The sequence below is a fragment of the Myotis lucifugus genome, unplaced genomic scaffold, assembly GCF_000147115.1.
Source record: "Myotis lucifugus unplaced genomic scaffold, Myoluc2.0 scaffold_90, whole genome shotgun sequence".
In the NCBI taxonomy this organism is placed as follows: Eukaryota; Metazoa; Chordata; class Mammalia; order Chiroptera; family Vespertilionidae; genus Myotis; species Myotis lucifugus.
Window position 1 is genome coordinate 1,142,240 of NW_005871138.1, and position 70,915 is coordinate 1,213,154.

Here is a 70,915-nt window from a genome sequence, read left to right on the forward strand (position 1 = left end):
GCCCTATGAGCCAGGAGGTCGCTGTTCAATTCTAGGTCAGTGGGCTCGATCCCCAGTGTGGGGCATGCGGGAGGCAGCCTACTGAGGATCTCTGTCATCATTGATGTTTCTATCTCTCCCTCTCCATTCCTCTCTGAAATCAATAAAAATGTATTTTAAAAAGTTATTTCTGATAATTTTTATTATGGGCAAGGCCCCTGATTCAAGTTCTAGGTCAGCCGTGGGCAAACTACGGCCCGCGGGCCGGATCCGGCCCGTTTGAAATGAATAAAACTAAAAAAAAAAAAGACCGTACCCTTTTATGTAATGATGTTTACTTTGAATTTATATTAGTTCACACAAACACTCCATCCATGCTTTTGTTCCGGCCCTCCAGTCCAGTTTAAGAACCCATTGTGGCCCTCAAGTCAAAAAGTTTGCCCACCCCTATTCTAGGTAGTTAAAGAGAGGGGCAGAAGTTTCTTATGAGCCTGATGCTAAAATTGTTTTTAGCTCAAAGTAATTATATACCACTGAGTCACATCTTAGGGTGGCTCATTCTGAACCCCCACACTGGCAAATTTGAGCGCTTGGGAAATAGGGGAGGGGCTTTATGACCAGGGACCATATGAGGTAAGGTGAGCCTTGAACGTGCAGTGTTTGGAGGGTCTGGGCTTGTGACTGAAGTCTGAGCAGGGGGTAGCTAGGTAAGAGCACTTCTAGTAGGTCCATTTGGTGTGAGGGTAGGGGTGCTGTGGGGACAACTAGAAGCTGAGGGGAGGAAGCTAGGGCAGTCCTCTGGGGGTGGAGGGGCACTGCTCTGGGTCTGAGGGTAGTAGTCGGGGAGTTGGGGGAGGTTCAAGTAGGGGTGCTGAGAGACAGATAACCCCATATTTTCAGTCAGAGCCTCAAGTGTGAGATGGGTACCATCAACACAAACAGGCATGCTCTCCATCTGGGGAGAACACCCGTGCCATTCCCTTCCTCCTCTACTTCCCCACAGGCATGCATCTCCTAAACTGTAAGGGACCCACAGAGACTTGCAACCAAGGGAACAATAGGCAGTAGTATTTTGTCCCAGGCTAACCCCCCGAATCTATCTCCAAGGCCCCCTTTTCTCTGACCTCCCTTGAGCCAAAGCAGCCCAGCCTAGGTTCTCCTGTTGATTCTACGCTAAGCCCTTTCTGTTTCACTGTCCTGAGTGTACTTTTGCTGCAGCCAATAAATTCTTGCCTGCTTTGCTGCAAAATAACAACCCCGCCGCCCCCCAAAAAAAGAAACCAAAAAAGGAGGGTTGGGGTTCATTTGACTCCTGTTTATGAAGGTTTGGACTTCTGGGAGGGGAGAATGGGATGGCTGTAGTTTTGTTGGCTGTCAGGTGAGGTGAGGACTGCCTGGGAGGGAGACTTCCCAGACCTCAGCCAGCATCAGTCCAGGACAATTAAGTCTACAACTGCTGTGGCATAGTTTGCTTTCTTGATGTTTTTAAATTGTCTAATATTTTGTATCAAGCACTCTTCTATATTAAGAACATGGTGATATCACCCTAACCGGTTTGGCTCAGTGGATAGAGCATCAGCCTGTGGACTCAAGGGTCCCAGGTTCGATTCCGGTCAAGGGCATGTACTTTGGTTGCGGGCACATCCCCAGTAGGGGGTGTGCAGGAGGCAGCTGATCGATGTTTCTCTCTCATTGATGTTTCTAACTCTCTATCCCTCTCCCTTCCTCTCTGTAAAAAAATCAATATATATATATAGTAAAATTTTTTTAAAAAAAGAAGAACACGGTGGTATGTTTGGTGTCTGGTCGTTTTCATGGTGTTTTTTACCTTCATTTCTAATTGGGGGCACATTATCAGAACTAGTGTGGACACCATCAAATAAAACAAAATGGATAATATTGTTAGAGGCTATAATGATGGTGACTGTAGAAAGAAAGAGAAAGCAGAAAGAAAGGAGGGAGGAAGACAGAGAAGGATGGCACTTGTCTCTCTAATCACTTGGGGTTCTGATTCACAGAACATTGGTGTTACAGCACATTCTACAGATGTTACAGCTAGGATAGTGCCACCTTGTGGCAATAGCACAGTTAAAATTGATTCAGCTTACCGGCCTTTAGCTTTAAGGATGTTAAATTCTTTTTTTTTTAAATATATTTTATTGACTTTTTACAGAGAGGAAGGGAGAGGGAAAGAGAGGTAGAAACATCGATGAGAGAGAGAGAAACATCAATCAGCTGCCTCCTGCACACCCTCCACTAGGGATGTGCCTGCAACCAAGGTACATGCCCTTGACCAGAATCGAACCTGGGACCCTTCAGTCCGCAGGCCGACGCTCTACCCACTGAGCCAAACTGGTGAGGGCAGGATGTTAAATTCTTGATACATTTTTTTAAAAATTGAGGTGTGTCATTTCAAATTTTGGTCATTAAGTGAGACATTGCAAATGTTTTTTTGAATTGCTCTATTTTTAAATAAGCATAATTCAATTTCAGATAAAATGCGATTGTGCTATTCAGGAATTTACCACTAAAAGAGAGGAAATGCAGATTCTTTTTTTTTTTTTAACAGCTTTATTGAGATACTAGAGGCTCAGTGCATGAATTCGTGCATGGGTGAGGTCCCTCGGCCTGGCCTGAGATTGGGCCCATCAGGACCAGTCAGGGCATTTGATGGGGGCGGGGGAGGGACCACTGGGGGTTGGCTGTGGGAGCGCACTAACCACCAGGGGGCAGATCCTGCATTGTGTGTCTGTCCCTAAGTGGTCAGTGCACATTATAGCTACCCTCCAGTCGTCAGGGCTTAACGGTCACTTAGGCTTTTATATATATAGACTAGAGGCCTGGTGCACAGATTTGTGCACCAGTAGGGTCCCTTGGCCTGACCTGCGCCCTCTCGCAATCCGGGACCCCTCAGGGGATGTTGGACTGCCGGTTTTGGCCCGATCCCCACAGGCCAGGCTGAGGGACCCCACTGGTGCACGAATCCGTGCACTGGGTCTCTAGTATGCTATAAGATCTTTGGTTAATATCTTCCCGACCTCCCCCCTTCCCCCTTCCCACAGAGATTCATCAGTCTGTTCCATGTTTCCATGCCTGTGCACTGAGCATCTGCCCCCTGGTGGTCAGTGCATATCATAGCTACCAGTTGAACAGTCAAACGGTCACTTAGGCTTTTATATATAGAGATAATTTGTATACCATAAAATTCATCTATTATAAATGTACATTTGAAAGATTTTGATAAATTTTCTGAGTCATACAATACTCATGACAGTCCAGTTTTAGAACATTTCCATCATCCTACAAAAGCAAATGGTGGTTGGGTTCTCTGGCAAAATTTATGCCAACACCAATATGCACTACCCCGTCCCAAACTAATTCCAGGCAAGGCCAATATAAAAACCAACTGGGCTATCTGGCCACTTGTCCATCCCATCCCATTTCACACGTTCAACGTTCCTCCTTCTTCCTTCCTTTCCTCATGCCTCTAAGTCTAATTGGTGACAGCCTTGTCTCATACTGACTCCTAGATTCATCTTTCCCTTCCCCTTCTCCACCCTGTGCCTTGGGTTAGCCACTCTGAGCTGGAGGCAGATGTTTTTCTGGGATTCTGAGTATTGACATGCCCCACCTTCTCAGAGCCATTCCATCTCATCTGCTACTTTTTTTTTTCATCTGCTACTTTTTAAAAAAATATATTTTATTGATTTTTTACAGAGAGGAAGGGAGAGGGATGGAGAGTTAGAAACATTGATGGGAGAGAAACATTGATCAGCTGCCTCCTGCACACCTCCTACTGGGGATGTGCCCGCAACCAAGGTACATGCCCTTGACCGGAATCGAACCTGGGACCTTTCAGTCCGCAGGCCAACGCTCTATCCATTGAGCCAAACCAGTTAGGGCTCATCTGCTACTTTAAAAAAAAAAAAAAAAGAATTTTAAATTGATTTTCAGAGAGAGAGAAACATTAATGTGAGAGCGTACCATCCATTAGCTGCTTTCTGCATGCCTCTTACTGGGGATGGAGCTGGAAACCCTGACTGGAAATAGAACCAGCAACCTTTCAGTACACGGAAGGATGCCCAACAAACTGAGCCACATTGGCCACGGCTACTACTCTTAAAAAAAAAAGTTTTTTAAATTGATTTCAGAGAGGAAGAGAGAGGGAGAGAGAAATAGAAACATCAATGATGAGAGAGAATCATTGATCAGCTGCCTCCTGCTTGCCCCACACTGGGATCGAGCCCACAACCTGGGCATGTGCCCTGACCAGGAGCCAACCATGACCTCCTGGTTCATAGGTCGACGCTCAACCATTGACCCACACTGGCCGGGCCAGAGGGGTTTTTATGAATGACCCGGGCATATGCTCTGACCAGGAATCAAACTGTGACCTCCTGATTTATAGGTTGAAGCTTAACCACTGAGCAACACTGGTTAGGCTGCTACTCCTTTTTTTAAAATATATTTTATTGATTTTTTACAGAGAGGAAGGGAGAGAGATAGAGAGTTAGAAACATCGATGAGAGAGAAACATCGATCAGCTGCCTCCTGCACATCTCCTACTGGGGATGTGCCCACAACCCAGGTACATGCCCTTGACCGGAATCGAACCTGGGACCCTTCAATCTGCAAGCCGACGCTCTATCCACTGAGCCAAACCAGCTTCAGCATGCTACTCCTTTTGAGTGGAGGCTATTTCCTGCTGCTCCCACTGTCTGTGCCTCTGACATACCAGAGCTGTGCTCCAGCATTGCTTTTCCATGGCACTTGAGGGTTGCCTGTCTAGTACTGTTGGTTACTTCCCATGGTAACAGAATTCAAACTCTTCCAGAACAAATAACTCTTCCACCTTCACCATGGGTCTACCTTTGTCTCCTCATCCAGTCTCTTCCCCACTTGGCCAGTAAAGCTGGTGAAGGGTTCTCAGGGGGTATACTAGTCCTGGGGGACTTGTTCTCTGTGGTCTCCTTAAGCTACGAGGAGGCCCTATTCCCCTTTCTATTGGGGAGGGTATGGACTTTTGTCTTCTTCACTGATGTATTCAAGACCCTAGAAGAATACCTGATCCATAGCAGGCATTAATCAAACTTACTGAATTAAATGGAATTGAAAGAGATCAACCAAAGGACTTGTATGCATGCATATAAGCCTAACCAATGGACACAGACACCAGGGGTTGAGGGGATGAGTGTGTGTGGGGGGGTGGGCAATGGGGGGGGATAAGGACACATATGTAATACCTTAATCAATAAAGAAAAAAAGAATAAATGGAATTGGAGTGCTATAGCCCCCTTGTAAGAGTGCTGTATGAAGAGGGCAGGAATGTTCTCAATTCCCTTTCATCTTGATAGCTGGAAAGTGCTTTGGGAAATAGGTTCTATTTGATCTATTTTAAGCTTCTTACAGATGTTTGAATATAATTTCTCTGAGGATCCCTGGTTCACTGGGCCATCCTGGGAGCTGGTTTGTCCAACAGAACTGCCCACAAACCTCCCTTATTCCTCTGCTCAGGCCAATCTTCAGTGCGTTTCAGCTGGGTTAGTTCCCCCATAACACCAGCTGAGCCAACCTATTCTGAGGCATTTGAGCAGCTGTTTCAACCGCTAGGCTTTCTTTTGGGTTTGTGATGTCCCAGCTCCTCTTTCTGGCTTATTTGTCCACCAAGTGAGGTTCCCTAATTCTCCTCGCCCCAGAGTTCTGGGAGGTCATCTTGAGCCAAAGCTTTCGGGTGCCTCTCCACAAGGATTCTGGCCTCCTTCCCAGTTTTGTAGCCAGCTTAATTTCTTAGACTTCTCCTTTATCTTTTTTAGTGTGCTGCCAGGTCTTTTCCTTCTTCAGCGTGGGAAAATGCTTCCTTCCATCCCATCTTCTGTTAGAGGGATTCTGCATCATTTGCCCTGTTAGTGTGAACACTAAGATGACACTGCTGTGGTTGTCCACTCCCCTAGTGAACACTCGAGAGGAGGACATTCTGGGTCCAAGTGCTGGGTCAACAGGCCCAGAGTCCCCACCATTCCCATGAGCCTGCTTCTGACTGGGGAAGAGCAGCAGGCAAGCGACCCCAGACAGGCTGGCCAGGCCTGTGGAACAGGGAGGAAGGACGGGAGACACTGGACAGCATCTGGGGTCTGGGATGTAGAGTAGCTTAGCTAAGGAAGGGTCTGAGGTGGGCGGTGTGGAGCGCGGAATAAATAGGTGGAGGGGGCGTGGCGAGTGCTGGGGCGGTGCCGAGGATGAATAGAAATGTGGGTGATGCTGGGCTAGGTGTTGAGGGCGGAGTCGGGATGTGGGCGGATCTGGGGGCGGAGCCAGGCGGGGCGGAGCTGTGGGCGGGCCTGGCAGGGGAGGAGCCGTGGGCGGTCCTGAGGATGAAGCCTGGCAGGGGAGGAGCTGTGGGCGGTGCTGAGGGCGGAGCCTGGCGGGGGAGGAGCTGCGGCGGTGCTGACCTTTTTTTTCCGGGGAGGAGCTGCGGGCGGACCTGGGGGGCGGAGCCTGGTATTGGAGGAGCTGTGGGCGGAGCCTGGCAGGGGAGGAGCTGTGGGCGGTGCTGAGGGTGAAGCCCGGGCAGGGGAGGAGCTGTGGGCGGTGCTGCGGGCGGAGCCTGGCGGGGGAGAAGCTGCGGGCGGTGTTGAGGGCGGAGCCTGGCGGGGGAGGAGCTGTGGGCGGTGCTGAGGGTGAAGCCCGGGCAGGGGAGGAGCTGTGGGCGGAGCCCGGGCAGGGGAGGAGCTGTGGGCGGTCCTGAGGGTGAAGCCCGGGCAGGGGAGGAGCTGTGGGCGGTCTGAGGGCGGAGCCTGGCGGGGGAGGAGCTGTGGGCGGTGCTGAGGGCCGACCTGAGGGCCGGACTGGCCTGAACCGTGGGCCAGCGGCGCGCTTCGCAGATTCCGGATTAGGAGAGTTGGGGCGGAGCGGGGCCGGCGGGCTTCGGGCTGGCCGGGGCGGGGCGGAGGGCCGGCCCGGGCGGACCGGGGCCGGTGTTCCGCGGCGCCCCAGCTTCAGGTGTTGGGGCGGCTCCACGTCGCCGGGCGCCTGTGGCTTCCGTGAACCCAGGCCGCCCCCAGCGTCCGGAGTGCCGGCCCTCGGCTCCCGCGAAGCCATGGCAGGGCCGGGCCCGGGGGACCCAGACGAGCAGTACGATTTCCTGTTCAAACTGGTGCTGGTGGGCGACGCGAGCGTGGGCAAGACGTGCGTGGTGCAGCGCTTCAAGACCGGCGTCTTCTCGGAGCGCCAGAGCAGCACCATCGGCGTGGACTTCACCATGAAGACGCTGGAGATCCAGGGCAAGCGGGTCAAGGTGGAGGCCCGGCCTGGGGTCCCGGGCCGGGGGCCTGGCCCTCTTGGTCACTGCGCAGCCGGGCTCCGACGTGCACTGGGTTGGCCAGTGCCCGGCAGTCTCCCTCAGCGGGGCGGGATTGCTCTGTCCCCTCGGTACCTAGCGTCCAGGACAGTTCGGAGGTGTCTGCCAAACCCCTTTCGCTTTTCCTTTTCCCTCCTCCCGGGGGGGGGAGGGCGGGCCTGGGCCTTGGGGTCTGAGCCCGGTGCCGTCCGCACAGCGCCTGCCTCGGGGTGTGTGTGTGAGTCTGTGTGTGTCCGGGGGGAGTGGGGAGGAGACTCTGCCCTCGCGAACTCACAGCCTTTACTTTGCTCCAAAATCATGGGGAGGCAGCGGAGCGCCTCGGTGCCGGGCCGGGGGCCTGGTGGACGCCGGGCTGGCCCGACCCGTGCCCCCCGCGGTGGAAGCCGAGCTCGGCCCGCGGGTGGCGAACGCAGCGCGAAAACGACGCCCGCCCGCGGCTAGGAGCGATCAGGAAGTAGTTGCCTCTAGGACCCGAGGGCCCAAACTTTGGGTCAGAATTTCCGGCCTGGCCACGCCTCTCTGGTCTCTTTGTGGACTCGCTGGTGGAACTTTACTCGTCCACGGCCGGCGCTGGTCCCCTCCCCCAGCTGGAGTTTATAGAAACTGAAAATTTCGCAGATACCGGAAGGTAGGGCTGAGGACCCGTCTTTGGCAATGACTCGGAATAGAAACAGCAGGATGTAGTTGCCACAGTGCCCTGGCAGTTGTTTGATAAATAATATTTGTGATTATGAATCAAAATTTCTTAACCTGGTGTCAGCCCTCTCGGACAAAGCATTGTTCTTTCTCGCTCAGGAACTTTACTTAACTTGGCTGTACAGAAATCCTTTTCCTTCTTTCACGGTTTTGAGTTCACATGATCTCCAGGACAACTTTTTTATTTTTTTCTTTAAATTGTGATTATCTTTTACTTTATTAATTTTAGAGAGGGGAAAAGAGAGAGACAGAGAAACATCGACCTGTTGTTCCACTTATCTTTGCATTCATTGGTTAATTCTTTTTTAAAAAATATATTTGTATTGATTTCATTTATTTTTTATTTTTTTTATATATTTTATTGATTTTTTACATAGAGGAAGGGAGAGGGATAGAGAGTTTGAGACATTGATCAGCTGCCTCCTGCACACCCCCTACTGGGGATGTGCCTGCAACCAAGGTACATGCCCTTGACCGGAATCGAACCTGGGACCCTTCAGTCTGCAGGCCAACGGTCTATCCACTGAGCCAAACCAGTTAGGGCTGTATTGATTTCAGAGAGGGAGGGAGAGATAGAAGCATCAATGATTAGAGAGAAGCTTTTATCGGCAGCACGCCCCACACTGGGGATGGAGCCCGAAACGCAAGCATGTGCCCTGACCAGGAATTGAACTGTGCCCTCCTGGTTCATAGGTTGTCGCTCAACCACTGAGCCACACCTGCGGGGTTCCAGGACAACTCTTAAGAGCACTGGGCAGGGGCAGTACAGGGCAAGTGTTATCTCTGTGTTCTTGAGAAGCTGAGCCAGGGTATTGGAGTTGTTGAGTCCTGATGCTGGGGACTCTGCCTCCTTGGTCTGCTGTAGTCAGCTCATGGTTGCCTTTGGCCCAGATACTTAGCTCTTTGTTCCTGCAAAAGTTGGATAATTTCTCAGTGTTGCCTCCCTCCTGCCCCTTCAAGGACAAAAAGTAAGCCAATAGCCTTTACATGACCACAGTGCATCTAGAGTCGATGAGACAGTGGAAGCAGAAACTACCTGCCTGAGGTTTTTATTTTTTTATGTTTTATTCTCACATGAGGACATTCATTGATTTTTAGAAAGGGGAAAGGAGAGGGAGAAAGGAGAGAGAAAGAAGAGAGAAAAAGAGAAAGAAAAGAAACATCGATTTGCTTCCTTTAAGTGCCCGGACCTGGGATTGAACCCACAACCCAGTGCCCTGACTGAGAATTGAACTGGCAACGTTTTGGTGTGCAGGGACCAAGGCTCCAACCAAGGCTCCACACCGGCCAGGCCTGAAGATTTTTTATTTTTTTAAATATATATTTTAAAAATATATTTTTATTGGTTTTAGAGAGGAAGGGAGAGGGAGAGAGAGAAACATCAATGTTGAGGTCTGCTGCCTCCTCTGGCCCCCTATTGGTGATTGAGCCTGCAATCCAGGCATGTGCCCTGACAGGGAACGGTGACCTCCTGATTTGTAGGTTGATGCTCAACCACTGAGCCACACCGGTCAGGCTGAGGGTTTTTTTGTTTGTTTTATTTTGCTTTAAATAGTCTTTTGGGTTTCTGTGTGTTTTTGGTCTCCTTGGAACAGAAGGGAAAAAAAGCAAGGTGTGGCAGGCAGCATTGAGTCATTACTTGGGACCACCCCTTTTAGAGCTAACAGGTGGCCAGGAAAGGGCTGTGGAATATATCCATGGGCAAGTTTGTGCCCTGTAACCAGAAGCCACAGGGAAAGTGGAGTATTAAAATATAGGCACAGCCGAAACCGGTTTGGCTCAGTGGATAGAGCGTCGGCCTGCGGACTGAAGGGTCCCAGGTTCGATTCCGGTCAAGGGCATGTACCTTGGTTGCAGGCACATTCCCAGTAGGAGATGTGCAGGAGGCAGCTGATCGATGTTTCTCTCTCATCGATGTTTCTAACTCTCTATCCTTCTCCCTTCCTCTCTGTAAAAAATCAATAAAATATATTTTAAAAAAATATATAGGCACGGGGGGGGGGAGGTTGGGGGTTAAGGGGGGGCGATGAGGACACATTTGTAGTACCTTAACTAATAAAAAAAATAAAAAATTAAAATAAAATAAAATAAAATATAGGCATAATCAGCAGTGGCGCTCTTGCAAGCCGTAAGCCTGCTCCTACTCCAGTGTTTGTGGTGGCCCGTGCTGAAGGTGGTCAAGGAGGGGGCGGGGTGTTCCTGTTTATCCGGCAAGATAACAACCTGTGCCCCTTTGGAGCCCAGGGTGTACTGTGAACCAGAGCACAGGTTATGCAATGCAGAGCAGGCAGTTCATTATTTCTTTTCCTTATGGTCACCTCCAGATTTTTCTTAGGAAGCAGCCAGTTGGGACTGGGAATAGGACAACAGTGTAGAATCATTGCCCTTCTTGAGAGTTTGTTTGCCAGCTGTTTTACAGATGTGCTCTTATTAACCCCCTGCCACACAGGACACACTTGCACCAGAGCACACAGCTACTGAGTGACAGAGGTTGGAATTTTTCTTCCAGTTTTTCTGATTCCAAAGCACTGAGATCTTTCTCCTCCTCCTTAGAATCTGATTGTTGGAAGTGGGAGAGCCTTTGACGGTTATTTACCTCCTCATTTTGCAGTCAGAGAAATCTGAAGCCCAGCACACTGAAGAGGCTCTGAATTAAAACTGAGCGGTAGTGGGTGAGGGACAGTCTCTGAAGTCAGGCTTTCTGGGCTCTCCTGACTCATCAGGAACCAGTCATCTTTCCTCTCAGAGACTGTTTTCTCATCTGTAAAATAACGGTGAGGTGTCTTCCAGCAATGTAATTGAAAAACACAGGGTTATTGAGGTTTAATTTACACACAGTAAACTTCACACCCAATTTTAGGTGTATAGTTCTGTGAACTTTGACAAACATATACAGTCCTGTAACCACAGCCACAATCAAGGTCTAGAATACTTCCATCAATCCAGAAGGTTCCCTTGTATCCTTTTGTGTTATTGTCTCCCTTCTCCCCAGCCCTGGCAAACACTGATCTGTTTTCTGCCCCTATAGTTTCATCAATGTGATTTTAACGGGAACCTTTGGTGAACAGAAGCATGTCCACGTCAGGGATTTAGTTTTAGAACCTTTCCAGGTTCTGTCCGGGGTCCAACAAGCATCCGGTGTGATCTCCTGGAATGCTGGCTTTTGCTCGATTTAAGCTTAAGGAACCTTAGAGATAGATCACCTAGTGGTTTTCCAGCTCCTCCAAGCTCCAGTGCTTGAGGATATGGTGGGGCAAAGGGGGAAGGTCAAGAGACCACAGGTTCAGAAGAGCCTTAACGAACTTCTCACACAGCCAGAAAAATACTAATTTTAGTTAGTTTTATATTGCGGTCCCACTTGTTTTCATTTGACTAAAAAGTTCTGCTAAAAAATAAAAAGTTTGAGACATCACAGATATAATTGAACACCTTTGTTTTTATAGTCACTTCCTATTGGATCCAGAATAACATTCAAACTCCTTACCTGAAGAAATGGGCCACTGCCTGCCTTGCGGACTTCATTTATCCCCTGTGCCCCTCACTCAGAAATCTCCAGCCCCACTAGCTTTTTCTATTCTTCAACCATACTTGCCTCAGGCCTTTTATGTTTTTTCCCCTGCCTGTCACACTCTGTCCCAAGGGGCTCCGCTTCATCATTTAGTTTCCACTGAGAATGCCTCCTATTCAGAGAGCCCTTCCCTGGCCTCCTACCCCCCCTTTTTTATTATGGGATAAGTTTAAGGATAAGTTCATAGCACTTACCAAGACTTGAAATTATTTTGGTGTTGGTCTCCCCCTGTACAATTTTAGCTTCTTGAAAGCTCAGGGATCCAGTCTGCCTTGTGTAATCAGTGAATCCCTACACCTACAACAGTGCTCAATACATATCTGTTAATAATTTTTATATTGAGGAAGCTGAGGCCAAAATACAAAAGTGAAGTGACCAACATGCCCAAGGCCACATGCAAGTCAGTGGTAAAACCAGGATTTGAACCCAGTCAGGCTGGCTTCTAAGCCCAATGTTTTTTTTACACTTGACCACCCTTCTGAGTCCCTTTGTGTTCATAATGATAATCCTGAGATCTTGCAAGTTAATGAATCTAGTAAAAGTGCAGTTGTGGCCACCACACTTTGAGAAAAGAATGTGAATGTGGGCATTTTATAGATTTTCAATTATGAAGATTGAAATCCCAAAGAATTTCAGGGTAAACAGATGTTCAGCTAACAGAACATCCAGCCAGTCCCAAATAGCTCACATAGCCTGCTGTGCTGGTTAGCAAGGCTCTGTATGGGGTGATTGGTTCCTGTCCCCTACCTCATGTGAATGCCTTTTGCTCTAGCTAATCAGACTGAACTTCCGAGAGTGAATCTGGGTGCTGCTAGTCTTTCAAATTGTGGAGTCTCTGAAAGAAAACACTGGATTAGGATTCTGAAGGTCTGGGTTGTATGTCCAACCACACTGCGGCCAGTTCCTTGGCATTTATGAAATGGAATTAATGATCTTCATTCTGCCTACTTCTTAGGGTTGTTGGAAAACTGTGGACATGATTAAAATAGTTTAACATTCTCTTTATATATTTTTGAATAGATAATTCATTCACATGGTTCAGAATTCCAAATTTCAAAGATGTGAAAGACACAGTAAAAAATCTCTTTCCACATTTGTTTCCCAAGCCACCCAGTGCCCTCTAATAAGAGGTAATCAATGTTAATCCATTTTTTTGTCTATCTTGAAAGTATTGTAAATAAAACCAAGGAGCCCTAGCCAGTTTGGCTCAGTGGATAGAACACTGGCTTGTGGATCGAAGGGTACTGGGTTCGATTGCAGTCAAGGGCACATACCTTGGTTGCAGGCTCCTCCCCGGGCCAGGCCCTGGTCGAGGAGCGTGTAGGAAGCAACCAATCAATGTGTATCTCTCACATCGATATTTCTGTCTTTCCCTCTCTCTTCCACTCTCTAAAATCAAGGAAAGCCCTGACTGGTTTGGTTCAGTGGATAGAGCGTCGGCCTGTGAACTGAAGGGTCCCAGTTTCAATTCCCGTCAAGGGCATCTGCCTTGGTTGTAGGCACATCCCCAGTGGGGGATGTGCAGGAGGCAGCTGATCGATGTTTCTCTCTCATCAATGATTCTAACTCTCTATCCCCCTCCCTTTCTGTAAAAAAAATCAATAAAATATATTTTAAAAATAAAAATAAATAAAATCAAGGAAAAAATATCTTTGGGTGATGATTAAAAAAACAACAAAAAAATCCCCAAGGAATCACAAATATAAGGAATTATTTTATTGTTGTTGTTATTATTTTTCTCCCTACATTAGACAAATTATTTTTTATTTTTAAATTAAACTTTTTTTCAATTATAGTTTACATTCAGTATTATTTTGAATTAGTTTCAGGTGTACAGTACAGTGGTTAGACAATCATATATTTTACAAAGTGTCCCCCGCAATATTTCCAGCACTTACCTGGCCCCATACATAGTTATTACAATATTAATGACTATATTCCCTGTGCTGTACTATACATCCCATGACTATTTTTGTAACTACCAATTTGTACTTCTTAATCCCTTCACCTTTTTTACCCAGTTCCCCAACCCCATCCCTTCTGGCAACCGCCAGTCTATTCTCTGTATCTATGAGTCTGTTTCTATTTTGTTTGTTTGTTTATATTGTTCTTTAGATTTCACATGTAAATGAAGTCATATGGTATTTGTCTTTCTCTGACTTATTTCACTGAGCATAATCTGTAGGTCCACTCATGCTTAGACACATTATTTTTTAACCTGCCCCTCTCCCACACCTCACTCCTCCCCAACCTCACTGTCCCCTAGAAAATTTCAGTTGGTTCTAAATCCTTAAAACATTCTGAATGTTCCTCTACTCAACTCTTATCTAGGACAACACAAAGGCCTGTTATGTAAACTTGTTTTTGCAGATTACTTGTGATGCAGGCCTCAAGTTTACACAGAGAGGTTAACCTTGTAAAATTAGACACCATTTCTTTAGCTCTCTATCAAGTTCACTTTCCCCTTTTTGGGGCTGGATCTCTCATTCACAGAGGTAAAGTCTACACCCCTGGGCCGGGTCTCCAGATTTCAGGACCTTCAGCCTTGAATCTAAAGCTTCCCTTGGCCCTACAGTCGTTGTTTGTGGCACTTCCAAAAGGAAGGTAAGGGTAGGTAAAAAGAACCAGCTTCTTTTTAAAGTTTGCATCCATAGTCTTTCCAATCAGGGGCTGGCTTTGCTCATGTGCTATTCCTATTTAAATAAAATTGGTTTGACTTTTTCAGTTTTGATCAGAGATAGCAAAAGGACTGTTAGGTAAGAAAGAAGTTCTTGTTGGTTGTCTGAAGAAACCTGGTCTTAAAATAAATATATATATATATATATTTCTTTTTTTTTAATTTTTATAAAATATATATATTTTAGAGCAGTGGTTCCCAAACTTATTTGGCCTACCGCCCCCTTTCCAGAAAAAATATTACTCAGCGCCCCCTGGAAATTAATTTTTTTAAAATTTTAATAGCAATTAAACAGAAAGATATATGTATTAATGTTTCTACCTTTTTCGTAAAATATAGTAAAGAAAGGTGTAAATTAGAATCATTGAAGTTTGAAATTATGAAACTATTTATTGAACTCAGAATAGAAAGGTAATACAAAAAAAGTTAAAACAAATGCACCTGTGGCCATCACCGCCCCCCCCCCCCCCGCTGCAGCGCCCCCCAGGGGGCGGTAGCGCCCCACTTTGGGAATCACTGTTTTAGAGAGAGAGGAAGGAAGAAAGAAACATTGATGTGAGAGAAACATCAAACATCAACTGGCTGCCTCTCCTCTCCTCTACTCCCCAAGCCCCCATGGGTTGACATTCAACCACTGAGCCATACCAGCTGGGCTGAAGAAATCTGTTCTTGATACCAGTGGCAACCATCCTCATTGCAAAATAAGACTTGCCTCTCAAGTTTTCTGAAAGTCCTGAGGCAGCATGTGAAGTGGAAAGAGGGCCAGTGTTAGAACCCTACAACATCAGGTTAAAATTTTGGCTTTGCCAGATAGGCCCTGATGTCACTGCTTTTAATCTGCTTCACCTGCAAACCCCTAACTTTAAGGACCTGGTGTATAGCAGACCATCAGTAGATGGGAACTGACGTTGGTGTGGAAATCACCTGAGAGAGACAGTGGCATGGGAAGACAGGAAGTGTGGGGTTGCCCAAGTTACTTCACTGATCTCTTACTATATCAGTCAGATGAAGAAAAGAATCCTTGTCTGACCTACCCATATAGGGTTTTCTGTGTAAGAAAAAGCAAGGGCCTGGCCCCTGCAACGGATGTGGGCAGAGATTCCACAAGTCACAGAAGGCCTTTAGCACCTTGAGACATACACTACATGTCAGGTAGATGTTTAAATGTCAGTGAGCTCACTGTTTATTTATCCATACTGTAAGTATCTACTCTTTCTTAGGCATTGTTATAAGCACTGAGGAGGAGAAAAGGGAAGTTCTTTAGGAGCTAACATCTGGTTGGCGAACATCTGTGGAAACCAATACCTAGAGTGCAATGGTGTCAATGCTGTTTCTGTAGTGACTGTGATTTCTGAACCAAGAATTGGAAGACATGGCCTGACAAGTACATATGTGTTTATTGCGGTGACAGCAGGACTGAAGTTTTAAAATTAGTACTGTTCCCTCAAAGCAGGATCCTGTGGTTGTCATAGGGATGTGTGTTGAGTGCTGCAGGGGCACAGAGGAGGCAGCAATCTGCTCGCCCCAGGGTTACAGAGGTAGTGAGGTTTGAGTTGGGCCCTGAAAGATAAGTGAGAGTTTCCCAATGGGGACAGATAGAAAGGACTTTGCTACCAAGATCACGTATGTGCTAACTATGGAGATGTGAAAGTGGAAGTGTGTGTGTTCAAGTCAAGTGTAGTTGGAGTGTGGGGGTAGTGAGACTATGGTTGGGGTCAGGACCAGCCTTCTGATCATACTAGAAGGTGTGTTGACTGTCCTAAGGGAGGACACTGGTAACGTTTGTCTGGGAAAACCACCGTTTTTTCCTGAGGGTTGACATGGGCCGGAGGCATAATCGGCAGTGATTTTAGGGCAGCCAAGGGATCAAGTCTGAGTGAGCCTGCTGGCTTAGCCCACTCTCCATTAATTCAAGTAGCAGGGCATAGGAGGCACAGTTTGAGGGAAGGCAAAGTTCACTTTGGGACATATGGCATCTGAGCCCCCTGTAAGCCAGGCCCTTGTTTATGAGAAGTTTTGGAAAAAAGGAGCAAGTTGAGTTTCAGGGAATTATTGCAGAGGCTGTTGAGGGCTGCATAACACCATTTACCAAAGAAATCAGAATTTGTAGTTGGGCTGGAAATGATTTGTGGAGTTGCTGTGCACACAGAATACAGCATGGGGTTACACAGAGCTCTTCTTCTTTTTTTAAATTAAATTTATTGGGGAGACCAGCCAGTGTGGCTCACTGGTTGAGCATCGACCTATGAACCCAGGAGGTCACAGTTCGATTCCCTGTCAGGGCATATGCCCGGGTTGCGGGCTTGATCTCCAGTGTGGGGCGTGCAGGAGGCTGCCAATTAGTGATTCTCTCTCATCATTGATGTTTCTAGCTCCCTCTCCCTTTCCCTTCCTCTCTGAAATCAATAAAAATATATTTTAAAAAATTTATTGTGGAGACAGAGCTCTTTTCATATTACTTTCCTGTGACTCCTCATCTAAAAAGTAATTAGACTTACCTTTTAGGGCTGTTTTGAGTATAAAATGGACCAATAGATGTGAAGCACTAATAGTGCTAGTGCCTGAAGGTTCTCAAAGCATGTTACTAGTAGAACCCCACCTTCACCCTGTGCTCCCACTGGCCCTGCAAAATGAAGCTGGTCGCTGCTATTCCCAAGTTACTGGTAAGGAAACACAGACTCTAGGAAGCTACTGTGACCATCCTTGATCACTTGACTGGTGGAGTAGGTCAGGATTCCTGATTTCTCTTTCATTCAAACTGCAGATGGCTCTACCAAGGAGAGCTGCATTGTGACAAAGGACAAGGAAAGTAACCTTCATGCTGGGATTTGAGGAACCCGTGTTTAGGGGGCTTGAGGAATTTATGTTCAATACTGCTGACTGCAGAGAAGTCGGCTGTGTTAGGTTCACGTTGTTTATTCCTCCCTGTATTGCTAGCTCAGCATTCTCACTTTTCTCTTCACTTGGTCTCTGTCCAGCTCCCTGACTGTCTTTATTCCGGAGTTTTGTAGTGTCTACTATCGTCCTATTGGTGCACTCATGTCTCAGGCTGTGACTTGTTTGTGAGCCTGGGCCAACCTCTGCCAACCTCTTCTCTTCCCTTGGAGAACCGAGGCAGGAGAGTGACAACAGTGTTGGCTGGAGGAGTGGCCCACAAACCACCTCCTAGTTCCCAAGATACCATGAAAAATAGCTCAGGAACTTGTATTTGGGTCACTCTGACCAGTTTTTAGAGTTTTGCCCTGAGCACTAATTTTACCAGAGTCCTTTTCTACTGTGAAGAAGCAAGGAACTTTCCACTGCCTGATTTGTCACGCAGGAGAAAGACCATTCAAATAAAATCCTCTTGTGTTTCCATTCGGCGGGACAGTGCTGGACACGGTTTTTGGGAACTTAATCACGTATGCTTTTTGTTTGTTTGTTTGTTTGTTTGTTTGCAAGAATAGTGTTTATATGGTAAACAAATAGCAAAAGTACAGCCTTGGCTTCCACTAACCCCACCGTCTTGGTGCAGGAAGGTCATCTTCCAGCAGTGAGTTGGAAGAGTCAGGCGATGCAGTGTCACCAGTCTCTCTGTTTCAGAGCAAGGTCCTACTGTCAAAGGACTCTCCATACTTCTTCAAAGGCTGTGGTAAGGTTTGCGCAGGTGAAGGCCGCAGAAAAGGGTAGTTGCTGATGGACACTATTTTCTCTGTATCCTCCACACTGAGCTTGCCATGGGCCAAGGCCCCCACTACAGAGGCAATAGGGTTGCTGCTGGGCACCAACTCTTGCACATTACTGACAACTGGGATGGAAAAAGAAGTACCAATTTTCAAGCATCCAACTGGGAAATGATCTCACACTGGATTCTTAATTACCTTAAGAGCTTCTGGGGGCCATCTGTTGCTCGAACACTGCATTTGTCTAAAAGGTGAACCATGAGGCCACAAACAAACGGTCAAAGGTTCTGGGAATTCGAGTCTGGGGGTTCACTTCAGTCAGCACATTATTCTGAGTATGGATATAACCTTGCAGCAAGACAGCTCAGTTGAGAGGACTGAGGTTTTGCAGTGTCTACTATTGTCCTATCGGTGCACCATGTCTCGGGGTGCATTTTATGTTCCCTGTCTGGCCCCCAAAGACACCTCAGTTTGGGACATTTGACTTAAATGTCTAACATATTTTATGGTGTGGGCTGTTATAGAGTCAAGAATTAAGGGCTCTGGGAGCATGGTGGAAAGAATGAATTCTGCTAGGGTTGGGCCCAGGCCTGTGTGTCAGGGAGAGCTCTACTGACCACGTGACTTTTGAACTGGGGTCCTGAAGGTTTGGTAGGAGTTCACCAAAAGATCAAGATGAATGCAGTCTATCCTAGAAAAAGGAGGTAATGACAATACCCCACCATGGGTGTGGGGACTCAGAGGGACAGTGTACACTGGGATTGTTAGGTGTGGAACTTAGAAGAGAAAATAAACCTCATGGAGACGGTGCTTCCCTGACTGAGGCAGCAGCTGATGGGCTGGAGCCCGTCGCCACCAAGGCCAGAGAAGGATGGAAACAAGGACTCTTGCTGTCTTGAAACCCCCACCCCATCCTACCCATTTGAAACTCACCTGACCATCCCCTGCTGAGTGGGAGGCTGGCAGCTCCTGTCTTCCGAGCTGACACCCTCTGGGAGCCATATCCATCCTAACTGGACCTCACTTCAACCCTTTCTGCCCAGCAGAATCTTCTGGACTTCACTCCAGATATCAGCAGCCAAGGCAATTTCCCCTAAAGAGAAAGCCTGGTAGGGAAAGGTGAGAGAAGCTGGAGGCGTGCCAGGTGGGGGGTGAGACAGTTAAGGAGTGAGGGCGCAGGTACAGTTCACAGTACAAAGTCCCTGTCTGTTTGTCAAATGAGAGTACAGGAGAGTACTTCTGGGGGGTAGGGGGCTGGTTTCCTAAACTAGGGCTTAGAGTCCAGCTACTAGATGGAGAGCAGGCAGCGCAGGGTAACAGGCTTGTAAGGGCAGAAATAGTACTCATCCATCCACCATATATTTATGGAGCACCTTCTACATGCCAGGCACTGTGCTGGGTGCTGGACACATGGAGAAAGCCAAACAGACACAAATCTCCCAGGAAGGTTCTCTTTAATTTATCTGAAAATATCTTTATTTAACCCTCATTTGTGAGAGATTTTCTTTTTTCCTGGATAGACTTTGGTGCTGAGAGTTTTTTCTTTTCAACACTTCTCAGCATTGTCTTCTGGTATTCATTATTTCTGATGAGAAGTCACTTGTCATTTTTGGTGTTGTTCCTTTATGTTTTTTTATTCCTCCCAACTGGTTTAAAAATTTCTTTTTTCCTTTTTTTTTTTTTTTTTTATCAGTTTGGCTATGGTTTCCCATTATATATTTTGTATTTCTTTTGCTTGGGGTTGGCTGAGTTTTTTGGATAATTAAGTTAGTATTTTCAACAAATTTGCAATTTCATTCATTAGTTCTGCTACATTCTCAATATTTTCTACTTCTGGGACTGCAGTTATGTGAATATGAGACTGTTTGATATTATCCCACAGATCCCTGTTCATTTTTTTTCCAATCTATATTTTTTCCCTTTATTCTTCAGATTGAATATTTCTATTAATTTTTCTTCAAATTCACTGGTTCTTTTTTTTCTTTTGCATTTTCATGCTGCTAACATTATTGAATGAATATTCCATTTCACTTATTGTACTTCTAAGTTCTAGAACCTCGAGTCTCTTTTAAATATCTTTAAAAATTATTTTCATTTTTTGCTGAAATCCCCTATTTACTCACTTATTGTGATCATATTTGCTCTAATTTTTTTTACCATATTGTCCTTTAGTTTTTTTATTATATTTAAAATAACTGTCTCAAAGTATTGCCTATTAAATCTATATATGGGCCATTTTGGCATCATTTTTTAATTTTTAACTTATTTATTTTTAATCCTCACCCAAGGACATGTTTAGAGAGAGGAAGGGAGGAAAGGAGGGAGAGAGTGAGCGAGGGAGGGATTGAGAGAGAGAGAGAGAGAGAGAGAGAGAGAAACATCACTGTGAGAGAAATATCGATTGGTTGCCTTCCTCACATGTCCCGATCAGGAATCAAACCCCAAACCCAGGTATGTGCCCTGACTGGGAATTGAACCAGCAACCTTTCAGTGCACAGGGTGACACTCAACCAACTGAGCCACTCTGTCCGGGCAAATTTTTTTTACTGGCATTTAAATTTTGTTTTTCAATTAGAGTTGACATTCAGTATTATTTTATATTAGTTTCAGGTGTACTGCATAGCAATTAAACAATCATATATTTACAAAGTGTCCCCCGATAATTCAAGTTACCACCTGGCACCATACATAGTTATTAAAATATTATCGACTATATTTCCTATGCTGAACTTTACATTCCCTATGACTGTTTCGTAACTACCAGTTTGTACTTCTTACCCCCCTCCCATTTGGCAACCATCACTCTGTTCTCTGTATCTATGAGTCTGTTTCTGTTTTATTTTGTTCTTTAGATTCCACGTATAAGTGAAATAATACAGTATTTGCTTTTCTCTAACTTATTTCACTTAGCGTAACTCCCTGTACATCCATCATGCTGTCACAAATGGTAAGATTTCATTCTTTTTCTATGATGGAGTAATATTCCGTTGTATATATGTACCACATCTTCTTTATACACTCATCTATTGATGGGCATTTGGGTTGCTTCCATATCTTGGCTATTGTAAATAATGCTGCAGTGAATATAGGGGTGCATATATCTTTTAGAAGTAATATTTTGGATTTCTTTGGGTATATACCCAGAAGTGGAATTGCTGGGTCATAAGGCAGTTCCATTTTTAATTTTTTGAGGTAACTCTATACTGCTTTCCACTGTGGCTGCACCACTCTGCATTCCCATCAATAGCGCACCTTTTCTCCACACCCTCACCAGCACTTGTTTGTTGATTTATTGATAATAGCTTTTCTGACAGGTGTGAGGTGATATCTCATTGTCGTTTTAATTTGCATTTCTCTGATGATTAGTGATGTTGAACATTTTTTTATATGTCTGTTGGCCATCTGTACATTCTCTTTGGAGAAGTGTCTACTCAGGTTCTCTGCTTATTTTTTTTCCTCCCTTGAGCCATAAAATTTCATTGACAGGTCAGAGGAAGAGCCGGGGTAAGGCTCCCTCCCTTCCAGAGCATCCCTCTGCTGGAAGCAGGAAGCCCAGGAGGCTGCTGGACTCAGGCCGTCTTGGTGACGGGCAGGTTGGTGATAGGCATCCTGGCCCTGACACAGGCTGTGGTAGGTGGCGGTCTCCTGCTCCAGCTATGTCTTGATGTCAGGAGCTGCTGTTACTCCAGGTTCTGATGCTTAGTGCCAGCACAAATGTCACTCAGCTGGGCTTGGATACTGCTGATAGTGCCTGGACCTGTCAGCTGGGCTCTGAAGCAAGCCTGTGTTTCAGCCAGCGTGCCTTCTAGGGTGGCTTTCATGTTGAGCTGAGACTGAAGCTTGATCTCCAGACCAGTTGGTGACCTCTGTCTTGCTAATGGTTTTTTTTCTTTTTTTTAAGAGAGAGAAAGAGAAGGGGGGGGGGGAGAGAGAGAAAGAAAGAAACATCAATTTATTGTTTCACTTATTTATGCATTCATTGGTTGCTTCTTGTGTGTGCCCTGACCAGAGATCGAACTGCAACCTTGGTGTATCCGGACAACGCTCAACCAACTGAGCTACCTGGCCAGGGCCGTCTTGCTAATGGGCTAAATCGGCAGTTACTCTGTGTGGCCAGCGACCTCTGGTTCAGCTCCTCAGTCTGGCTGGTGAACCAGGTCATCATCCTTCCAGTTCTTCTCAGGTTCTTCTCAACCATGACCAGGTTTCTCATATCACTCGGGGTCTTAGCAGGTCAGTGCTGGAGCGGAATCCACCTCCACACTGACCTTGTCACCACCTGGCCCTTTAGGGCACTGATTTCCTCCTCATGGTTCTCCAGGTAGGCCAGCTTTTCCTTCAGGCCTTCAGTCTGCATCTCCAGATCTGCTCCTGCCGTGGTCAGCTCCTCCAGCTCTTTGCACAGGCCACTGATGTCAGCTTCCATGCTCATGCGTAGGGCCTGCTCTGCCTCGAACTTGGTTGGAAGTCATCCACAGCCAGACGGCATTGTTAATCTGCAGGACAATCTTGGAGTTCTCAGTGGTGGCACCAAGAATCTTGTCTCGAAGATCATCAATGGTCTGGTAGTAGTGGCTGTAGTCATGGGCACCCCGGGCGCCTGCTTCTGGTGCCAGTCATGATCTTCACCTCCAGGTCACCTGTTGGCCTCCTCCAGGGCATGTACCTTATCCAGGTGTGAGGCGCTAAGGTCTTGAGGTTCTGCATGGTCACTGTCTCGTTGCCCACCAGAAGCCTGTCGGACCCAGCCAAGGTGCCCACATAGCCACGTCTGTAGCCCTCAGAGGAGGGTGAGGACACGAAGCAGACGGAGGACATCGACACACCACAGTCCTCCAAGCCCCCATGAATGGTGGGTGTGCGGTAGGCGCCTTTGCTCTGAAGTGCAAGGTGCCCGCCCATGCCCTAAAGGATGAGGAGGCCCACAACTGGCAGTGCAACTATAGGAAGTCATAGTGAAAGAGGACTCTGTGCCACTCATCAGAGGAGTGGAGAGGCTCTTACCTCTCCCTACTTATTTTTAATTTGGGTTGGTTGTGTGTTTTTTGTTTTGTTTTGTTTTTTATTAAAATATATGGCCCTAGCCGGTTTGGCTCAGTGGATAGAGCGTCAGCTTGCGGACTGAAGGGTCCCAGGTTCGATTCTGGTCAAGGGCACATGCCCAGGTTGCAGGCTCCTCCCTGGCTCGTGCAGGATCTTAGTAGTTAATTAAATTACTGGTTGATCACTTTGAACCTGTGTATGTTTGTTTTTATGTTTTGTTAGTGTTCAAGGATGTTTGTTTTGCCTCTCTAACCGGACAGAACTCAGCCTCCAAACCTGAGACTTACGTTGGGTGTTGGTTTTAGGATTTGTTGGGGCGGGTTTATGAAGGCCTTCCTCCAGCCATGGTTCTCACTCATAGTATACAGCCTTCCTGATGTCTCAGCTTAATATCTGGGTCATTAACAATGTGCTAAAGAGGCACCTGGATGTGTCTGGGTGGGAACTTCAGCATCCCCTAGCACTGCTCAACCTCTATTTCTGAGTTTGGTCTATTCTTAACCCTGTTGGAGCCACTCTGGTAAGATTCTGGTAGTCTGATCCTGTGCATGGAGTCCTCAGGTGAGGACTCACTGGGAACTCCCCCACATAGACTGTTGGGCTCTCACACCCCCTGCATTGCTCCATCCATCACATCTAAGATGCTGATCTTTGCCTCCCTGGCTCAGTGGGACCACCATGCTCTGGATTCTATCCACTGTCCTGTGGTTAGGAAACCGCCGCTGGGTAGAGAGTTTTGGTGATCATGAGGTACATTTCATGAGTTTTGCTTCTTGCAGGGTTACAGTTTTGTGCTGCGTGTTGTTTACATTAGGCAGCACAATGGGGTTGAAAATGGCAGCCTCCCTGTTTTCCTCCGTCTAATGGTTGTTTATGGAGGGAAGGTTTGTCTGCTGTTGATGACTGTGCCAGGGCTGGAAGTTGTCCTGGAGTGCTGGGCCTGCTCTGGATGGGTGAACATCCAAACGCCCTGCTTGGCTGTTGTCTTGGGATCTCACTTAGCGATTCCCTTTGCTTCTCTTTTGAGTTGAATTCTCTGTTTTCTGAAGCCCCCGTTTTCTTATTTTTGATTGGTTTCTTTAGGTAGAGGAACCTTCAGTAGTTTCCTGATAAAGGGTGGTAGGAAGGTAAATTTTTTGAGGCCTACACGCCTGAAAATGCCTTTATTAAACCATCACACTTGACTGATAGTTGATTGAGTAGAGAATTCTAGATTGGAAATAATTTTCCGTCATAATTTCAGGCATTGTTTGATTGAATATCTAATACCATGTGAATCTTGTGTGAAACCTTGAAACCTGTTTTTTCTTTTTCTGTTTTTACTCTGGGAGTTTTTCTTCCCTATTATTTTGGAATTCTCAGTCGTGTTTTGTGAGGGTCTGTTTTCCTTCATTGTGTGTGTGCTTAGTGGACCCTTTCAATCAGTTCTGGGGCATTTTCTTGAAGTATTTCTTTGATTTTACTTCCTCCCCCCCACCCCCCTTGAACCTTTTACTATCACATATTGTACCTCCCAGGCTGTTTCTACAATTTTCTTTTCTCTTTTCCATCTCTTTGTATTTATTTTTTTCTTTACCATGGAGGGATGTCTTCAACTTTTATCTCCCAACCCTTATGTTGTATTATTCATTTTTGTTATATAGTTAATTTTCAAGAGCTCTTTTTTATTTCTGAATGCTCCCTCTACTTAAAGTGTTTATTGTTTCACAGATCTTTTCTATCTCTGAAACTCTTGATGATTGTTTTTGAGGTTTTTGCTTTTGCATAATTTCTGTTTCCTCCAAGTTGCTTTTTCCCATGTTTATCCTCTGTCTTTAGTGTTATATGCTCTCCTCTGGGGTGTGGAGATGAGTGCTTGGTCATTTGGATCCCAGGTTTGTGTAGTGTCAGTGTTTACACCTTTTGCTTCGCCCCATGCGTGAGCTAGCAGACAGCATAAGCTGTGGGGTATGGAGCCTGGTTTCCCTGTAGCCTCTTAGAGCTGAAGAGTAAATAGGAATCCTCAGGACTGGAGGATTGTATTTGGCATGTTGTGGCCCAGAGGTTAACTCTCAGACTTTACTTGGTGGGGCCTAGGGAAAAGGTTGTCACCTCCATACTGAGAGGGTCATTATCCCCACTCTGGACAGACTAGAGGGCCTCTGACACCTTGAGAACTAGATAGAGAGGCACTGACAGTACTTGCGCCAGCAAAGGAGCGTGGATGGACCTGCAGCCCATTGTGGACCAAAGGCTCGTGTTCATCCTCAGAGAGCCCCGAGAACCTGTGATTTCTGGAGTGGAGAAAGCAATCCCTGAGCTCCTGAGAGCCCTGGTACCTGCCTGCTCTGATGCCTGTCCGCAGTCTCTCTCCCAGTCCTAGAACTGGTGGTGGTCTCCACCTAGAGTGGGAGGCCTCCTTGTCTGGGCACAGTGTAGGGCAAGGTCTGCCCTGCTCTATGTTGTGTCTGTCTTGCCAGACTGCTGCCTCTATAGAAAGCTAGAGAAGCTCCTGCCACACACAGGTACCTCTCCTGCGTGGCCAGTGTCCAGGAGGGCTGGGTATTGGGCCCTAATGAGTGTTGTTAAGTGAAGACATGGGCAGGAAAAGATGCCAAGCTTTTTGCGTTTGGTCAAGATGGGTCAGTTGATGGTAAAGGCCCCAGGAAGGGCTCTGCCCACTGCTTCCCCTAGGCCCTCATTGACACAGCCCAGGCCTCCCTTACCACCAAGTAGGGAGCATATTCCTGGGTATTTCTGAGGCAGATAGAGAACCCTAGTTGTGGGGGAGCCTTACACAGCGCAGGGCCACTGAGTTGCTTTCTAAGGGCTCAGAAGGGCTCCCCCCCCCCTCTCTACCTTCTAGACCTTCTGTGTGATTCCAGTCAGGGTTTGGGCTGGTGGCCTGCCAGTTGGAACCAGTGCTTTCGGCATGGGTGTGTGGGATTGCCCTCCCTGTCCCGGCCATGTCATCCGGTTCATGGGAGGCTTCCTATGTCTTTAGCTGCAGATCTGGGACACTGCCGGCCAGGAGCGATTCCGCACCATCACCCAGAGCTACTACCGCAGTGCTAATGGGGCCATTCTTGCTTACGACATCACCAAGAGGAGCTCCTTTCTGTCAGTGCCTCATTGGATCGAGGACGTGAGGAAGTATGCTGGCTCCAACATTGTGCAGCTGCTGATCGGTGAGCTGGGAGGGATGAAGTCGGGGCTGGCAGGGTTCCTTGGGACCACAGATCCTGTCTGTCTCAGTTTCTCCTTTTTAAAAAAAAAATTTTTTTTTTATTGATTTCAGAGAGGAAGGGAGAGGGAAAGATAGAAACATCAGTGATGAGAAAGAATCATTGATCAGCTGCCTTCTGCACACCCCACTATGAGGGATCGAGCCTGCAACCTGGCATGTGCCCTGACTGGAATTGAACCATGACTTCCTGGTTCATAGGTCCACGCTCAACCATTGAGCCACACTGGCTGGGCTCTCTCTTTTTTTAATCCTTACCTGAGGATATTTTTCCATTGATCTTTTAGAGAGAGGGAAAGACAGAGCAAAACATTGATGTGAAAGAAACACATCGATTGGTTGCCTCCTGCATGTGCCCCAACCAGGGCCCAGGCCAGGGAGGAGCCTGCAACCAAGGCATGTGCCCTTAACCGGAATCGAACCCGGGACTCTTTGGTCTTCAGGCCAACACTCTATCCACTGAGCCAAACCGGCTAGGGCTTCTCTCTCCTTTTTAAACAAAGGAAAGTCAGAGCACAGAGAGGGCCTGAGCTTATCCAGGCAGGAATGGAGCCAGAACTTGAAATTCTGATTCTGCTGGTCACTTGTAACGTTATATTTAAAATTGGAATTTGGGAAGAAAGGAAGCTAAAATTTGATTTGCAGTGTACATGTATCTGCACAGTGGTTAACACTGGTTAAGTCTTCACACGTGTCTTTGGATTTAATTCCCATAATCTGACTACTCCTTATTTGTCAGGGCATGGGCATGAGGCTCAGAGAAGTGAAATAATTTCTCAGTTCAAACAGTCTGTGAGCATACACACGTGAAATTTGAGTGTAGTTCTACTAGTACTAACCATAATTCAGCAGATTAGGGCTCCTCAAATGTTCCCATGCCTCCAAAGCCATAAAGCACAGCTGCTGGGCACCACCTGCAGAGCATTCAGTTCAGGAGGCCTGGGTGAGGCCCAGGAATGTGCATTTCTAACAAGTTCCCAGGTGACATCTGGGACATATCTGTTGCCGACTCAGGGAACCCACTTTGAAAACTACTGTTGCAGAGATGCGGATACCTCCATTTTCCATTTTTTCTCCTACGTAAACTTCCCAGAACTGGGCTCAGGAAGCTTTGGACCACTTGTGTGACCCCTGGGTCCTCACCTCAGCAGTCAGACTGATTTTTCTAAGACGAGGTTGTGCAGGTGGGTCCTGGATGTCGCTCCAGCTGGGGAAAGGGTGGCTTGGTCCCACACACCTGCCTGGACTGGGCTGAGAAGGGCTAGCAGAGCTCATCTGCCCGGGAAGTAATGGAGCTCTCCTTGCCCAGCCTTCCACAGTCCTTTTATCCAGGACATTTAAAATAAGACATTTTATATTGAGTATTTTACACAAATACAGAAATAACATAGTGTAACGAACCTTAGACCCATCACCCAGCTTCAGCAACTCATGTCACATTTCACCTCCACCTCATCCCCTCCCTCCCTTGTATTATTTCCAGGCGATTCCTAACTACAACTATTTCATCTGTAAATATTCCAGCGTGAATCAAAAGATAAAAACACTTAAAAAGACATGACAAGAGTACCATTTTCACATCTAAAAATATTGACATTTCCTGAATAAATCAAATAACTGACCTGTGTTCAGATTTATAATTACTCATAAACAACATGTGCTTTTTTTTTCTTTTTGAAATTAGGATAAGTTTCACACATTGAAATTGATTGATACATCATTTAAGGTTACCAAAGAAATTTCAGCTATTTATAGACATTTATCTATTTTTTTGTCCTCCCTATATCACATTGTAAAAGTCAACCATTTAGAAACTTAAAAAATGCTTTTAAAAATTGGGTCAAGGAGTAGTTTACTAGATGATTTGGAATGTAATGAGACATCTCACACCTGTAGGAGAAGCCAATGATGTACTCTCAGGTAAAGTGGTAGTCTGTGTTCTTAGTAGTAGAAAAATAAGAGAGAATAAATAATAAGTATAATAACGGAGTTTTACCAGAAAAAAAACAAACACAAAAAGAGCAGTGCCAGATTTCTTTAACTTACACATTTATGGAGTACCTGCCAGATGCCAGTTGTTTTCATATTTGTTGTATTATTTAATCCTTGCTCTGCTGAAGGTGGCATCAGATGGGGAAATTGGGGCTCAGAGATGAAGTGACCTACCTAAGTGATAGGAAGCTGGAGTTTCTACCCAGATTTTCTTCTAGCTTTAAAGTATGGTATTCTTTTGCCTAAATTTTACTGCTATATCTTAGAAAGAGTCAAAATATACAATCCTCTGGCAAAGGTTAAAAACAGAGTGGGGTGGACTAAAGGATAGAATAGCAGCTTTAAAATAACAGTTTGGCTGTTGTTTTAAAGATCACCATGCACAATGCACAACTAGGAGTTGACAGAGGGCATCAGATGGGGTTGGGCTTGTCGGTTTGGCCCTGCCACGTAGGACAGGGCTTCCCTGCACCAGCTGACCTCACCACGCTGCTCCTGGCCTTTCCCCACAGGGAACAAGTCGGACCTTGGCGAGCTCCGGGAGGTCCCTCTGGCTGAAGCGCAGAGCCTGGTGGAGCACTATGACATCCTGTGTGCCATTGAGACGTCTGCCAAGGACTCGAGCAACGTGGAGGAGGCCTTCGTGAGGGTGGCCACAGAGCTGGTCATGAGGCACGGGGGTCCTCTGCTCAGTGAGAAGAGCACCGACCACATCCAGCTGGATAGCAAGGACATTGGAGAAAGCTGGGGCTGCGGGTGCTGACTGGGGTGCAGGGCAGGCAGGCAGGCAGGGGCCTCCCCTTCTCCTCGCTCTGGTCTGCCAAGCCCAGCCCTCCAGAGCTGGCCCTCTAGGGCACCCGTGATTCTAGAGCAGCTGGATAAAGTCCTGGAATCATTCATCCCATGGCCTGGATGCTTGATGGGAAAGCTCCCCCAAGGAAAGGAGAAGCAGGGTTCCTCCTGCAGGAGCCTGTGGTCACAGGGCAGGGTGTGGGGCCCGCCCTGCCGGTCAGTGGCTGTTCCCTTCATGCTCTTACATTTCAGGACTGGCCCGAGCTCACAGTGTGGACCACAGCTGGAGAGGGGCCTGGACCGTGCCTCCCCTGCTATATTCTGACTAGTTCTGACCATTTCACACCTGTGTCTGCTGCAGCCGTAGCAGCAGGTTGCTGCCTCCCAGGGATGTGACTGGTTCCCAGGTCATTCCAGGGCCTCCATATGTAGCTGCGGAGAGCAGAGCAACCAGCCCAATAGGTGGTTTCTGAGCACAGCCCAGGGAAGCCCTAACTCCTTCCAGGGCAGGAACCTTCTTCACTGCCAGCTCTAAGCTCACAGACACCATGGGGCCCAACTTGCTGCCTTAGCAAGACCTCTCAAGTTTTCCATGTAGCTTCTTGTTTTCATTCACAAAAGTGGAGGCCCACAGCCAAGCAGGGACTGTCTGCTGGCTTGGGACCCAAAGTTGTGTCACTCAGGTTGCAAAAACAGTTAATTCTTCAGTTCTGAGGTCTCAGAAGCTTGGGGGTTGGGGAATGAGAGAGGAATGTGGACATTTAAGGGAAAAGTAAAATCTTGCATCCTTGAGGCTCAGGTCTGAGAAATCTTTCCTGTCATGTTTAGAGCATCAGCTCTCCACTGCTCCCAGTCTAGCTTAGAGTTTCCCAAACCAAAGAGGCGAGGCCTGGTAGTTCTGGGCCTGGGCATTTCACCACCCCGTCCTCCCCTTCCCCTCCTCTGAGTCCACCTGCCCCCAGCAGCCTCCACATGCGCAGATGCTGAGGTAAGAAGGCAGGGTGGAGCCGGGGTCACTGGGGGTCTTCGAAGCAGCACCAGACTCTGGCGTAGCTCAGAGGATCACAGGGTCTGGCCTTAGGTGATCTTCCTAAGCCAGCTCAGTTCTCCCCTGTCAGCCCAGTTCAGCCCCTCTGGCCTCTCAGTGTGGGGCCTCAGGAAGTGAACTGCGAGGCCGCATCATAGAGAGGCAGCCCAGAGCCTGTCAGGCTTGTCAGGCACCCCAGGCTCAGCCCCAGCCCCAAGGAGGCTGTGGCGCTTCCCTGACTCCCCTGGCCCTTCTACTCCAAGCACCTTGGTCTGCGTTGCCCCCTCTCCTGGGCAGGCCTGGCTGCAGAGCAAGAAGCCAGACCTTTGCAGCAGTCTGATGAGTCAGGGTCGGGCATGGATGGCCGAGACAGACATGCAGGCTGGGGGCTCCCTTTCAAGCAGGGAGGCAGCCATAGAACTGCTGAGCCTGCTTCTGGCGGGAAAGGATGTTAGCCTGATTGGGCCAGGAGCTTCTGAGCCGGGGTCTGCATTTAGGGGAGTCAGCCCATTTCTGCCTGGGGTGGGGTGGGGTGGGAGCACGAAGGCTGCCTGGCTTCAGTCCGCAGTGGCCTTGCTGGTGAATGGGGCCCAGTTGCTGGCAGGGAGTTGGCGCCTGCCCGGCCTCTCCATTGAAGGCCTAGGCTCCACCTGCCGAGTAGAAAGTGCCTGTCACCGAGGGGTTCCCTGAAGAGGATTCCTTTAAGGTCAGGGACAAAGGTCCTCCAGCCCCATGACCTCTGCTAGGGGCTAATATTTGGGCAGAGCTGGGCGTTGAATTTAGGCCCCAGCTAGAAAATGTCACCTGCTGTTTTTGGGGTCTTGGGGCAGAGGCAAGGGCCTGCATCCCTATGATTGACTTGCAGCCCCACTTCCAGCTGAGAGCACAGGTACCCAGCCCCGCAGGGTTCAGGGAAGACGGAGGTCCTTCTACCCCCTCGGATGGATGTCCTTGGCGGTAGGCACAGGAACGGGTAGCTGGCAGGTGACAGGCTCATTTGTCACTGGGACGTGAGCCACCACAACCCCCGTCTTTAGGGCAGGAGGCCTGAAACCCCGAAGAGGCCTGGCTTAGAAGGGAAAGGAAGAGCGACCTAGCCTGGGACCAGGGAGGCTTCTTCTCGCTGGTCACCTCTTGGTTTACCCAGAAACCAAGCCAACAACTCTGATTCCCCCACGTCTCAGTCCCGGGGTGTCGGAGACACTGGCCATCACATCCTCTCACCTGGACATCTCACTGACCTTGGTCTTGGGCTTCTCATCCCACTGCCCCAGCCACCGCCTGCAGCCATCAGTGTCCGCTGTGAGAGGTCACTCCTGGTCCTGCCACCCCCCCAACACCTTTCAGGGTGCCCTCGGGTACTTGGAGTGCTGTCCACACGGACCCAGAAGCCCAAGGCCTTCACAGCTCCACCCTGGGTTCGTTCCAGCACCTGCCTGTCCCCCAGGAGCATCCTGCCCCCCCTCCACTTACCTTTCCGGCCCCCCTCCCTCCACTTACCCTGCCCTTTTGTTCATGTCATTTATAATCCCACAAATGACCCAGCTGGACACCCCTGAGAACTTGCCCCACCCCAAGCTAATCTCTTGTTCATAGTTCTCTCCTGCAAGAATGAGTTCGTCCCTACCCTCCGCCTGTGAGGTTCCTCCACCCGCTCCCTGGGCTGAAGCCATTTCCTGATGCTCCGAGAGATGCCCTCAACCTCAGACACAGATGCTAGCGCTCAGGGCCTGGCTGCGGGTGAGGCATTGACTGCATGCCGCATGGGGTCCCTGCTCTGTATGCCCGCCAGGCTGGGGCCTCCATCTCTCTGGGCCTTATCCTGTGTCAGATGGAGTAAGAGAAAATGAGGGAAGTATCTGAGACAGCAAATAAGACTTGTTTCTGTTCCCTTTCCCAGCAGCCTCTGGGGCAAAGGAACAGTTTAATCTCTATTTATTTTATTTTATTAGTTTATTTATTTTACTTGTAGAGAGGGAATCGAACCTGCAGCCTTCCTGTGCATGGGATGACGCTCCAACCAACTGAGCCACACCAGCCAGGGCTCGCTCTTTGTTTATAAATTATCTAAGCACAGGAGTAGGTGGGGAGAGGGGCCCGGGTGTGGGAGAGGGAAGGACATCGGGGAATTGTCCTGGCAGCCAGGCCTGGGGAAGGGCAGTGTGGTCTAGGTGAGGCAGATGTGACACGGGCTGAGGGAGAACGAGGGAAGCTGATGGAGTTCTGGGAGGAGGACTGGGGTGGGCAGGAGACACATGTGATCCTGACTCTTAAGCCAGAGGTGGTCCCCTGTCCTCGGGGGTGGGGATGGGGGTAGGGGTGGGGACTGACCCCAAAGGCACAAGCCCCAGCAGACGCGGAGCTGGAGGAAACTCCTAATTCACATTGAATCCAGTTACTCTTCTCCAGGAGGGCTGCTGGGCGGGGTGGGGGTGGGCGGCGGGGGGTCTTAGGGACACTCTGAGCCCCACTGCTCTGGACTGTGGGGCGGGGAGTGCCTTAGGCAGCCCAAGGATGCCATTTACATTGGAATTTTACGTTACCTGTTTATAAATATATACATCTTTATGTCACATCTATTTTTAAAAACATGGAAAAGTTGCCTTTATGGAAACTTAACAGAGCCAGAGTGTACACATTCCTAAACCATTAAACAGTTTTCTCTAATGAGCCAGTGGCACCCAAGACTGGTTCTCTTACCTTGGAGCCCAGAGCCAGCCCAGGTGGCTGTATCCCCACAGATGGTCCCACCTGCCTACCTGCCCCTCCCCTCCCCCTGCTCGTCTCCAGGCCTGGAGTTGGTTGATGAGCCTACCGTTGCCCACTGCCCGTCTGTTGCCTGGAGACTAAGATCTCTCTGCCCCGGACGAGTGTGGGATCCAACTGCCCAGGGAGCAGGAAGGAGTTCGGGCCCCATCTCTGCCAGGGATCTCATGTGACCTTGGGCAAGTCACTGGCCTTCCTGGGTCCAGGTTCCTTCGGTTGCTGTGTGGGGAGGGAGGTTGGGAATGTTATTTGCCCGGAGCACGAGGCATTCCTCACACTTCAAATGTCTACTTTTTCAGATGAGCCAACAGACTCGGGGTGGGAGTCCCATGCTTGCCAAAGCCTTGTAGCTGCAAGGAAGTTTAGCTCTTATTCCAAGTCAAATCTAAGAACCCCGTGAGGGCCAGACTCTTCTTGTTCATGCTTATTCCCAGTGCAGCGCTGAGAAGGGGCTCGGCACCTAGGTGCTGAAAGCACTGCTGAGGCCTGAACTGGCTCCGGGCACCAGGAATCCTGTGAACCCAGAGTCCACCACGATAATGGGTTTGCTCCTGGCCGCTCACAAAAGGCCTCGGCTGAAGGGGTGCGATGGAGAGAGCATGGCATGACTGCTCGTGGCAGCCAGGTGGCACGCATCCACCTGCCAAGCCTCGTTCTGAGACAAACTGACATCACGGCTCAGACAACCTCCATGCAAAGTCCAGGCCTGCCCTGACTAGTTGTATGCGCTTGGGCAAGTCATTTCTCCACTCGGGGCCTCAGTTTCCAAGGACATAGGATACTTAATTCCCGTCCTGCCTGCATCGGGGATGCCAAGATGAGATCCTGGGCTGGGAGGAGCTTAGTAACCGGAAGGGCTGGAGCAGGGCCTCCTGTCTGTCTGTCCCCGGTGGCAGAGGCTGCTGACTGAATAAGGAAGGCCCAGAGCCCTGGAAACTCCAGATGGGCCGCACTCCAGGCACTTGCCAACCACCTTTTCCAGGGAGAAGAAACACCGTTGTCTGAATTTCCTGCTCTCAGTGAATGCAAGGCAGCCCCAAGCCCAGTGTGTGCCCCTTGAAAGAAAAACCCATATCTGAGCCGGGCACTGCACACCCATCCCAGAGGCTCTGATGTGGGCCAGGCTGTGCCAAGGGTCCTTCCTTTTCTCTGCCCTCAGCAGGGACTGCCCAGACCCCGGGTCAAACTCACAAGTCCAGTCCTGGACGTTAAGGCAGGGAAACTGAGGCCAGGGACCTGGAGGGGCTTATTCAAAGCCCCCACTAAATGTGCACCTGAACCCGCCAGGGCCAGGCCCGGCTGGGTGCTGGGCCCAGAGCTGAATCTGCCCCTGCTCTGCCTCAAGCCCTCCCTGCACCCTGCACACATTTGCCCAGCGGCTGGGCTGGGACAGGGGCCGCCAGCACTTCCTTCAGAGAAGCCAGGATGCAGGGTGCCCTGCCCCATTATGGCCCCGCTCATCCTCACAGCTCTGAAGTCCCTCCTCGGTCACCTCCCCGCACGCCACTCCCCACCCGCCCAGACTCTGCCAGCCTCTGCCTGACTTGGCTCCGGCCTCCAGTGTCCACATCTGACTGCAGGTCGCACACTGACCAGCTCACCCCCTTGCTCAGACCTCTGCACGGCTCCCTGCTGCCCTCAATCTCCTTCAAGAGGCCCCCAGGACCACCCAGAGCCCGCTGCACGCTCCCGACACTTGCCACCCCAGCCACACATGACCCTGCCATTTCCACAATGTGCTGCTTCCAGGCAGGCAGACCCCACCCCCAACCCACCTGCCGTGTAAAGGGCTTCTCCAGCAGGACTCCCACGGACCGCCTCCTGGCCCTGACATTGACCTTCAGACACACCCAGGACCCCTCTGCGTGTGGGGGGGGCCCTGCCACTGCCCTAGAGGCTGCCCCAGGTGTCCGTTCTCTGCTGTCAGTTCTACTGGAGAGAAAAGACGCAGGTGGCAGGTCTGGATCCAACTGGTGCTTCCTGTGCGTCCCCGGTGTGCTTTCACCCAGGCCACCTCGGGGGCACAGGAAGGTTGGCTCTGCCCACCGACCTCGGTTCAGGGAGCCCAGGGAACAAGCTGCAGACATGGAGGTTTCCCCTTCATATAAAACTCAACGCTGCCAGTGATGATGGTGTTTCCCAGTGAGCTGGAGGCTGTGTGCTGGGCTGAGGGGACCCAGGAGCCGGGGCCATCATGAAGCGGGGCTTGGGAGAGGAGGCCAGGAGAGGGTTTCAGAGGCCCATGAGTCCCAGTGAGGGTCACAGGCCGGCAGCTGGCATCATGCAGGAGCTTGTTGGCAATATTGAATCTCAGCACCCACCTCAGAGCTCCTGCGTCAGAATCTAAATTTTAATAAGATCTCCAGGGATTTGTGTGCATGTTACAGTTTCTTAAAGATAAATATTTATTGATTTCAGAGAGGAAGACAGAGAGAGAGAGAGGGAGAGAGAGAGAGACACAGAGAGAGAAACATCAGTGATGAGAGAGAATCATTGATCAGCTGCCTCCTGCACAACCCCTACTGGGGATTGAGCCCAAAAACCTGGGTTTGTGCCTTGACTGGGAATCGAACTGTGACCTCCTGGTTCCTAGGTTGACGCTCAACCACTGATTCACACCAGCCAGATTGCATGTTACAGTTTGAGGTCTGCACACCCTGCCCACCCCAGCAGGGTGCATGGTCAGGCCCTGACCGCTCAGAAGTTTTTAGGTTCTTCTTAAAAAAGAAATCCTAAGAGATCCTGCCCATTTCCCTCTGGGTGAAGTGTGTCTTCCTTCCTTTGTATGGTTGCAGACTTGATGCGTAGACATCAAGGGCAAAGGGCTGGTGGTTGGCTCCTTGACAAGACCCAGGCTCCGACTCTGACCAAGACGGACAGAGACAGGGCCATGGAGGGGATAGTGGAACCCCCGGGGCCAACCTAAGACCCATCGTCCATGCACACTCCCACCCTGTCTGGCAACATTTGAACCGTCCTCCCTACCTCCCTGACAGGGGTTCTTGTTTTTTTCTGGATCCATGAGCGCTTTAAGCTGTATCCCCTTTTTTTTTCAGAAAACATGTAGATTCGTATATAGCCCCGAATATGGCACATCCAGGGATGAGGAGGCAGGAGGGCGAGTTTCTGTCTCCAGGATCTTCAGACTTCCATTAGGATGGCGGTGACAGCGGTCTGAGGCGATGGCGCCTGAGGTTTACTGAGAGGTCGCTATGCTATTTCAGTAGAGTGTAACCACTTGCCTGAGAGCCAGCGGCCGAGATAAGACCCGAGCCCTGGCCATCAGGCTCCTTGAAGTCCCGGGAGCCGTGGGTTTTGTGGATGGGACTGCGGCTGCAGCAACAGCTACCACGTTCTCAGGTTTAGCTTTGACACGATGGACACGATTCTAAGTGGACCTTTCTTACAATAGCACTGCTTGCTGGGCAATCATGTGTCTCTCTCTTGTTGATGTTTCTCTCTCTCTCTCCTTTCTTCCACTCTCTCTAAAAATCAATGGAAAAATATTCTTGGGTGAGGATTAGCAACAACAAAAAAGATAACTTTTGTATCATCAACAATCCTTATTTAATTGCTTATCTTTTGAAATTTTGAAGGGATGTTATTGCAGAAGGAAGGAAAAGGATATATGAATTGTTGAGAGAAGTTAAAAAACTAGTTTGTCCCAATAAGTTGGTTACTTCTGAAGGAGGAAAAAGAGACAAACTAAGAAGGACAAGAGAAGCTGTAGAAGGTTTGTGGAAAAGGAATCTTGTAAAAGGAAATTTATGCGTGAATGATGCTAGAAACCAATTATGGGAATGTGTTTACCTCCTAACCCAACAAGGACTAGTAACTGTGTTAATTCAGATGAAAGCTGAAGTAGCTATGAAAAACATGGCCTTTTTTGTTGTTAATCCTCACCGGAGGATATTTTTTCCATTGATTTTTAGAGAGAGTGGAAGGGAAGAATGGAGGGAGGAGGGAAGTAGAGAGAGAGATCGAGAGTGAGAGAGACACATCGATTGGTTGTGTCCTTGAACAGGAATCAAACCTGAGACCCTTTGGCATGCTGGCTGGTGCTCTAATCACGGATCCACACTGGCTGGGACCATGCAATTTCTTCTTAATGAAGTCTACCATTTAACAATGTGTTTTTGTTTTGTTAATTTTTAGCAGAGGATATCTTTTCCATTGATTTTTTTTAGAGAGAGTGCATGGGAGGAGAGACACACACAGAGAGAGAAACATTGGTGTGAGAGAGACACATTGATTGGTTGCTTCCTGCACGCGGCCCCACCAGGGCTGGGGATCCAGCCTGCAACTGAGGTACTTGCGCTTGACCGGAATCGAACCTGAGACCCTTCAGTCAGTGGGTTGATGCTCTAACCATTGAGCAACTGGCTAGGGCAGTGGTTGGCAAACTGCGGCCCCTTGACTGTGGCTCTTCCACAAAATACCACGTGCGGGCGTGCATGTACAGTGCGATTGAAACTTCGTGGTCACACTCAAGGGGCCAAAGAGCTGCATGTGGCTCGCGAGCTGCAGTTTGCGGACCACTGGGCTAGGGCATTTGACAATGCGTTTTATTCAAAAGGTTATTAACGTGAGCCCACATTTGCATTTCTGCTCCAGAGCCAGCAGATGTCAGTACTGTGCTGTGCTCCCACCACTGGGCAGTGCCCAATGATACAGTGATCTCTACCCAACAGACAGCAGATCCTGTGTGGGAGGCCCCTCCTTGGGGGGACTGAAGGGAGCATCAGGGCGGCAGTGCAGGGGAGGGGTGGGGACAGTCGCTAGTGGCTCTCAGCACTGAGAGGTGGTGAGGGCAGTGCTCAAGAGGTAGTCTCTAGAGCCAGACTGCAGGCTTTTTAAAAAAATATATATATTTTTATTGATTTCAGAGAGGAAAGGAGAGGGGGAGAGAGATGGAAACATCAATGATGAGAGAGAATCATTGATCGGCTGCCTCCTGCATGCCCCACACTGGGGATCGAGCCTGCAACCCGGGCGTGTGCCCTTGACCGGAATCGAACCTGGGACCCTTCAGTCCACAGGCCGACGCTCTATCCACCGATGAAACGAGCTAGGGCTGGACTGCAGGCTTTAAATCGAGCTGTGTGGCCTTAGGCGAGGTTATTGACCTCTCTGAGCCCCAGGTACCCCTCTATAAAAAATGGGGTGTGACGAGGGTAATAGCACCTAACCTTCTGGTGTGGTGGTGAGAATTAAAGGGGAAGATATGTGCAGAGCAAATGCCTTGCACATTAAGAATCCAATAAATGGTTATTACTATCACCGTTACTTTGCTGCCAGGTGCTACCACGGAAACGAGAGGCTGAACAGCGGTTGAGATGGCGAGAGCACGTAAAGTGGTCAATAGGGAAGGCCAGCGGGAGGATGACGTTCCCTTTCCTCCTTTGGGAGAGCGAGAGGGGGTTAGACCAGAGCAGTTCAGGAATGTGGAGCTTCAACCCAGAGCCCTCTGTGCTCCTGTGGCCTTGGGATTTGAGGCCCAGCGCTATCCAGAACTCTCTCTGCGGAAGTAAGTGCTGAGGGCAGGCCTGGAGGGGAAGCGGGCCTTCAGGCAGCAGCTTCCTCTTCGCGCTGAGCAAGGCGAATGGAGAGGGCACCTGCCAGCAACCCAAGAAAGCACAGGAAACGAAGGCCCTTGAACTCGGGCATTGTTCTGTGACCAACCTAGAATTTCCATTTAAAAAAGATCCCTGCGCTATTTCACCAAAAATTAATTGAGTGCCCATGATGAGCCTGGTACTGAGCTCCAGCTGGTGAGACTCACACACAGAACAGTTACGGTTCCTGCCTTTACGGGCTTGCTTTCTAGCGTGGAGACGGGCCTCAGACAGAGCCCTGCAGATGGTGCTGGGCCCCGAGGAGGCACGGGAGGCAACTGAGGAGTTAGTGCTTGGCCCGAGCCCTGGAGGAGGAGAAGCCAGCCATGGGCGATCTGGGGAGAGAGCATTCCAGGCAGCGGGAACAGCAAGGGCAGAAGCCCTGAGGTAGGAGCAGGTGTGAGCTCTAAAAAGGTCAGGACTACTCAGTTGTTCAGTAAAGTGGAAGAAGGAAGGCAGTTTATGAATTGATGGGAAAGGGGTGAGACTAGGGCAAGAGAAAGCAAGGGCACACCGGCCCAACCTCAGCACCGTCTCTTCCTCTTTATCTCTGCTAGTCAGGTCCTTTTCCTCACTTCTGCAGAGTGTGAGACGGTCCAAGGCATGACCCCACCGTCTCTAACTCAGGTGTTTGCAGTTTGCACTGAGCAGTTCAACTTATAAACAGGGGCCTTGGGACATAAGCTCCTCAGAGACCAGCACTGTGTTCTGCGTGGTGACCCCTCCTCCCAGACTGGCTGGTGAGCTCTGAAGACAGAGTCTGGGTCTGAGGCAGCTCTGCCACTTCTCACCTCGGAGATCCAGTGACACAGCCTCAGTGGGCCTCTCTGGGCCTCAGTTTCCGTGTCTAAAAAATGGGGGTCTAGCCTGGCCAGTGTGGCTTCGTTGGTGGAGCGTCATTCCAAGCACAGAAGGGTTGTCTGTTCGATTCCCGGTCAGGGCACATGCAAGGTTTGCGGGCTCGATCCCCAGTTGGGGCGCATACAAGAGACAACCAATCAATGTTTCTCACTCACATTGATGTTTTTCTCTCTCCCTTCCTCTCTCTCTAAAATCAATAAAATATATATTTTTTTAAATGAAGGTCTAATACTGCTACATACTCATCGGGCTGTTTTCACTTAGTGCCTGGAGTACAATAAACCCAGAAGTGATATTAATAGCCTGCTTATCATAGTGCCCAAAGGCAGAGAGCTAGCACAATCCCTTCTGCAGGAAGAGTTCTTGCAGCTCTCATCGTCTGCCCACTGGCCTCGCCTACTGGCATTGCTTGGTTTTCGCTGCTTTTCCAAAACCCCCAGCCCTCTGGAGAAGAAAACCAATAGGCCATTATTTGAGCTAAAATCCACGTAAGCAAACATATTTACTAGAACACATGGGTATTTCTCTCTCTTTTTAAAATTTTCAATTACAGTTGACATTCAACATTATTTTATTTTATTTTTTTAATAATTCTTTACTGTTGCCCTGGCTGGTTTGGCTCAGTGGATAGAGTGTCAGCCTGTGGACTGAAGGGTCCCGGGTTCGATTCAGGTCAAGGACACATGCCTGGGTTGCGGGCTTGGTCCCCAGTGGGGGGCATGCAGGAGGTGGCCAATCAATGATTCCCTCTCATCATTGATGTTTCCATCTCTCCCTTCCTCTCTGAAATCAATAAAAATATATTAAAAAATTCTTTGTTGTTGAAAGTATTACATATGTCCCCCTTTTTCCCTCATTGAACCCCTCTAGTACGCCCCCAGCCCCCTGTCCCACCCCAGGCCTTCAGCACTCTATTGTCTGTGTCCATGGGTTATGCATATATGCATACACAGTCTTTGGTTGATTACCTCCCACCTTCCCTCTGAGATTCCACACTCTGTTCCATGCTTCCACATATCTGGATCCACTCCATTCATCAGTTTATTTTGTTACCTTCTATATATGAGTGTAATCATGTGATACTTGTCTTTCTCTGACTGGCGTATTTCACTTAACACGCTACTCTCCAGGTCCCTCCATGCTGTCTCAAAGGGCAAGGGATTCTTCTTTTTTACTGCCGCATAGTATTCCATGGTATAAACCTACCACAGCTTTTTTATCCACTCATCTACTGATGGGCATTTGGCTGTTTCCAGATCTTAGCTATTGTAAATTGTGCTGCTATGAACATAGGAGTGCACACATTCTTTCTGATTGGTGCTTTGGGTTTCTTGGGATATATTCCTAGAAGTGGGATCACTGGGTCAAATGTTAGTTCCATATTTAATATTTTGAGGAAACTCCATATTATTTTTCCATAATGGCTGCACCAGTCTGCATTCCCCCCAGCAGTTTACTAGGGTTCCCTTTTCTCCACATCCTTGCCAGCATTTGTCATTTGTTGATGATAGCCATTCTGACAGGTGTGTGGTGATACCTCATTGTCGTTTTGATTTTTTCATGTCTCTTGGCCATCTGTATGTCCACTTTGGAGAAGTGTCCTTTGCCCATTTTTTAATTGGATTGCTTGTCTTCCTTTTGTTAAGTTGTATGAGTTCTTTATATATTTTTTATATTAACCCTTTTCAGATGTATCATTGCCAAATATGTTCTCCCATACAGTGGGCTCTCTCTTTTCATTTCGTTGATGGTTTCTTTTGCTGTGCAGAAACTCAATATTATTTTATATTAGTTCCAGGTCACATGAGTATTTCTTAGAATAAATCAAGATAAATTCTTTAAGCAAATCTGAATTAGGTTAATGAAGAGGATGCTATAGAACAGTGGTTCTCAATCTTCTGGCCCTTTAAATACAGTTCCTCATGTTGTGACCCAACTATAAAATTATTTTCGTTGCTACTTCATAACTGTAATGTTGCTACTGTTATGAATCGTAATGTAAATATCTGATATGCAGGATGGTCTTAGAAGACCCCTGTGAAAGGGTCATTTGACCGCCAAAGGGGTCAGGACCCACAGGTTGAGAACCGCTGCTATAGAAGCTTTATGTAAAGATTGGGAATCTCTGGGGAAAAAATGAAAATTGACTTATATAAAACTTTCCTCAAAGACTCAATTGTCAGCTGAGCACCAGATAAGGTCAGCTTTTGTCTGGAAATAGGCGTTTAAAAAAAATACTAAAACCATTTTTGCCAGAATCCTTGGGGCAGCCCCATCCTTTCTTCTTTCCTTTTGCTGTGGGCATATAGCTGCATTTACTAAGCTGGAAACTCCCAAGAAATGACACAAATAGCTAACCAAGGACAGTCAGCAGATTTCTTAAACTGGACAACAGGCATGTTTACATAAGTTTGCAAAAATTCCCGGGAACCACTCTGGTCCTTTGAAAATGGAAACTTACTTTTGCCTAAAATGTGTTCCCGTCTGTTGGCAGGGTACAAACGCAGTATAATGCTGACATTATCTTTCAAAATGCTTAAATAAGTAGCATTTTAAATCAAGTCGAGCTGGTCCTTCCCCAACTAGTGACCTCAGCAAGCTTCCTTGGTAAAGCGGGTAAGCAGAAGTGACTTTTTTAAAAAAGAAGTGACTTTTTAACAGAAAGTGACTTTTTTAACAGGAAGGCCAACAAATGCCGAGAGTATATGGCACAGGTGGACTTGTAGGCCCCACAAACCAAGCTGAAGAAGCCTCTATGGACTCAGGAAGGAAGTCACTTCAGCTGAGTCTTTTCGACCTCAGCACTGACATTGGGGCTGGGCAAGTCCTTGTGGGGGCTGTTCAGCAGCCTCCTTGTTTAGCAGCTTCTATTAACTAGGTGTCAGCAGCAAATACACCCCCACCCCCAACCCCAGGTGACAACCAAAGTTGCCACTGTCCCGAGGACAGAACTGGAAGCTACTGCTCTACATAAAACCCAGCCTCCATCTGCTCTGGCGAGATGCTCTTTAGAAGCCTTTGCCAGAGAAAGGGCTGTCCTTCTGTAAGCTGCACTGGAAGCTCCTGAAGCGTAGGGCTGCAGAGTTTTACTCCAGCGAATCAGTAAGGATGACAACGTATCCGTCGATTCCAGCAGTGGGGCATTTTAACTACAATAATGATCTACAACTTTAGAATATTTCGGAAAGAATGGATTTTGTATTCAGAGGCAGAGAAGCCAGGCCTCGAGCTTACTGTCTTCATAAATGGGCATCCTGGGTGAACCTTAGAATTGCCTCCCACTCAATGACCAGTTGGCTACCCTGCGAGTCTCCCACTGCAATCTTGCCCTCAATGCCAGCAAGAGGCGATATCTGTCTTTTCTTGGGAACAAATGCACTGATCAAACTAATTAATGAGGGACAGTGGGTTCAAGAGATAAGTAAGAATCGTCTCATGACTGGATTTCCCCCCCTTTCCCGGGGTAGGGGAGGGAGGGAGAAAAGGGGAACCATACTCGAAAAAATCCCAAACCCTTAATTAATATTCTCCCATTGTTCGACTGGTGTGGCTCAGCCATTGAACATCAACCCAGGAACCAAGAGGTCACCAGTTCGATTCCCAGTCAGGGCACATGCCGGGTTTGTGGGCTCAATCATTAGTAGGGAATGTTCAGAAGCAGCCGACCGATGTTTCTCTCTCATCAACATTTCTATCCCTCCCCCTTCTCTCTCTAAAAAGTCAATAAAAACATACTGAAAATAGTCTCCCATTATTAAACTACAAGCTATAGCTACCGTAAGAACAAACTAACCCCAAACTATGGCTTGATATACATATGAATTACTCCATGAAAATCAGCTTTACTTTTTAAAACTTTATTGATTTACCACCTGATTAAAGCATGGGATATTTTAACATATTATACATAATATTTTTACATAGAAAACTTTACATAGCATTTCATATTATATAATTCTGCTTATTCTTTCAAAAATGTATACATCCATTGGGCAAGGAATGCTTTTCATTAAATTACCAATATTAAATGCACTTAATCATCGTGTATAGATTAAACAAAAGTAGCTATTAACGTTTAGGCATTTTAAGAAGGTAAAACATATATTTTGCACATAAAGAAATATTTGATGCAAATATGCAGATAAAAATTTTTAAAAAATTAGAACACTGAGAAAAACGACACCTTTGATGAACGTCTTTTTATGACAGCAAGGATTTCCAGGTATATTCATTCTTTTAAATATTCAGCTTTGGTTTCTTTGTTTCCCAAACTACAAAGCTGCTGATAGCAAAACTCCAAGATTTCATGTGAGTTCAAGCTATGTTTACCTTAACACAAATATAGAAACAGAATTCAAAAAATGCAGTATTGAGAATCCAGCTTGTTTAAACCAATACCATTTGCATCATAACAACAAACATCTGAATGAGATGGTCATACTTTTGTCAACAGGTTCCTTTAATAACTACTAAAGACTACTAAATGTATAGCCATAATCATAAAGGAACCACAAAAAAGTTTTTTTCTTTTTGCGTTTTGTACAAAAGTCACCTGTCAGAGGAAAATGTTGTGTTTCCAGATATTATACAATTTCCATAATGTATATTCTTTGGTTGTATGTGCGAGTACCAGGGGAAAAGTGTGTTTGATTCTAAAGATACATATTTGAAATAAAATTTCCCATCTGTTTGTTGTTAAGATACCAAAGCTGGTGATTTCTATAAAGGACAATGAAGAAGAACAAAATTGCTCAAAGCAGAAGTATTGTAACAAAAACTTCTCTGGAGACCCAGCACATATAATCAACACTTAAAGCATTCTGGGAAAGTAAGGCCTTGGAAACGCTTCACTCTGCTCCTCAGCTTCGTTAACACATGGTGCTGCGAGCCACACACACCCTTCTCACTAGTGTCTGAGTGGCACCAGCCACGTCCACCACAAGACAGAAGTGGAATTTAGGCTGAATGGCTTATTACTGGAGGTAACGGATTTTCTCTGTAGGTCACGGTTCGGAGACAAGAAAAATTACCCTTCATGGTTTTACGTCCAGTGTTTAAAAGTCCACGCTGGTACAATTCAAATGCCTCATTTAGAAAATTGAATCGTTTAAAAGATAAAGTTAAAAAGAAATGAAAGCCTGAATGTTTCAGCATGTAACAGAATGTACTACACATTTCTTACTCTGCAAAAGGAGGCAAAAATTAAAGAGAAGGCAGGAATATACTGGAAAAGTCTTGCAGTCACCTTCGAGGAAGCAAATGTCATATGACAATCTCAGAAGGAAAGGAAAAATCCCAATCAGGGATGCAGCTGTACCGAAAATGTAATGAACATGCGTGTTCCCCATTTATGCCTTTAGTACAAATGTCGATGGAGATGACTGACTTGTTGGGGCTGTGACAGACCATCGTGCCAGGAGTCAGTCAGTCTTAGAACGGAGCTCCCACGTTCAGTGCCAAGATGTCAGGGACTCAAGACAAGTCAGTCCAATGTGCTCTCCCGTGTCCCTTCCTGTTATATAGTTCCTCTTAAATGTGTGTAAATAATGTAAAAACATAAGCCTGCTTTTTTTCTTTGGTAAAGAAATGAAAACACTTTTGGAGAAAGAAAAAAGTAGACAGAGTACTGCTGGCCCAAACCAAACATTTCTCAAGGCCGTTAAAAAGAAAAACATTTAAGAAATGGGTTTCTTAATAAACAAAAGCACCAGAAATCCTTCTCTATAAAGAAAAAAAATATCTGATTTTATAGATAGGTTCCCAACTTACTAACTTCTAAGGCACCAGAGTTGACATCGATACAACCCAATTTACAGGACGAAAGGGCGTAGGTAGAAGTCTGAATGCGTTAAAAACTGTGTAACACCTTTCCTGATGCGGAGCTGCTCTTGGTGAGCAGAGGGCGAGAGGGCAAAGAATGAGGTGTGCTCTTTCTCACGGACTCGCAATAACGTGAACTTCCCAATATCCTGCTTGCAGGCTTTGGGCCGACCTATACACTGCCCGCTTTCACATAAGGTGCATCAGAATCCAGGTCTACTGCAGCTAAGAATATTGCACCATTGTTAACACAGAAAGGGCCTCAGAATCGAACCTTCCAAAGAATTCAGCTCCTGGGCTCAAATCAGCAGAAGCACTGGGCACATGTCGCCTCCCGCCAAGGTCACAGACCAGCTGTGCTGGCCCCACAACAGCACAGGTCTGCTCTGGTTGGACCTGCACACGGGCCTGAGGAGGTTCAGAGCAACCGTCTCCCGCACAGCCACTGCCCTCTCTCGAGGACCCTGCACTGGGGACTGTGCAGAGAGGGACACTAACCATTGGTCCACTCACGATTCTGAGGTACAAATAAAAGGTTTACGCAAATATAAATTAATTCTTAAATTACTACTTCATATATTAGATTTCAGTGTGTGAGATGGACAATGGATCCTGGAAATTTAATTTGATACCCATCCACCACAAGTACTTACTTCAAGGAAGGCTAATCATCTTCATTAAATTTTTTTCCCCTATAGTCTTTCTCCCCAAGTTACTAAAACAGGCAGAGCCAGGAGGCACTACATTTTAACCTTGCACACTCGTCTAACTTAATCACGAAACTCTGCCTTAATCAAATCTTCAATAATATGTTTTTGTAAAATACTTTAAAAATCACTCAGACATAAACAGAACAGGGAACACACCCTCCCTTTGTTCCCTACAGCTCCCCAAACTAATCTATTGCAGCTGACTCAGAACTGACAAACACTCAGACTTGTCTAACACACGCAAACAACAACAAAACCCAGCATCTTAGGTGGCACTCGGCCGTTACAAGAAATTTTATTAACAGACTCTAATAGTCACGAATCGATACAGCTATGTCCAGTATTTTAAAGGAGAGCGACTTCCTCTGACAAAATGGTTCCAGTCAATCATGGGACGTCCCTAGAGAGGACAGCACGTGCAGCGACAGGTCCGACCGGCAGTTCAGTCAGGGAATGGAATGACGGAGATGAGAGACTCCCCACCCGCTGTGCTAACTGGGTCTGCAGCAGTTTAATACAACACCACACGCCCTGCTCAGGACGCTGAGGGACCAGCGCAGAGGCCAGCTTTATCCAGACCATCCTGAGCTCCAAGATGCTGACTCCTTGTTTCTAGGATCTGCCCCTTCGGGAGATGTGCCAGCAGAGGTGGCGTGGCGAGCGTTCCGAGGGCAGCAGGGCCAGGGCTACCACACTGGTGACAGGGTGCCTGCTGCCTGTGACGGCTCTTCTGGGATCCATATCTTATACACAACACCTATCCGTAGGAAGAATTTCCGCAGGACTGCCCGGAGCTCGGGGATCAGGTCAAACTGCATAATTTCACACAAGTAGGGGTAGTACTTTGAAGCATGTGCTTTAAACTTGAGGTGGGAGAGAGGAGAGAGAGAAAATGAGACACAGAACTACTTTTTGGCACTCGTTTTACAGAAGTGTTCACCTCTCTCGGGAACTTCTTGCAGTATTGGTGCTTTTTTGCTATTAGAAAGTTGGTGCAAAAAATTTGCCAATTAAAAATTCTTTTCATTATATTTAACTCCAAACACAAATTTAGGGATAGGCTTGCTACAAAAGTCAACTTTAGTTTTAGTAAAGCAAGTTCCCAGTGCTAGACCGGTGCTGCCCAATCTCAATCTCTTCCAACACAGCCTCACTGAAGACCCCACAGCGCTGAATAGCATGCATGTTGCTATGGCTTCAACGTCAGCCTTTCCCAGCTGGGTTCTGCGAGAGAAAAACCCAATAACCTAAGGCTTCCAGTGTCTGTAATGAACTAACCTCCCCAATGCATGTACAATGGTACTAGTTATGTCACCATCCTTGGAAGAGTTGGGAAGATAGTTAACTCGCACTCTGAGTAAAAAGCCAACCCAAACCCATGTCCTAGTGGAGACACAGTTTATTAACTTACCTTTTCATCGTTTATTTTGAGGGTTTTTGTTAGGAGCAACAGCAGGAGACTTGTCCAGGCCTCCCGATGGCTTTCAGAGTTCACGGTGATGAAGTAGGCGAGAGCCTCACTGCACACACTAGAAGAATCAGAAGGGCACACGGAACGAAGGATGAACAGCTCACGTTCTACTGAGTGGAGAATGCTTTATTCTCACAATGAGTATTTACCAAGCACCTGCTCTGGCTGTGCCATCTTGAGCAAATCGCTGAGCCTCAGTTTCCTCAGCTGTAAAATGGGGATAAGTAACTATACCAAACTCTATACCAAACTCAAGGGGCTGTTGTGAAGATTAAATGGACTACGTGTGTTAAATGTCAGCTAAGCTCAGACCTGGCACACAGCTGGGGCTCAATCAGTGTTTGCAGCACAAAAAGCATGAGCTTATTATCCACAGTTAATTATAACCTGCCTTTCTCTTCTCATATCACATACAATTGCTAACATTTTAAACATGTTATGCTAAAAACATTTACGTATCTTCTTTAAAGAAACTTTACACCACTATGTAGGTAAATCTCTGTTGAAATGAGCAACTGGTGTGCCCTTTAATTCTTTTTTCAGTTTATTACTTGTTAGTCTTATACTCTCATTGTAAGAAGCTGAAAAGTGCATAAAAGTAAAAAGGAGGAAAATATCCATAATTCTATTGTCCTGAAGGACACATGACAATATTTTGGCTTAGTATTTCCTTCCAACTTTTTTGTTTATGATTAAAAAAAAAACAACACTGCTGAAAATCCTAAGTATACATAGTTTTACATCTGCTTTTTTTTTTTTTTAAATATATTTTATTGATTTTTCACAGAGAGGAAGGGAGAGGGACAGAGAGTCAGAAACATCGATGAGAGAGAAACATCGATCAGCTGCCTCCTGCACACCTCCCACCGGGGATGTGCCCGCAACCGAGGCACACGCCCCCGACCGGAATCGAACCTGGGACCCTTCAGTCCGCAGGCCGGTGCTCTATCCACTGAGCCAAACTGGTCAGGGCTACATCTGCTTTTTTTGTGGTGAAACTGACTAATTTCCACATCAGGGAAAATATTTTTTAAAAACTTTATTTTTAATGGCTGAATAGTATTCTATTATAGATTATACTGTAATTTAATTTCACAGTTGAGCTGTTTTAAATGTTTTCTTTTTATAAGTAAGCCAACAATTAATATTATGTGTGGGAATACTTGTTCCTATATTCTAGATATTTTCTTAAATAGATTCCGTAACAGTAGATTACTGATGCAAAGAAGTGAACATTTTTAGGTTCCTGATTTATAACGACACCTGATTTCCAGAAAGAGCCCGTCAATACAGCCCACCAGCAGTGCTGGAAGCGAGTCTTATCACACGGATGCACAGGGGCAGCAGTGCGTACTGCTGGTTTTAAATCTTAAAGGTGTAAATGGAACCAGGTCTGCACGGCTCAGCAGCTGAGTGTTGACCTATGAACCAAGAGTTATGGTTTGATTCACGGTCAGGGCACATGGCTGGGTTGCAGGCTCAATCCCCAGTAGAGTGTGTGCAGGAGGCAGGTAATTAATGATTCTCTCTCATCACTGATTTTTTTTTCTATATCTCTCTCCCTCTCCCTTCCTTTCTGAAATCAATAGAACTATATTAAAAAGAAAAAAGGTGTAAATGGAGGCTCTGACATAGCATCTTGCTCACAGTTGCCCAAGAAGCTGGGTGGCAAAAATCTACTTTTTCTGTCTGGGGAGCTCTCAATGGCGTCCCACTGTCTCCCCCATAATCAAAGTAAGTGCATCCTGGCATTCGTATGCTTTAATACATTCCTCTTGGAAAAAAGAAATGATAGGATGTTAGGTCTGACAGTGCTCGAGGGAGAACCTAGCAAGGACTTCACTCCAGCCCTGCTGACTCTGAGTCCAGGGCACGTTTCACTGCCCCTGTTTCTGTACCTTGAGAAAATTACAAATTAAAGAAATGCGGCCCTGCCACCTTCAGGGCATTAAGAAAAGTGAAAATGAAAAGTCACCAAAGAGAAGGAAAACAGTTTGAAAGGACATCAGTGTAGAGGTACTTTTCTCCTAGTCTTCTCAATTCATGGTATTGCAGTGGTGCATTTTGTGTATTACAGATAAGAAATTTAATCAGAAACCAATTTTCTTACTTTAAGAGTCGCTGCTGTATTTCTTCCCAGGAATCCCTGCGGTTCTCATCGACATACATTCGAAACAGGATCCTCAGACAACAGGCCAGGCTGCTGGTTTCTTGTTTTAGAAGATTGGGTTTAGACTTGCCTTTAAAACCTAGAGATCAAATAGTCACTGAAATTGTGCACATTCTAGGTTACTGCTGAAAAATCATCTGGGAATCTAATCTAATATAGTAAAAAGTACCCAAACAGCTCACTTTCTTTTTTTTTTTTTAAAGTGTTTTTATTGATTGGGGGGCGGGGGGGGAGCTTACATTCTTAATACGGCTCAACTATGATACTAGGTAAAGGCAGTCAGAACAGCTCACCCGTGCTCTGTGTAAGACACACTTCGTCCTCACTGCCTGCTCTCTGCTCCCTTAGACTCTGCTCACTGGCTGGTGAAGCCATTTGTTTCAGCTTCTCAAGATTCTAGCATGTTGCAAGAACTCCCCCCCCCCCCCCCATACAAAGCACGCATAAGAACACATTTTCTTAAACAAAGCAGTACCAATCAACCACAGAGATGTGTAACCCACTCTCAGAGACAAGACCTCATAATAGGCAAAGATAACACATCTAGGTATTTTAAAGTCATAGAGAAAAATGAGATTTAAAAATTGTGGGTTAAAATAGGCATTTGGGGATTAAAGTAATGGTAATACAAAAATTATATAAAGTATCACTATTGTGCAAAATTAAAAAAATGAGCCTCCCACCATCACCCCAGGATTTATGTAAATATTTTTGGAGGTGAGGAAGAGAGTGGACCCCTAAAAGCTTCAGAAAATGTATGAATGCTTTGTTTCTCCTAGACTACTACACTTATTATATCATCATATAACTACATAATTTTAATCTAATGTAAAAATTTTTTTTTATTTACTACATCAATTCAATTTTCAACTTGTTTTTCCATTAAAAACTTACTGAGAATCTCTCACAAGCCAGGCAATATTCCTGGTACTGCGATAAAATCTATCCAGCAATTTCTTTCTTTCTCCCTCAAGCATGGAAATAGTTGGTAAGTTATTGCAGCTATGTGTACAATATCAGGAATCTCCCAAAGGCTTTAAGGTTTTAGGGTGATAACCACTGTGGCCGCCTGTCCTAACTGCTGTGTCCTCACCTGCTCGCCATAGGACAGTTCGCTGCTCGTAATTGGAGTTGAAGGCTTTTGAGAATGAATGGGACTCCTGCAAGCAGTCCAACAGCTTGAAGAGGTGCTGGGAAGACATGCACTTATACATGCCCTGATCCTCCGTCTCTATGTGGATGTCCGCATCCAGCGTGTCTTGCTAGAGGGGAGGACAGAGCACTAAGTAAGGAAGATGAAGTGGTTTTGGACACTGTAATATCTGATACAGGGAGTTATACTCTCCAAAAGTCCTGTCCTCTGTGTAAGACAGCCTGCATTCCTCAACACCCTGAACTATTTCCCACTTAGACTCTGCACACTGGTGAGAGAATATTCTGAGCTCTTGCACAGTGGAGGGCTTTGCTGGCCAATGTTTCAGTTTGGTCAGTATTGCCTTCAGGGTATGAACACTGTATATTTCTCCAATTATTTCACTACAGGAGTGCATTGTTCTCTTTTTATTTTATAAAGAAATTGGAAAATGGCAAAATCAAATTGTAGTATTTTCTGTGACAGAAAGTTTCTCAAAATATACTCCCTGAAAGACAGAAATTATTGAGCAAAGCCTAACTGGAATCTTTAGTTTCATCAGGTGATGAATGAACTTAACCATTTAACTGCCACGCACCCAAAACAGAAATCCCCGCGTCTATAGTTGCTTATAGTGAACAAAGGGTTAAGTTCAACAACTGTGTTTTCCAATGTGAAGAAAACAACGCATAAAAACATGTGTGAAATGCTAGAAATTTTTATTGAACACGTTGCCTGAGATGTGAGATGTAATCAGGGATTTTATATCCCTTAAGCCTTCTTGGAATGGACCCCATCCTCCTCAGAAGGCAGAGGTTACAAGAGGACAAAAGGAGCAGAGTTTGCAATACTCTCCAAATTGATCTATAGAGTCAACAGCTTATCAAAATCACAGTTGACTTCTTTGTAGAAACTGACAAGCTCTCTTAAAATTAGTATGAAATGTAAGTGACACAGAGAAGCCAAAATATCTTGAAAAAAGAAGAGCATTGGCGATCTTGCTTCCTGGCAATGTCATCAGTTTGGCTCAAATAAATTCTTATATATATAAAAAAAGCACAAAGTTTGAAGACTCATATTTTCCAATTTCAAAACTCAATAAAAAGCTGCAGTAATCAAGACTTGTGGTAACTGGCATAAAGGTAGACATAAAGATCCATGTAACAGAACTGAAAGTCCTTATAAATCTATAATAATAAAAGCATAATATGCTAATTAGACCAGACAGCCAAACAACCTTCCAGACGTCCTTTGGACGAAGCTGGGGCTGCGAGGGCTGAGGCAAACCGCTGTGGCCGAGAGGGCCGAGGAAGGGAGAGGGAGAGAGAGATAGAAACATCAGTGATGAGAGATTGCTTTCTGCATTTCCTTGAACTTTCTCAAGGAAAAACTGGTATTATCCGCATATGTTTCCCTCTCAGTTATTTGCAGTTAAATTATATACCAGTTATGAGAAGTAGTCCTGTGATTAATAACATTCAAGGTGGGGATGGCATCTGAGCAATGGTATGCTGATAAATTGGCTCTCTGGGGAGTAAAAATAAAAAGAAGCCCTGACGTTTAGCTTTTGCTGATTTCTGTGGTGTAAACACTTCCATCTCGGCCAATTTGAAGCTACCAATATTATTATTTTTAAAAAATATATTATTGGTTTCAGAAAGGAAGGGAGAGGGAGAGAGAGATAGAAACATCAGTGATGAGAGAGAATCATTGATTGGCTGCCTCCTGCATGCCTCCAACCGGGGATCGAGCCCACAACCCAGGCATGTGCCCTTGACCAGAATCGAACCCAAGACCCTTCAATCCACAGGCCGATGCTCTACCAACTGAGCCAAACCGGCTAGGGCCAATATGATGTTGAACACGGGGTTGGGAAAAGACGAGCATGATGGGCTCTTGCGAGCCAGTACCAGCTGGTTCCAGCACACCACTGCACCTGCACAACTTCCCCAGGGGCAAGGATGCCCTTCTCAAGGCCTGCTTTCATTACCTGGGCAGCAACCATGTGCTCTGCATCTTCTTTTTTGCTCGTTGCTGGGTAGAACACGATGTTGTCAATGGCTTGTATCAATTCCAACTGGACCACGCACTTGATGAGGAGGCTGGCAAACAGTTTCTGATCTATATTAGATGATAAAGATTAACCCTAATAATAATTCAGCCAGTATTGGATAAATATTCACTGAGCTCCTACTATGTGCCAGGACGGTTCTTGATGCTGTGGCCTAACAATGAATAAGCAAGATAAAAATCCCTGCTCCCATGGAAGAAACAGACAACAAATAAGGTATCTAAGTGTATGATAGAGTATGTCAAATGATGAAGATGTATGTAGGGGTGGGGATAAGGTAAAGATGGGGTCAGGATTGGTTTGCAAATTTAAGCAATGTGGTCAGGAAAGGCCTCTCTGAAAATGTAGTATTTGACCAAAGACCAAGACCTGAAGAAGGAGAGGAGTCAGCTATGAAAGTCCAGTATCCTCCAGTCACATTGTGGGCCACTCCTACAGAGCAGCTCAGGACTGTGCCCTAGACACAGGAGGCCACAGGTTCCTATGGTGGTCAGACGCTCCTAAGAGGTTGTATCTGGGTCTTAAAGGGCGGGGCTCATTTAAGTTCTTAGTTCTGGATTGCCCTGGAGGCAGAATTGCTTTCTGCATTTCTTACTTCTGTATCCCTCAAGAGTCGTGTACCCCTTTTGGTGGTTATCCATCTTTGACTAGTTAATAATTCTTTATGTTGAATTTTCCCTGTCCATATTATTGGTGGGTTTCTGTCTATTGACTAGACTCTGACTAGTGTTGCAGCCATCTTTTCTTCTAAATTCCTGGGCTCAGGGGCAGCCTATGTCAGGCACTTCATAGGTGTTAATTGACATAACTATAGTAAAAGTATAGATTTCTATTCAACTTATTGTTATAGAATCAGAATATGGAAAACACTAAATGAAGTGTTTAGTGACGGCAAATAAGGAGGATGGGTCATCCTCAAGTTTTTGAAACTGGCTATGAAATTATATAAGATCTCCATGAAGAATTCATTTTAATTAAAAAAGAATACAGTGGAGTTGCAATGTTGTAACTTACACCAATTCAATTATGCATCATTGACCAAAAATAAGAACAAGGAAAGAAAACAATACAAGCAGAGTAAGAGATTCTCCTGCTGTTCTGCTCACTGAGCTGAAGCCTAGAAGGGAGGCGAGATGGGAGCCTGGGAGAAACCAACACTGCTCCTTGGAGGGATGGCAGGGTCTTGAGTCCCAGGCGTCTCTCAGGGTACAGATGTTTTGCTGCACTGACAGTGGTTCTACACTTGCTCCCCATACACAAGCCAGCCCTTTACCTGGAGTTGATGAGGCAACAGTACTCATGCTCTCAGGGACATGGGGGAAATGGCTGTGCTGGTTAGTGGGAACAGTGCATCAGTCTCCAGCATGGTGCCTTGGTAATGCATTTCAAGGGGGATTAGTTTTTACGCCTTCAAAAGATAATGAACACATGGCTTTGTCTGAGGTGCTGTTTAGAAGTTAATGGCAATGCTAACACCTACAGCCAGGCATGTTGAGAAGTGGGTGAGTATGTTAGGAAGAAAAACAATGGGGCACATAACTTTAAAAAGAGCAGACTCACATCAGAACGGTTCTGATTTCTCAGTTAGCCAAAGTGTGCCTGAATCACAACTCTACCACATATTGCAGGTCATGCCGTGGGTTTGAGTCCCAGGCCACTCAGATGTAAAACTACCGCCTCAGAGGGCTAGCATGAGGGTTCCATGGGGTCACACACATGAAACACACTGTACAGTGCCTGGCTCATAGCAACTGGTAAACCTATTTTTTAAAAAAATGACAGACAGCAAAAAACAGGAGAAGCAACACCATAAGCAACACCATAAGATACAAACTGGTAAAAGTAATTTGAAGCTAACATCCAGAAAAGGGATCTCTAGCACAAAAAGAGCTCCTCCAAACCAATAAAAAAAAAGAGCAACAATCAATACAAAATGAGCAAAGATTATGAACAGACAGTTCATAGAAAAAAAAATAGAACTGCTTCTTAAACACATTAAAAAATGGCTCAGTCTCACTCATTATTAAAAAGCTGCAAATTAAAATGACTCCAAATATACCAAATATCACTTAGGTGTTTCCAGAGATCATGTAAACAGGTATAACCTTAATGGGCAGCAATCTGGACTTATCTGCCAAAATGGCAAATAGCACTTATCAGTTAACCCAGCAATCCAATGACTAGAAATTTCGGTCATATGATAACAGATAAATTCATAAATGATGCACACTAGGTGATTCATGCAGTATTGACTGTAACATAAAAATAGTGGGAATAATACAAATGTCTTTTAGTAGGGACCCAATTACACAAATAACATCTACAGACTGAAATAATATACAATCATGTAGAAGAATGTGAAAGCTGCTTAGGTACTGATTTTGAATAAGCTCTAAGATATATTAAGTGATAAAATAATAATGCATAGTATTCTACAATTTGCATAAAGAGGAGAGAATTGATGTAAATGTATATACAGTATCTATATGTAGTATATCTATATATCTGTAACTATCTGTCTATGTGTACATATATATTGGTGTGTTATGGATATGCATTTCTTGCATATGAACAAATGTCTCTGGAAAGGCACATAAGAAACTGGTGGCACTGGCGGCCAGACGGGAAGGAACTGGCAGACTGAGGCACAGTGTGGAAAGGCTTATCATGTTTACCCTTTTGTGTCTTCTGAGTATCTGAACCATGTAAATGTGTTACCTATTTAAAATAAATAAAAAATAAAAAATAAAAAAGTGGCCTTACTTGCGTATGGTCTACCTTTCCAGCTCTCATCAGTGGGGTTAGAGAGCTGGCTCTGGCCTCTCTCAGAGGCATTTTTGTCTATGCTGCTTAGAGACTGGCGGTCCAGATCCACATCCTAAAAGTAAACCGGAGAGAAATACAACGGTCACTTCTCTTCATCTGTAATTCAGCACCTGGGCAGAGCGGTGCCTGTTTTAACACTGGGGCCCAACTTAAATATAAGTGTCTTGCTCAGCTTGAAGTACAATTACATTGCATGCTTAAAGTGACACTTCTCAGAGGCTGCACAGGAGAGATTACGAATTTCAATGATTTCTTCCCTCCATTAAACCTTCATATTTTCTCATTCCAATTTAGAGGGCATTTCTCGACATATGATTTAACAATGAGCATGACCAAATTTTAATGAGATCAAATTAAAAAATAAACTAGTGCAATAGCTTGCCTTTTTTCCTTTTTAAATTGACTACAGAAGACAGAGTTTAATAGCTATGTATGGTGTCATCGGGATACTAGATTTATTGGGGGGATTACTTTGTAAGTTATATAAATGTCTAACCACTATGCTATATACCCAAAACTAATATAATATTGAATATGTCAACCATAATTGAAAAAATAAAAAAGTAAAGTTATAAAATGAAAAAAACCCACCAGAAAGTTTAAATAATGGGCTTCATTGTTAAGTTGCTATATCCCAAAATGCCTTTTGAAATCTAATGCCCTTTTTGTTATTTGGGAATAGAAGTTAGTATTACAAACACTGCCCGGCCGGTGTGGCTGAGTGTTGACCCATGAATCAGGAGGTCACGGTTCGGTTTTTGGTCAGGGAACATGCCCGGGTTGCGGGCTCGATTGTGTGTGTGTGTGTTTGTGTGTGTGTGCGTGCAAGCGTGGTCCAGGAGGCAGCTGATTGATGATTCTCATCATTGATGTTTCTATCTCTCTCCCCTTCTTTCCTCTCTGAAATCAATATAAAAACACATTTAAAATAAATTACAAACACTTGTAAAATACTTGTAAACCAAAGTATTTTAAAGTGGGACTTGAATTAGGACTTTATGTTGCTGCACACAAAAACAACTACTACTTGGTAGTCTGTGTATAACTTCCGTTATACAGCGAACGTATTGTTAACGTTTAGTAAGTGTCAACACGCTGCAGCTGATACTCTAGTTCAGTGATGGCGAACCTTTTGAGCTCGGCGTGTCAGCATTTTAGAATAGCATTTTAGAAAACCCTAACTTAACTCCGGTGCCGTGTCACATATAGAAATTTTTTGATATTTGCAACCATAGTAAAACAAAGACTTATATATATATATATATATATATTTTTTAAAATATATATTTTATTGATTTTTTACAGAGAGGAAGGGAGAGGGATAGATAGCTAGAAACATCGATGGGAGAGAAACATGGATCAGCTGCCTCCTGCACACCCCCTACCGGGGATGTGCCCGCAACCAAGGCACATGCCCTTGGCTGGAATCAAACCCGGGACCCTTCAGTCCACAGGCTGACGCTCTATCCACTGAGCCAAACCGGCCAGGGCAAGACTTATATTTTTGATATTTTTTATATATTTAACTGCCATTTAACAAAGAAAAATCAACCAAAAAAATGAGTTCGCGTGTCACCTCTGACACGTGTGTCATAGGTTCGCCATCACTGCTCTAGTTAATCCTTGCTTAGTTGGAAAGCCAGGTATGAAAGTATGGCATATACTGAACATTCTTTTCTATACAAATGATTAATTTATTCTGAAAACAAATAAACCAAAAAATCCCTAAAAACTACTACTTCATTGGTGGAGAGAAAAAGCACTCTCTACTTAAGAGGATAATAAACGAAGATAATTACACCAAAGTATTTATAACAGTGAAGTATGGGAACTGACCTGTCCAACAAGGGAGAATTCATTAAATAAATTATAATAATGTGCAGCTACTGAAAAGGCTGTTCTCAGAGAATATTTAAAATATGGGAAAATGCTCACAATGTTAATACATTATGTGCCAAGTAAGCCAAATTTCAAATATGGGGGTTACGTGAGTGCAGTCACATAAAGAAAAAACTAGAAATGTTTTGTGTTTTTTATTGAGTGAGATGACTTATTTTCGTAATATTTTTCTACACTTTTGAAAAACCGTGTTAATGAACATATATCGTTTTTAGATCTTATAACGATTTTAACTCACTTCCCATCAGGAAAGCATTAACTCTTTGGGCTGCTAAATCTTTTACTATAAAATGAGAAAAGAGAACCAAAAAGAAATCTTACCAAATGTTTTTCTGATGAGTCTTCCTCCATTCCCACAGGCCTCCACGTCAGCAAACTTGAGAAAATGCAGAGAAGGAAAATGATCACTTGAAAGGCAACGCAGAGCTCTAAGACTCCACTGCACACACAAACACATAACGACAATCATACTAACACTTACACATGTGGGATGGTTGTTTTGAAAATATCCATCATACAACTGCACGTTTTATCCCAGACATCAGGACTGAATTTCTCTCCATTGGATATTACTAAGTTTTCTAAGCAATTTGTACCTGATCGAGCCAATTGCTCATTATCTGTAAAATAAAATAATATCTATCATTAAACTTCAACTGCTCTTTGATTCCAAACAGATTGCTGATGCTTCATGTTGTGAAGTGGAGACTATGCCACTGGTGGGTTTATAGGCTTTTAATTAATGCAGCATTGCTACAGATAGTATTAACATTTTTATAGTTCAAGTGGGGGAGAAATTATTTCTCATAGCTTTACTGCTAGGGATCGGAAGAAGGTCAACATTTTGCTACTTAATTAACTCGCTTCTTGTATGAGAAATGGTAAGAGAAGATGGAAAATATCAGAACAGTGTTTTTAAAAATGTAGTCATTCAAATTCTATTTTTCCAATTTTTGCCATATCAGTATCAACTGCTTTATCATTTATTTTAAAACGGAGTCACTTTTTGAAAAGCTTAAATTAAGCCTCATCTTACGAAGCCAAAACTATCTAATGCATCCAGATCTAATGTGCTATGTGGGTATTTTTCCTAATACACACTAAAATAAACACCTAAGTATTAAAACAAAAAATGTCCATCGATGAAGCTATTGCTCTTGACTCCCACAGTACATTTAAAAAACATTATAGAAAATTTTAAACATAGACAAAAATAGAAAAGAATAGTGTAACTTACAAAAAGGTACATCTTTTAAAATATAAAAATACATCCCATCTTAAAGAAATATAAACTGACTTGGTTGAGAGATTGTTTTTATGTCCTAATTAAAATTTTAAAAATACATTTTCACCAATGAAATTAGGGGTGGGGAACATCCAGCTCGAGGGCCGCCTAAGGCTGGGAAAATCATCTGGTCAGGCCCTGCCAAGGCATTAGGGTGAGTTATTAAATGTTTGACCAAATATAGCAGCTAATTTTTAAGCTGATAATTTTGTATGGCCTGTGAATGATGTTATAAATATCAAAATGGCCCTTGGCAGAAAAAAGGTTCCCCACCCTTGAATGAAATGATACAGTGTACTCTTTGGCATTATAGCCATGCTTTTATATGTGGAAAAAATTAGTCTCTCATGAAGGACTATGTCAAGATAAATGATGCCTAGAGACATAGAATACCTTGTTTTACACACCACTGCAACTGTGCAAATATATCAGAAAGAAGAACTTCATTCAAAGCTTCATAAAACTGGGTAAATACGTCACAAATAGCATAAAGTGCATGATTACAAGTTGTTGTCATCCACTCAGATTTCTGGAAAAACAGTAAAAAGATAATATTTAAAGACCACTCTGTCCCAGACATCATTGACAAACTATTCTAGAAAGCAATCTAGCATCGTGTATCAACAGTCCTATCAGTTCACATCCATTGGTGCAAGAACACTTCTAGGAATGAACCCAAAAGAAATAATCAAAGATTTATGGGTGAGGTTTATGTTTATCACACTGGTATTTATACACTGTAAACAGATACAAACTCATGTCCAGCAATGTGCGATTAAATTGAGTACATCCATGTGACAGGACATTAAACAGTCATTCAAAGTATTACTTACAAAAATTTTTAATGATTTGGAAAAAATGAATATAAGATTATGCTAAATATACCATACATCAAAAATTTAAATATTAAAAATGAGTAAATAGGCATCTTTCAAAGAAGATATAAAAATGGCCAACAGCCACAGGGCAAGGTAGTCAACATCACTAAACATTAGGGAAATGAAAATCAAAACCACAATGAGATGTCTCCTCACAGCTGTTAGAATGGCATTCATCAAAAAGACAAGAGATAAATGCTGGAGAGGATGTGGAGAAGAGAGAACACTTGTGTACTGTTGGTGGACTGTAAATTGGTACAGCACTATGAAAAACAGTATGGAGGCTCCTAAAATATATACATATATATAGAACTACCATATGATCCAATAAATTCTACTTCTAGATATATATCTGAAAAAACTATGTTGAAGAAATATCTAGCCCTGACTGGGTTTGCTCAGTGGTTAGAGCGTTGGCCTATGGACCAAAGGGTACCAAGTTTGATTCCCAGTCAAGGGCACATACCTCTGTTGTGGGTTTGATCTCTGGCCCTGGTCAGGGTGCGTGCAGGAGGCAACCAGTAGATGTGTCACTCTCACATCTCTGGCCTATCAAATTAATGATTAAATAAATTACAAAGAGCTGGAGTGGGTATGGGGAAGCGGTAACTCGCATACATTGCTGGCAGAAGTGTGAAGAGCTGTGAGTGCATTTGGAGGTCAACTAGAAGTATCAAAAGCCTCAGTGAGGTGCAAGTCCCAAACCTGGCAGTCAGACCACTTCTCCTAAAAGCAAACTGTAGCTGCAAAATGTTCATTTCATTGCTGTCTAAAGGAAAATTGGAAACAATTTTCCGTGGACTATGGAACATCCACAGATAGGAATGTTTTGCAGTCCTTAAAAACATTGTGGAGGACAAGTTGCAGTTGTAGAAAAACACACATTAAGTTAAAAAAAGCAGTTCCCAGTATATGATGGGATTCCATTTTTGTTAAAAAAAGAAAAGTGTATAATACACACACACACACAACACACTCGGCATATCTGAAGGGGTTAATAGTGGTAACCTGTGGAAGTTTTAAACTGTGGGTGCTTAAATTTTTTCTGTTTTCCAATTTGTTTTATAATGAAGAAAAATTTTAATTACTTTAATATAAGATTAGAAAACTGTATCTATACTATAACCAGGTCCATTCAACAACCTTATTTAATCTATATAAAAGACAGAGGAAAACTTGCCAAAACATTAACTCTAATTTTGGAATGATTTTAAATTATGTTTTTTATATTCCTAAAATTCCATATTAAGTATATGTTCCTTTTATATCAGGGGGAGGGAGGGAATGCTGTTCCTAAAAGAAGGTAAAAAAGTTACTCTCCCATCTTAAAATCTTGAACTAGAATGCGTTCTCCTCAGCTCTTTACCTCCAGGGGAGAAATAACAAAGACAACTAGAAACATCTCATATCTTTTTAAAAAAGGCCTAATATTTGCTGACATCATCTGACTGCAAGTTCATATTAAAAACCCCTTTAAGTGTGTTTTTGAAGGGACAGAGTCACTCCACTTTTTACTGATTGTTCAGAAGTTAAGTGAACCAGTCAGGTGCCCTGCTGATCTGGCAGGTACGATGCCTCAGGGCCAAAAAGGCAGAGCGTGGTGATTAATTTCCTCTCACTTGTCCTCAGACAGGGAGAGCTTCTTCTATTAGTTGATATTGGTAGAAGAGTGCCAGGAAGGGTGTTCCCATTTTTAAAACACATCTCAGTATTTAAGACTTCCATGTAGATGAGGACACAACCCCCAGAGGCAGACAAAGGCCAGAGAGGCTTGTCTCCCATCCCATCCCGGCTGTGCTGCAGTCATCACCTACCTCCGACTGCTGCTCCGGGAGTTTCATATTATCAAAAATCCTGAACACGATTCTGAACAGGTCCTGCCACCAGTGCTTTTCAAAGGTGTGGCCATAGCTCTTCATGATCTCGAACATGACCGTGAGTCCTCTGCAGGAAACAAAGCCAGGAGCAGAAGAGGGAAGGGGGTGGGGGAAGAGAACAGCAGAGAAGAGAGTGGGAGAGCATGGGATCAGGTGAGCAGGTGACTGAGGCTCATTCAGTGAAGGGAGGGGCACCGCCCTGGGACACAGTTACCTTGTCCGCACATCTAGCTTGCACCTATTGATGATGCAGGAGAGCTCAAACAGAATGGGGAACCAGCCTCGGACCCAGACTCTGTCACCAGGAGCCACATTCATGTCATCGCTTGTGTATTCTTGTAGCACCTACAATGAAAGTCACCTCTCAGATATAGACTATGCAAGCAAAAGGAAGGAAGTGAAAGGGAACTACACAGGAGGGAAGGCCTCACACATGTTCTCTCCTGAAAGTATCCATTCAGCAAGGGATGCTGCAAAATCTTAGGTCTTAGGTCTTTCTGGAATGTTAATACAGTACTTAAAGTACTACTTAAAATAATAGCAGCAGCAGCTACTATACTGAATGCTTGTTATGGGCCAGGGACTGTGAAAGTGCTCTACATGGTTTAATAATTCTCACAATGATTCTGAGGGGCAGGGAAAAAATAATGGTCCCATTTTATAGATGAATCAACTGAGGCACTTAAGAGTTTAAGTAAACTGCCCAAGGTCATGCAGTTAAGAGCTGGCAGTCTTTCCATAGCCTGGATGTGAAGCCCTATCTCTAGGATTTCTAGCCCTCTGCTCTGTAACCACTCTTAAAGTGGCATTGTTTGTTGTAAAGGAATTTCTTTATCAACTCTGGTTATCTAACATTAGGCAATTTCTCTCTGTGCTTCAGTTAACTCTCCTGCACAATGGGGATATAACTACCCACCTCATCGGTCTGCTTTGAAGATTACATAAATCAGCGCACAGTGCCTAGAACGGTGCCTGACATGTAGTAAGTGCTCAGCCGACAGTGGCTCTCATGATCATCATCATCTTAATGAGCTGTTGTGGGGGACCAAGCATGTCCTCTCAGGGGCTTACAGTTCTGCAAAGAATGCTTGACAAGAGATCTAGCCACCATAGTTTATGTTTGTTTCCACCCAATTTCAGTGTTTTGAGATTGTCATTTAAACCAAGCAGGCCTCCTTAGATAGGTGAGACATGATAGAAAAACCCAAAATATTTCCAGGTGATTTTTCAATGTGACTTCCCAGCCATGTCACAATGGCATAATGTCATTTCCTAAAAGGGAGGTTTATTTTCCTTCAAACAGAAAGGCCTAGCTTGTTCAGCTTTGCGAAAATTCAAAGCTTAAATACTATTATTGTCTACAAAATAATTTGTAGGATACCAAATAAAAGTTCAGTTGAATAAAATAATTTCATAAATACAAAATACAGAAAAGGTATAACCCCTACAATGGAAAGCTCTTTGCCAGGAGTGGGGTTTTGGCCCCACAACTCCTCCCCCTCATCGCCCATATGAGCGAGGAAAGGAGAAATGTACCCGAGGCCTCTCGGAGACGTATTTGGCACAGAAACGGATGAGCCGGATGGCTTCCATGCTGGTGTCAGGGAAAGCGGCATTGCAGGCAAACTCCGACAAGCACTTCACAGCATCCTGAAAGGAGTCGATGGCTGCAGGGAAATGGTGCTGGAAAATAGTTGCTGGGGAGACAAAGGTACATAAAAAAAAATAAGACCAGGATTTAGAAATGGGGATTAGAGACACACCCCAGAGAGGAGTTCTTCTGTGAAAATCTAAGAAAAGCATGTCAGTATTTCTGTAAGACAGTGCTTCTTAGTCAATTATTCAGGAATAAGTGCACTGGGTAAAATTTGGGCTAAACTGGTTCCTGAGCTCAAACAATGACGTAAAGACCCAAATAATCATTCATTCAACAAACATTTGAGTGTCAACTATGTGCAAAGCATGGTTATGGGCCCTGGAGACAAAGAGATGATGAATCAAACTTGCTGCCTCATGGTGCTCGTGCTCCAATGGGCAAGACAGACAACAATCACCTAAGTCAATACATACATAAGATAATCTCAGGTGGGGTGAGTTCTAGGTAAGGGGCAGAAGGTAGGAGGGGCTGTTTAGGCTGGTGGTCAGGGGAGACCTCTCCGAATAGGTCCTGAGAAGTGTCCCTAAGGAAGTGAGAGAGGGTGAGCCATGAGAAAGCCAAGCTGCAGCAGGATGCCAAGGTGTCCATTTAACTGAGGCTGCTTTAGAATGGAGCTTGAGGAACTACATAAGACGTAAACACTGATCTGTGTTGTGCCGTTGCCCATAGTGGTTTGTCTGCCAAAAGCTGAGCCCTGAGCAAGGCTCTGGCCTAGTCTGTGATCCTGACCTCATCCCTTAATTCTCTGGTTGTTTCCTTCCTAAGACCACACCTTGTGCTACCTTGCTGAATGGAATCCTGTAAAGATAAATGTCAATGAGCTAAAGGTTAAAGGAAATTTAGAAACCTGAAGTTTTCAAAACCCTACAAATATCACATGATCTAGGAGAAATATATGCGTAGCAAGAAGTTTACAAAAAGTTAAAAAAATGAAAAAAGATGAAAGGTGACCCAATGCTTTACAATTTCCACGAAGACCAAGACCAGTAAACATCTTGTTACATGATCACAGGCAGGACAGGAACTTCTGGTCAGTCTGGGGTAGAGGGACATAGTGCTGGACTGCCTGGTAGGAATCCTACTCCACCACTTCCTAGCTGCGTCACCTTGGGCAAGTTGTTCTACTTTATTTTTTGATGCCTTGGTTTTCTCTTCAGTAAAATGGGGAAAACAATGGTGTAGTTACTTCTCATTAATCATGGTAGTTGGGTTCTCTAGATTAGCTGTGAACACTGAATTAGCAATTTCTGAACTATCACTTCTAGGGGAAATTCGGGGTTAGGTTCCTACGAGCCTCGGGCCATCACATTTTCATCAGCTGATCATTACATAACCTTGCTTTATGTGCATCTGTTTAAAGACACCTTATTTAATATATACTGTTGGCTCATTAACAATGAACTCACAGCCAACAAAGCACTGTAACTCATGCCTGAATGAAGTTTATGTAAAACATGTATTTTCTCCATAAGGCACATCACAGCCTTCCTGTGCTTACGGACACAGGACAGCACTTTAGCACTATGTGCAGAGCCATTTTAAATGGCAAAGTCACCAACAATAAGACAAAAATGCAAAAAATGTGGAAGTGTACTATGAAAAGGACGCTTGGTTATTTATAGTAAAAGAGCTGAAACAAGAAGGCAGAGCATGACCTTTTAACCCAGCTGGGAATGTGTACCTTGGGCGACTCAAGTATTTCGCTGTTCTGTGCATGTGCACGTCCACAAATGGCAACAAAAGTGCCAGGAGTATTCGTGGGGGTTACGTATAAATTTCAGCAAGCAGGTGAATTCACCAACATGGACGCTGCGAATAATGAGAGTTGACAGTATTTTCTTCATAGGGATGCTGTGCACGTGGCAAGAATGTGGCACATCATTATATCACAGTACAGCTAAACCAAGGAAGCACTTTTTTGGGAGTAAAAGAGACAGGAAATAAGTGGTCCCTCTTCCAGACTTGTGGGTGGATGTTAGGAGGGAACAGAGACACCTACTGACAATGTGGCCTGTGCTCTGGAAGGCCAGCTCCACGATGTTCCCGTCGTGATCCGAGGCTGCCTGGTGGAACACGGCAAAGATGTTCTTCCAGCCCGAGCGGATGTTGGCCGCCTGGGAGTTTACCATCTGGGCAATGCAGCGGATCACCATGTCCCGGATGGTCGGAGACCTGAGGAAGAAATGGGGCAGCCATGTCATCTGTACTTTGGATAGTGGGAAGACATATCAACACAGCTTATCATGTAGAAGCAGTACTGAACACATTTTTTTAAACCACGCAGTAATCTACATTCACTTAAAAAAAAATTAGAGACAATATTTGACCAAAGCTTGGTCATGAATGTATCCTTTGGATTGATTTATGACCAAAAGGGGGAACTGTGAATAAAAAAAAGAGATTCTATGGAAAGGAACCTCACAGGATGATTGGTCATAAATTCCTAATTGGGCAGGTCACAGTGAGTAGTCATGCCCCAGGCAGACCTGTCTGTTGTTTCTGTGCATCTAGGTTAACACACGTTTGAAATAAGAGACCACATAATCTTGTTAACTATCTTGTAATCCAATCACTGCCTTGTTTTTCCCCATCTCCATGTAATTGTCCTTATGTTTCCTTTTTAATATCACATCCATAAAAAAAGCCGCAAAACTATTATTCTCTGGAGCTTTGAGATCTTGCTCCCCAGCATATGCCAGCAGTTTGTCTCAAATAAACTCTTACACAAATACAAAAAAAAATTACAGACAACAAAAAGAAAAAATGGTAAGTAATCACTGTGGCAGACAGTTAGTTGCCTACCCAGAAGCTCCCCTCCCACCTCCTTACAACAGAACTCTCACTGCAGGCAGCAACATGCCCAACATCAGGAAATGGACCATAAACGGTATATGATAAATGGCAATCTTGTAGCATGTGCCAGGTCTTCGATTTCCCAGCCTCCCCTGCAGCTAGGGGAGCTCCATGATCTGCTCTAATTACATGTCAGAGAAAATGTACGGCATTAGGGAGAAGAGGTTTCTGGGAAGGTTTAGCTTTTGTCTTAAAAGGAATACATGGCAGGCTCTGCCCCCTTTTCTCTTATTTTCATTCTGAACGCAGCATGATGGCTGGAGCTAGAGCCTCAGTCCAGCAATCACAAACAACAGGCTCAAGGATGAAAGTGACCTTGTGGATGGCCAAACAAAGAAATAGAAAGAACCTGAGTCCTTGACAACAACTGGGCTGTGACTGCCCTGTATAAAGAGTGTTTCTAGCCAAAACCGGTTTGGCTCAGTGGATAGAGCGTCGGCCTGCGGACTGAAGGGTCCCGGGTTCGATTCCAGTCAAGGGCATGTACTTGGGTTGCGGGCACATCCCCAGTAGGAGATGTGCAGGAGGCAGCTGATTGATGTTTCTCTCTCATCGATGTTTCTAACTCTCTATCTCTCTCCCTTCCTCTCTGTAAAAAATCAATAAAATATATTAAAAAAAAAAAAGAGTGTTTCTATCCCTATCCCCTAAAGTTCTTTAGAGTAATTACCAATGATTTACTGAACATTTACTTATCTAGCCCACTGGAATATAAACAAGGACTTTTTAATTTTATTATGAAAAACTTCAAACATATATGTAAGTAGAGAGAACAGAGTAATGAATACTGTATACCTATCACCTAGCTGCAATGATTATCGAATTAGGGCCAAATGAAAATATAAATTTTTGACTGTTTTTAAAAAAATATATATTTTATTGATTTTTTACAGAGAGGAAGGGAGAGGGATAGAGAGTTAGAAACACCGATGAGAGAGAAACATTGATCAGCTGCCTCCTGCACACCCTCTACTGGGGATGTGCCCGCAACCAAGGTACGTGCCCTTGACCGGAATCGAACCGAGGACCCTTCAGTCCGCAGGCCGGCTCTATCCACTGAGCCAAACCGGTTAGGGCTGACTGTTTGCTTTATTGCTGTATGCTTGGCACTTAGAATAGTACCTAGGAGATGGCAGGCCTCTTACACAGCCAAGTGAATGAATGAAAAGGGTGACTGCTTCAAAGGGCTAGTAGCTGCCCTGACCTTTTTATCACTTCCCTGGGGCACAAATGCTGAGTCAAGTAATCCTTGACCTTGCTTGAGGCTGCTTCAGCAGTGACTCTTTCTCTGCCTCTCCCCACCCCTCCTCCCCATCAGCCTCAAAAAGACGGGTCACCTATTTCTACTATTTGCAGTGGTGTAATGTGTCCTTTGGGGAATGTTACACACAGATCGCAGTGTGATTTACTTAGAGACAATAGATGCGAATCAGAGTCTGTTCATTTTATTTGCTTCCATCAAGGAAGAAAAAATTATGTGGTTAGTGGTAGGGGGTCCTTTTAGGGGCCCAATGGGGAACTTTTTAAAAAATATGTTTTTCTTTTTTTAGAGAGAGGAAGGATGAGGGATATTGAGCCTATAATCTGGGCATGTGCCCTGATGGGAATTGAACCGGGGGAACCTCTTGGTTAATGGGTTGATGCTCAACCAATGAGCCTCACTGGCTGGGTCCAATGGGGAATTTGACCAAAGCTCTTTCAGAACAATGCACATACCTGTTTTTCTTCATGATATGCTCAAAGGGTCTCAAAAAATCTTTCTGGAAACGGAAGTTGGCTAATTCTCCCTTCTCAAGAAACTTCATGGAAAGTTGCCTTAATGAGTCAACAGCAAAGATAGCCACATCTTCATTAGGGTTACAGCCAACCTGAGCAGAACAGGATGTAAGGTGAAATAGGCACAGTGAAACAACTGTGGATGTGGGGTTCTGAACCTCAAAAATGGACATCCTGCCTTTAAAATAAATGCTCTGGGAAAACACACCGGAGGAGGAAAAAAATGGTTATTTTATGGCTATGACCTGTATAATTTTATTTAAGTTTAATGGTGAAAGTAATGCACATTTAGTTAGAAGTTCTTTCAAAATGTGCTAATTTGTTAAAAATTGTGGCAAAATACACAGAACACAAAATATATCATCTTAACCATTTTTAAGTGCACAGTTTAGTAAAGACATTCACATTGCTGTACTACCAGAATTCTCTTCAACCTGCAAAATTGAAATTATATCCATTAAATAATTCTCCATGTGCTGTTTAACTTTATACAGATACACGACAGGTCAAAAGACTTGGAAGTCTCTGTAAAGCCTTTTCATACTGCCCATGTTTGCTGCCTAAAGCAAAAGATTATACATGTGTATCATCACCCTCAAAAAATTCAGTAGAAATAGTGAGGCTTTTCAATTCCCTTAACATTGGACTTGTCTGTGGCTTACCTACTTTTAGGGACTGAAGTTATGGGTATATTTTTGGTTGGTACTTCTTAGACTTCTCCCTCAAGAAGAAACCCTAACAGCAGAGCAAGGGAATATTTCTCACCAGAATCCCTGACAAAGGATCTAAACCACATGCAGGAGTCTGCTCCAGGCGAGAAACTTCACTGACACGTGGCTGACTGGAAATGTTTGAATTTTAACAAAAGTCATCATCATTTAGAGAAAAAAAAAGATCAATAGGAAAATGACTACATGATGATATGTTCAGATGGAATAATGTTTGGCAATTAAAAAGAAAGAATAAATCCAGCCTCATAAAAAGAAGGAAATTCTGTCAAAGGCTACAACATGGATGAACCCTGAGGACGTTATACCAAGTGAAATAAGTGAGACACAAAAGAACAAATACTGCATGATTCCATTTATATGAGTACTCAAGGTCATCAAATTCACAGACAGAAAGTAAAAAGTGGTTTCCAAGGACTGGGGAGAGGAAGGAATGGGGGTCGTTGCTTAATGGGTACAGAGTTTCAGTTCTGCAAGATGGAAAGAATGCTGGAGATCACCACAATGAATGTACTTAACACTTCTGAACTCTACATTTATAAATGGTTAAAATGGAAAATTCTGTTATGTATGTTTTACTACAATTAAAAAAGAATAAACTCATATATTCTAGCATAATTAAGAAGCAAATTACAAAATATGTGTAATACTATTTATGTTTTTTAAAAAAGCGAAACAAATCAAGACAATATTATCTATATTTCTGTGAGTACCTACATATGCATGTGTATAGAAAAATGTCTGGAAAGATATGTGCCAAACTGATCAGAACAATTAGTTTGGGGGGGGGGGTCCTGTTGGGGGTGGTGATGGTCAAAGCTGTTTTTAGATATAATTTTTTTTAAGATGTTCACGTAATGTTTATGTAATTAGAGACTAATAAAAAATATATCCCCATCCTAAAAATCCAGGAGAATTCAGGAATTCCTGTTTCAGAAATACACAACAGGCTTATTGTACAGCTTCGCATACCCTAAGACACACACGTGCCCTAGTTTAGAAGAAAAGAAACATGTGATTGTTCCAATGGCTCTGCTAGAATCCCCAGAGCTAAGTTACAGCTGTACTTAGCCATCCATTTCTTCAAGCCTCGAGATTCTCATGTGCTCCAGTTCCCAAGGGAAGCAGACATCTTTCTGAGGTGGTGGAAAGAATAAAAAGCCCCAGGGCGAGCAACTGAATTTTCCAAACTTTGTGCTTAATGGCACCGATTAGATGGAATGAAGTTGACAACCATGAAATGTCTAAGTACTATCTGCCAGCCCACGTCCCAAGCTTGCCCAGAAGTGACCCAGTGATAACTGAGAACTGGCATGTAGAGTCTTGACAACAGAATTGCAGGTCGGAAAGGGACTTGTAAAATTGATGCTCCCCACCAAAAGAAGTTCCACTGAACATGAAACCTAGACTTCCAGCAAGTTCATATCAATCATGTCAACTGGTCCACTAAAAGTTTATTTACCCGAACAGTGGGAAAGATGGTTGCTAAATGAGTTGACTTTAGATGAATGAGTGTCACTATTCACTCAGCAAACAGTTGACAGTTTCTCTGGGTCATCTTCAGACTCTTGTGGCTGTTTCCTCACTGAGGGTTCAGATGAAAGGTCACATCCAGAGAGGACTGACATACTGTGTCACCTGACCCTTTACCATCGATTATTTTATCATTAAATGTGGGTGAACTCCCTGAGGGCAGGGACCTCATCTGTCCATTGCCTGGTATAAGGCACTCAGGTAGTTTGTCAAACAGATGTTGTTAGGTACCCTACTTGGAGCTAATAAGGACACAAAGTAAACAAAAACTTTGATTAGTTGATGTACCAAGTTAGAAGCCAGACTACATCTGACAATGCCTTATTTCTGTAGGGTCCTGGAGCAGGCTAGCAGCTGCCCGTGAAAGCCAAGAGTATCCAACTCTTCCTTAGTCTACACAATTAGTGGCATCCTACTCCTAGCCTCAAATTGGTCCCTGGGGGTGGGGAGGAGCACCACAGAAATTCGCAGGAGCTACAAATTATTTATTGGCACTCTACTGCTTCTTCTATATTCAATGACAGACAACTTCTTTTTACGATTTTTCTTCTATTCAGTGTAAAGAGTGACTCTCTTTTGGGTAAATTGTTTTTTTTTACTATTTTTAAGCATCTGTATTATAACTCTGTATTATTATATCTCCAGGCCTGAGAAATTTTTTGTAAATTGTGAAGTGTGTTTTGGTAGGGAACAGTGTTATTAAGCTCTGACTTTTCCCTTATAAAGCAAATAGCATCACAAATACATATATACACATATAATACATACATATTCTTCTGATTTCTTTTTCTTTGGTCAATATAGGTGTGCATGTGTCTACCTGTATATAATGAAACCTCTGGTGGAGAGAAAGTTTAATCTGGCTTTCTCTCAGTAGTTGTCAGTTTCAGAGCACAGAAGGCTCTTGCTTAGTTTTAATTAAAAAAAAGTGTTAGTTTACTCGACAAAGGTTTCAGAAAAGTGGTGGCAAT

General features: G+C 45.0%; 2 protein-coding genes and 1 long non-coding RNA gene across 12 annotated transcripts in view; 2 read left to right on the forward strand and 1 right to left on the reverse strand.

Moving 5' to 3' along the window:
* Positions 1 to 6,907: 6,907 nt before the first annotated feature.
* Positions 6,908 to 32,686, forward strand: RAB43 (RAB43, member RAS oncogene family). Of its 2 annotated transcripts, none has more exons than XM_014458047.2 (3): positions 6,908 to 7,273; positions 25,972 to 26,149; positions 28,710 to 32,686. In XM_014458047.2, the coding sequence occupies exons 1-3, from the start codon at positions 7,076 to 7,078 to the stop codon at positions 28,958 to 28,960; spliced, it is 627 nt and encodes a 208-aa protein (XP_014313533.1). In that variant the 5' UTR covers positions 6,908 to 7,075; the 3' UTR covers positions 28,961 to 32,686. The 2 variants fall into 2 exon arrangements, with proteins under 2 accessions (XP_014313533.1, XP_006091382.1); XM_006091320.3 differs by having other exon boundaries at positions 6,914 to 7,273; positions 25,966 to 26,149.
* Positions 32,687 to 46,053: 13,367 nt separating this feature from the next.
* Positions 46,054 to 70,915, reverse strand: part of ARFGEF2 (ADP ribosylation factor guanine nucleotide exchange factor 2) — a 72,014-nt gene continuing 47,152 nt past the window's right edge. For 2 of the 9 annotated variants that reach the window (XM_023756160.1, XM_023756158.1), the window contains exons 26-39: positions 67,624 to 67,775; positions 65,054 to 65,226; positions 62,934 to 63,094; positions 61,612 to 61,742; positions 61,335 to 61,464; positions 59,036 to 59,171; positions 57,839 to 57,977; positions 57,679 to 57,733; positions 55,396 to 55,510; positions 52,552 to 52,682; positions 50,523 to 50,691; positions 49,370 to 49,508; positions 47,200 to 47,317; positions 46,054 to 46,651 (exon numbers count right to left, since the gene is read on the reverse strand). In XM_023756160.1, coding sequence (XP_023611928.1) covers positions 46,475 to 46,651; positions 47,200 to 47,317; positions 49,370 to 49,508; positions 50,523 to 50,691; positions 52,552 to 52,682; positions 55,396 to 55,510; positions 57,679 to 57,733; positions 57,839 to 57,977; positions 59,036 to 59,171; positions 61,335 to 61,464; positions 61,612 to 61,742; positions 62,934 to 63,094; positions 65,054 to 65,226; positions 67,624 to 67,775 — 1,926 coding nt within the window. In that variant the 3' untranslated portion in view covers positions 46,054 to 46,474. Of the gene's footprint in view, positions 46,652 to 47,199; positions 47,467 to 49,369; positions 49,509 to 50,522; positions 50,712 to 52,551; positions 52,683 to 55,395; positions 55,511 to 57,678; positions 57,734 to 57,838; positions 57,978 to 59,035; positions 59,172 to 61,334; positions 61,465 to 61,611; positions 61,743 to 62,933; positions 63,095 to 65,053; positions 65,227 to 67,623; positions 67,776 to 70,915 lie in introns of those variants that run through there. The other 7 variants (XM_023756159.1, XM_023756162.1, XM_023756161.1 and 4 more) reach the window with 7 other exon arrangements.
* Positions 52,689 to 58,013, forward strand: LOC111826553. Its single transcript, XR_002829903.1, has 2 exons — positions 52,689 to 52,848; positions 57,717 to 58,013. It is a non-coding gene; the product is annotated as an uncharacterized LOC111826553 (long non-coding RNA).

Excerpts from the sequence above, each read along its gene's own strand:
- RAB43 (XM_006091320.3), top strand. The coding sequence starts at position 7,076 with ATGGCAGGGCCGGGCCCGGGGGACCCAGACGAGCAGTACGATTTCCTG. Across the intron at positions 7,274-25,965 it reads TCCAGGGCAAGCGGGTCAAG|CTGCAGATCTGGGACACTGC; the intron begins GTGGAGGCCCGG and ends CTATGTCTTTAG. Across the intron at positions 26,150-28,709 it reads CATTGTGCAGCTGCTGATCG|GGAACAAGTCGGACCTTGGC; the intron begins GTGAGCTGGGAG and ends CTTTCCCCACAG.